The 72,089-nt window shown below is 45.1% G+C and overlaps 1 protein-coding gene across 1 annotated transcript; it reads right to left on the bottom strand.

Annotated features, from left to right (window-relative positions):
* Positions 1-17,668: 17,668 nt before the first annotated feature.
* Positions 17,669-64,629, bottom strand: LOC123462292 (regulatory factor X-associated protein-like). Its single transcript, XM_045155540.1, has 4 exons — positions 64,557-64,629; positions 27,260-28,065; positions 22,882-22,989; positions 17,669-20,727 (listed from the first exon to the last, which is right to left on the bottom strand). The coding sequence occupies exons 1-4, from the start codon at positions 64,627-64,629 to the stop codon at positions 20,617-20,619; spliced, it is 1,098 nt and encodes a 365-aa protein (XP_045011475.1). The 3' UTR covers positions 17,669-20,616.
* Positions 64,630-72,089: the final 7,460 nt, after the last annotated feature.

Genomic DNA, 72,089 nt, shown 5'->3' with positions numbered 1-72,089 from the left:
AGCAGGAAGATCAGAAGTTCAAAAGCACCCTCAGCTATATAGCAATTATCAGGACAGGCTGTGATACAAGAAACTCTGTTTCAAAAACAACCATCTTTTTAGCCAGGCGTGGCTGCACATATCTTTAATCCCAGCACTCAGGAGGCAGAGGTAGGAGGATCGATGTGAGTTTTCAAGGCCACCCTGAGACTACATAGTGAATTCCAGGTCAGTCTGGGCCAAAGTGAGACCCTACCTCAAACCCCCCCCCCCCAAAAAAAAACACATTTTTTTTTTTTTCCTGAGGCTCAGTGTTTTCCCATATATTTGTTGTTGAGGCAGAATCACTGTTTTGTGAACTGTCTATTTGTTTTGACTAGTTCGATCCTAGTGTGTCCAATCTTAATTATGCATTTAAAACCCTGCTTTGGAGCTAGAGAGATGGCTCAGCAGTTAAAGGTGCTTGCTTATAATGCCTGATGACCTGTGTTCAATTCCCCAGTATCCACATAAAGCCAGATGCACAACATGGCACATGTGTCTGGAGTTCATGTACAGAGGCAAGAGGTCCTGGCACACCCATTCATTCTCTCCCTCCCTTCCTCTCTCTCTGCTTACAAATAAATAAATTTTTAATAAAAACCCTACCTTCACTCATATTGGAAATATTTTCTTATTTCAGCTCCGTGAATTTCTTAACATACACAGGTGATGAAAGGTATACTTTTAGGGAGGGGGTATAGTTCAGCAGGACAGTTGGTGGGTTTAAGCTCTAGCACAGTGAAGAATAAAATAAAATTATAGTCAGTCTAGCAGTATTTCTACCCTTACTATCATTGGAGGGTTTACATTTTCTCACTACATGACAAAGGTACATGAATGGAAAATTTTAGCAATATGTGAATTTTCTCCTCCTGCTCCTCCTCCCATTTCTCCCCCCACCCACTCCTTCTTCTGTATTTTGTTTGTTTGTTTGTTTGTTTTTTCTCCAAGGCAGGGTCTCCCTCTATCCCAGGCTGACCTGGAACTTACTATGTATCCCAAGATGGCCTTCACCTCAGTGCAATCCTCCTACCTCTGCCTCCTGAGTACTAGGATTAAAAGTGTGGGCCACCATGCCTGGTCTAGTTTACTTCTTGAATAAAGAGCAAAATAAATAATCTAATGGCTAGATGAACCTTGACCACTCAATGGATGCCAGCAAAGTGCCACACCTCAGTATTCTCAAGCTCTTATGAGCAAATGCTAATTTGTTCAGATATTCTGCTGTCATCCTTCCACCACTGAAAATTTCATAGAGCTTTGCTTTTTTAAATTTGTATTTATTTATTTTTGGTTTTTTGAGGTAGGGTCTCACTCTAGCCCAGCCTGACCTGTAATTCACTAGGAAGTCTCAGGGTAGCCTCGAACTCACAGCAATCCTCCTACCTCTGCCTCCCAAGTGCTGGGATAAAAGGCGTGTGCCACCATGCCTGGACTGCTTTTTTAAATTTATTTTTAATATATTTAATTAATTTATTTATTTGAGAGAGAAAGAGGGAGGGAGGGAGGGAGAGAGAGAGAAAGAGAATGGGCACGCCAGGGCCTCCAGCCACTGCAAACAAACTCCAGATGCATGTGCCTCCTTGTGCATCTGACTTACATGGGTCCTAGAGAGTTGAACCAGGGTCCTTTGGCTTTGCAGGCAAACACCTTAAGCACTAAGCCATCTCTCCAGCCCAATGTTTAAGTTTTTATTTTGAGACAGAGACAGAGAGCGAGAGAAAGAGAGAGAGAGAATGGGTGCTCCGGGACCTTCAGCCTGCTGTAAATGAACACCAGACACGTGTGCCCCCTTGTGCGCATGTGCAACATTGCAGGCTTGTGTCGCTGTGCGTCTGGCTACGTGGAACCTGGAGATTTGAACATGTGTTCTAGGATTCCCAGGCAAGCACCTTAACCACTAAGCCATCTCTCCAGCCCTCGAGCTTTGCATTTGATGGTTCACAGTACAATTGCAGTAAATTTTTGCGGTTGCTTTTCAAATACGAAATTAAATAACAAAACACACTGGAACAAGCCCACAGGTGGCTCTCATCAGATGCAGCTGCTGCCATTATTGACAGCTCACTAACCCTCTGCCTTTTCTGCACTTGCCTTGACTCGCTGGAGACTCCACTTTTTCCTAGATGCTCCATCCCCAGGATGCGCCTGTAAAGTAGGCCTTCTGTAGATACTAAAGGCAAGGGGCGTGGCTAGCTTGCCAGGAGCTGATTGGAGGAGGCAGCATAGGCGGTTAGGGCAGGCATATAAGATCTCCAGCTCCATGTAAAGGATCAGGGCTCCCTGGCCCCTCACACCCCAGGGGATGCTGAGGCCTACGAGAGTTACAGCAGCTCCTGGTGTTCCAGGCACGGAGGGGCAGGAGGCATTGCCTGTGGCAGGACTGGGGCCTGGACGACCCCCAGGTCCAGAGCCATCTCATGTGAGCGGCCTTACCTGGCCTGGATGGAGAAGGTGGCTGAGGCTAAGGCTGCAAGGTGTCTTCTGCCACCTCAGCACCTCAGGAGACGTGTGTGTGTGTGTTGGGGGGGTGGGGTTCAGATGCTGGGCCCATGGTCCCTGACACCATCTCCTCACAGGTGAACACCAGCCTCAGGTGATGCCCCTGCGCTCTGCCTGCCTCCTGCCTTAAAGCCTCCCTGGGAACACAGCCCGGGCCCTAGTCTGCAGTTGGTGACTGGAGCCACAGTGCTGCCTGCTCTCTGGGGCTGGGGTCAGGGTGGGTCACGTGTCCAGTCCTCTCCGCAGCCCCGCGTGGGCTGGCTTCTTGTGAAGACTGGTGGGGGGCGCTACTCTGTTGACCCACGGGTGATGTCATCACAGTGAAGGTCACTGTTTTCCAGTGAAGAGTGTGTCCAGGCCTTATGGTGAGTCGGGCATAGGAAATAAAGGTTTTCTGGCTTTTAAGAACAAATGCCAACATGGGGATTGCATAGGATTAAACTGTATTTAAATGAACTACTCAAGTATTGTGCACAGTGAATGTGATGTATGTATGAATGACCAGAGAAATAGAAAACTTTAAAGTTGTGACTGTAATTACTACCATGGATGACACTGCATTATATTTGGCATTGCAATATGTTTTATTTTTCTTTTGGGTTACCAAGGCCACTGAATAGTCCTAACACCTTGAAAGGGATGAACTCCATGTCCTCACATGGGCTAACCATTCACGTGGACTTTCTTGATAACTTGGTAATGGGTTTTATGATGAGATTCATAATCTTATGTTTTCTTGAGCAGACTCTATGGAAAAGAGGTTCATAATTATGTAATGTGTCAATTTTCCACAGTGCTTTTTCATGATAGATAGTAATGTAAAGTGTATAAAAGGTAGAAATGCGTATGTTAAGATTTGTTTTAAGAAAAATAAGGTGGAAAATCCCCAGGAAAATTATAAATAATTCATCATTTAAATAGACAAAAGATGGGGTTTTAAGTCTGGCTAAAATTCATCATGTTGCTATTTCAAATTGCCTTAATCTTTCTCCTTGCCAGTTGACACCTCTCTGCCCTTGTCTGAGCAAGTCTCCCCAGCTTTGCCTCGTCCTCTTCAGCTAACTAGATAGCCTTCCCCTTGGCCTTCCTCCTGGCCTTGCCTTGGGCCTTGTCTTCAGCTGTTGGCCTTGCTTCCCTGTGGCCTTGTATTTCTTCCTTTGCCTTGAATGGCCTTGCCTCTCACCATGAGTTCTGTGGCTGGGGTGGACTTGTTTGCCTTACCCCTTGTCTTCTCTCCTGCTTGGGCTAGCCTTGTCTTCCCTCTGGGCTGGTCTGGCTTCTCCCTTGCCTTTTCCCAGGATTTTGCCTTTCTTCTGGTGTAATAAGTGCAGAGAAGGCCCAGAGTTCATTGTCAGCATGTAGAAAAGCAGAAGAGAGCGCAGGCATCTTTGCTTTGCTGTGAAGAGGAAAGCACTCTGCTGCTCACCTTCATATATGATGTCAGGTGCCCAAGGCCTTCCAAGGCCTTCCCTGGTCAACATCCTCAGCATCTGTCCTCTTCTGATCTTCTGTGGGGCAGTCCCTCTGGACTGAGACATGTATACAGTCAGCTGCCAGCACTGGGAGCTGCCCATAAATTGGTGTTTGTTTCTGTATAGGACCCAGAGGGGGCCACACTGCAACATCCTGGCTGCCTGTGAATCAGGACAAATGAACCAAGTAGATAGTCTCTGCCTGTCTGTGTGAATGTGTGTGCTCATTTTTTTTTTCAACAGAACCACCTGTTTTTTTGTTGTTGTTGTTCATTTTTTATTTATTTATTTGAGAGTGACAGACAGAGAGAAAGACAGATAGAGGGAGAGAGAGAGAATGGGCGAGCCAGGGCTTCCAGCCACTGCAAATGAACTCCAGACGCGTGCGCCCCCTTGTGCATCTGGCTAACGTGGGACCTGGGGAACCGAGCCTTGAACCGGGGTCCTTAGGCTTCACAGGCAAGCGCTTAACCACTAAGCCATCTCTCCAGCCCATGTGCTCATTTTTTTTAAAACACATTTTTATACCAGATGGGATTGGGTTGCTGGGTGTGGGTGTGAATTTGGTTTTATTTCCATGACAAAGGCAGAAAACAGAGTTTAGTTTGTTGTTCTTGTTGTTGGGGGTTTTTGTTTTTTAGTTTTTTAGTTCTTGCTTTGGAGCTCATCTGATTTTGAATTCCAGGAGATTCTCCTGACTCTGCCTCCCAAATGGAGGATAATAGGCATGTACTACCAGGAAGTCAGATGACCTCCAAGTGTATGCCACCAGAAAGTCCCCCCCGCATACCCAGGTAGGGGCTCAGTCTAGCCCAAGCTGACCTGGATCGTGTTCTGTGCCCCCAACTGGCCTCAAAATCAGAGACCCTCCTACTACAGTCTTCTGAGTGCTGAGATCATGGGTATTAGCCTCAGTACCTGGCTTCAGAAAGCGGTTTTTAAAAACTGATACAGAATACTTTTACAGAATTAAAATTTGTTTGTGTGTCTGAGTGGGGGGGGGTGTTTGCATTTATGGTGTGTTGCTTATGGGTATAGAGCGTGCACATATATGTGTAGATGCAGGCACCCTGTGCATACATGGGGAGCCCGAGGAGAATAATGGGTGTCCTCTATCACCTTTCTGCTTTTTTTGTTTCCTTTGAACACAGTCGCTCACGGAACCTGGAGCTGCTATTGTGTTTTTGGTTAGACTGGATGACCAGCGAGCCTCAGTGAATTGACTCTCTCATCTCTGCCCCATCTCCCCAACAGGACTGAAGATACAGGTGTGTGTGGCCACGCCTAGCTTTTTACATGGGCCCCAGGGGTCTCCACCAGTAACAACACTTATTGTGAAAGCAATAGGAGGTAGAATCACCCTGGAAACAAATCTCTGTGTCTGAGGGATTTCCTAGATGAGGTTAATTGTGGTGAAAGGACCTGTCCTAAATGTGGGTAGCACTATTCCATGCACAGGGGTCCATCTCTGGAAGCTTCTCACTAGATGTCTCGAACAAATCTCCCCCTACCAAACATCATGATTGCCCGGATTATCACTAAACTTGGCTAGATGTTCTCTGGCTGGCTAACAGACAGAAGAATCACACCTCTGACAACTGTAGCAGCTCAGCCCAGCTTCCCACCAGCGAGTTTCAGCAACCACAATGTGGGGCTCCTGATGCACTGCCCACTTTACCTTCTGTCCATGATGGAGTCAATAAGCAAGAAGCTATCAGGTTCAAATTTTTGTTGATCATCCTTTTGTGGTAGACTCATGGAATGAACTGCTGTAGATCCAGCTCCCCAGCAATCTGACTTGGGTGTACGGGAAGCTTGCTGGGAAGTGCTGAGAAGTCGTGTTTGAGGGGACTGGAGAGAGGAAGAAGTTGAGCATATGTGTGATTGAAGCCAACTCTGAATGTCCCACGGAAAGCATTGGTACCAGGATGACCCTTCACAGATATTGAAAATAAGGCAAGTCTCCCAGGCTAAGTGAAGTACCATTGGATGCATGCTGCCCCACCTTCCCTTGAGTGACGTGGTTCCTGGGAAACTCGGCCTGTGAAACATTTGCAGCCAGCACTCCTGGACCCTGGGGAAGTGGGTGGTTCTCAAAGCTGGGTTCCAAGACATTAACTATAGGGTTTTACCCTAACTTCTCAAATGAGTTGGTAAAGGACTTACTTTTGCAGTAAATAAAGCCTGTGGCATCTTGTCACCATTGATTCTTTCAGATGGCAAAAACACTGAGTAACAGACACAATCAAGGATGTTCAGTGGTGAGCTCCTACTTGTTAGTGATATTATCTTGGAATTAATAAAAATTAACTTCATGTGGAAGAACCATGAGTGGTCAGCCATATAATGTACAGCATCAATTCCTTACCTTAAACATGTAATCACTGAAGCATGACAAGCTGGTGTAATGTAAACTAGAGCTCCTCAAGGTTTGCCCATGGCTGCTCCCACAGTTTGTAGACTGGTCACTTATGTTCCACGTGGTGAGCATAACAATGTGTCTGGGGCATTTGCGGGATTACTTTATTTGTGGGACAATTAAACTCCAGTGACAATACCTTATTTATGGGACAATCAAACTCCAGGGACAATTCCCTTAGAAAAGAAATCCATCTTCTCAACAGGTCTGGATTTTTAAAAATTTGTTTTATTTTTACATTGACTAGAGAAGCACAATAGAATTAAGTGTCTCTGAGATAATGGTATTGGTAGTTTCCTAGAATATTCCCACTGATGAACTTTGATGATATCTTTAAATATTCTTCATCTCAAAGAAATCAACCTTGCATTTAGGAAAGGAATTGAGAGATATTTTTAGAAAAAAAAATGTCCTGAGTAAATATAATGTTTCAAACTCTTCAAAATATAAAACCTAAAAGATAAAATAGTGGTTGTTGACATATCTACTTTTTCTATTATCTGTAATTACATGGTTTGTGCTCACTTGTGACTGCAGTGGTCTTTGGGTGCTACTGGAACCTAGTGGGTAGTGCCCAGGGATGCTTTAAACATCCTACAATGCACATGACAGTCACCCATGGGTGAGAAGCATCCATTCTGAAATATAAATTGTGTCAACCTGGAAAGCCCTCATAAAAAGAGAAATATGCTATGTATTTAGGCAATTAATTATCCCTAAATACTTCCTGAAAACTCTACAGTGTTCTATATGTTTTCTGCTCATAAAAGAGAATATGTCATAACACAACTTTGGAAGAACTTTTTTAAGTCTTATGTATGTTTTCAGTTAAAAATTTTAAGTTCTCAGGTGGGCGTGATGGTGCATGCCTTTAATTCTAGCACTTGGGAAGCAGAGATAGGAAGATCACCATGAGTTCAAGGCCACCCTGAGAATACAGAGTGAATTCCAGTTCAGCCTGTGCTAGAGTGATGCCCTACCTCAAAAAAAAAACCCAAAAATTAAGTTCTCATAGATCTAAAACTAACAGCAATAAGGTTGTGTGTGTGTGTGTGTGTGTGTGTGTGTGTGTGTGTGTGTGTGTGTGTGTGAAATATTGTGTTTTTGAAGCCAGGCATACTGGCTCGTATCAGTATTCCAGGAAGATTGCTGTAAGTTTGAGGATATCCTGGATACAAATGAGTTCCAGGCCACTCTGGGCTAAAGAGTGACTATCTACAAAAGAATTCAAAAATGAATTTGTATGCAATTTTTATATTATTATGTCTGTGAGGTTCAGCTTTGTTTTCTCTGCACGTGTATGTTGAGATCCTAAGGAGCGAACCACACCTTGCAGTACAGGTTCAGCCACCATCAGTCAAGGGTCAGTTCCAACCAAGGCCATAAATATGTAGCAGCCACATGCTTAACTTTGCCGGAAGAGTAAAGGGGAAGTTGCCCTGCACATATCCTTCACACTGATTGAGGGACAAAAAGAAGTTGTTTCAAGGTCAGAGATGTGTGAAGGAACCATGACATTTTGCTGAGAACTCTACTAAGGACCCTGAAACTTGAAGGTGTATGCCCCTGTCCCCTCTAAGTCCTCATTACTAAGTAGATAACTGCTTCTCATCCTTGGCTTTTAGTCTTCTATTTTTCCCTTTTCGTATCTTCTCTATTTTTAACTTCTTATTGCCAACGTCCATACGTGTACACAATTCACTCTGATATTTACTTCCTAAACAATCTTTTTTTTCCTCTCCTCAACGACTCTCCACTGAATCACTTCTTTCCAACTAGTCCCTCTTCTATTTGGATGTCAGTGCTTCTCCTTGATAGTAACACCCACTGGAACTGAAGTCCTATTTTAACCCTTAGTTTGGTGGTAATTGTTAGAGTTTTGTTTTTTTTTTTCCACAGCTGTGTCATTCTAAATTTGAGTATAATTACCCAATTACAGTCTGGTTATTATCATGCATCACGGTTTCTAAGAGATTAATTAAAAATGAGTACCCACCTAATTACCAACTAGTGGCCACTGTCTTCACTTAGACACTCTCATCTACTTTAGAAAACTCAGGTCCTGCAGCATCTGAGCACAGTGTTGTGATTGTTTCTCTGATTTTAATTTGGTCTCTTTTCCCAACCAGGCTAGGAGTTTTCCCAGGTGAGGGATTAATTTTCAACTCTCTCTACAACCTACTAAATGAAGTAGGAGGTACGATGGACTTCAAAAATTGTCCATAGCAACTGTTGTCCTTGGCCAGTAGCTGGCTTAGTAGAATCAAGAACCGATCAGGACAGGGCTCAGCTCCTACCTGCTGCTGCCCCTCTTGGGAGCTGGACTCTGCAGGTCTTTACCCTCCTTCAGTTGACAAGAGGGACTCATGTCTTGAGAACAAGTCATGCACAGGTAAATCACCACCTATAAATTCAAACAAAAGGTTTTTGTGGTTTTAAAAATAAATATCTGAAAAAGTAGTGACCGATTTATTTGCCAGCAATTCTGGCAAAGCTCTCACTGGAACAGCGGAGGTTTATCCACGCACAACTGGGGATTCCACTTTAAAGAAGGAGCAAGACCAGATCCCACTTAAGCCAGATAAGCATGGTGGCACATGTGTCTGGAGTTCATTTGCAGTGGCTACAAGCCCTGGCGCGTCCATTCTCACTCCCTCTCTCTTCCTCTCTGTCTCTAATAAATAAAAATAAATCTTTAAAAAAAATAAAAATAAAGAAGGAGCAAGAAACCTTTCCAGAAGCAAAATAAGTGATGGATCAGCATTTGCATGGGGTGGCATGGCACTGCTTAGAAATGAAGACAATAAACAAGGGTGGAGTTGTACATATCCAACCTGTGGCTCACATAGAAATGAGCTAGAAAGAATGGTCTATTATCCAAAATCACACCGTACTACACATGTATCATACATCATGTAAGTGAATCTGGATAAACCCTTAATGTCTCTCTCTCTCTCTCTCTCTCTCTCTCTCTCTCTCTCTCTCTTTCTCTCTCTCCATGTGTGTGTGTGTGTGTGTGTGTGTATGTGTGTGTGTGTATAAAATCTAGCAGCAGAATTCATGTTGAAAGCCTCTGCTCAAAGGTACAGTCTATGATCAATTTTGCTATTTAAGCAAAGATTTGTTGCTAAATGTTCTTTACTTTTTATTTTTCTTCTGTCAATATCAAGATTCTTTTTTAATTTGTTGGAGAGAAACAGAGAGATTGAGGCAGACAGAGAAAGAGAGAGACAGAGACAGATAAAAAGCCAGCGTGCCTTCTGCCACTGCAAACAAACTCCAGATGCAATCACCACTCCGTGAATTTGGCTTTGTGTGGACTTTGGGGAATAGAACCCAAAGTGTCAAGCATTGCAAGAAAGTTCCTTTAATCACTGAGCCATCTCTGTAGGCCTAGTTTTCTGTCTCTGAATGATTTCTAACAATAGCATTTTGGGCTGGTGGAGGTGGGTCAGCAGGTAAGAGCACTTGCTGTATAGACAAGCATGAGGAGGTGAGAAGGCCTGGTTCATCTTGAGTTTGATTCCTACCCCCTATGTAACAAAAAAGCCACATATGCCTATTATCCCAATACAGAGGTGAGCCAAGGCAGGAGGATCGTGAGGGCTCTCTGGTCAGCCAGTCTGACCCAAAATAACAGTTTCAGGTTAAGCAAAGAGACTGCATCTCAATAAATGCAACAATGAAGATGAGAGAGACACAGGGGGCCACCCAATGTTCTCCTTCGGCCTTCATGTGTCTGTGCACACGGTCCACACATCTGTGCATGCATGTGCACACACACGCCAAAATTAATGATAATAAAATACAATGAACTGAAAAACAGGAGTTTCCTTCTCTGCCACCTGAGCAGGAAAGCTTCAGCTGGTTGCACTCCTCAGTCCCAGCACTGAGTAGGCCACCAAGATCCAGCCCAGACCCATGTGGAGACTAGACACATTAGAAGGGGCCTGTTCCATCTCTGTAGCTAAGACTTTTGGATTCACTGCCATTCCACACCTGGCTGGATCAAAGCTGACAAGACCTGTGGATTCATTGCAACCCTACACCCAGCCGATCAAAGATGACCAGGCCACTCAGCACAAGCTCCACAAGAGCCACTGTTACTGCATTCCCAGAAAGAAAAAAGGACTATCTCCAGATGGGCAAGCCCCAGTGCAAAACAAGAAATACAAGAAACCAATGCAAGATATCCCACCCAGCATGCCTAAGTCCACAGTGGAAGACTCAATGAAAAGTCCTCACTTGTGTCCAGTGATCAGAGGCTGAGCCCAGAGTAATTTATTCTTTTTATAATATGCATAGATTTGTTTATATTGGTAAAATATAAGGTGTATTTTTATGCTATGGGTATATAAAACAGTTCTTTAAAATGACCATATTAAGTTTCGAGGGTTCAACATTGTACGTCATACTAGCTTGACAAAGATATGGACATCACCCAGCCTCCAAGGAGCTGGTATTACCCTCTGCCAAGGGAGACACATTGCTGCCCTCTCTGTGGGACACACCCCAACAGTTCCTAAGCCCCTCCACAGAGCGAACCCACACCCTTGGTCACTGCTGCGCTGTGGTGATTTTACTTAAGAGTCACAGGAAGGTCGATGAGAAGGACTTCACATACATCCCAGCAACCAGTTCAATTAGACTTCCAGAGGACGCTGGCTGTCACCACAGCTGCTCTTCAGAGTCTGTTCTCAGGTCTCACCCTCTCTTCATGATCTTGTTCTTCTCATACATTGTGCTTCTCCCTGGTTATGCACATCTACTGCCTCCAGGTAGCTTTTTGACCCCAAAAGCCTTCTACAGGGGCACACTGTCTTCTGGCCAAAGCAGCTCTCATGTTAGAGAACATTCTGCCAGCAAGAAGAATATGTTTTTGCTGTGTTGTGGGGATGCTCACCTTAAACACCAGCACTCAGGAGGCCGAGGCAGTAGGACAGGGAGCTGATGGCCTGCCTCGACTACAGTGTGAACCCAGAGGCAGCCAGGACCCCATAAACCAACTCCTATCATGTAATAACCACAGAAATTATATTCTAAGTCCTCATTCCAGTTCCAATGATCACTATATTTGTCCTCACAGTGGCATCTTTTATCCAGAAATGTTGTCTGTCTGGGACTTGACCCTGGGATTTATCTGTGTTGTTTCCATGGCACTTTGAGGCTCACACGAATAGTTCACATAAACATTAGTGTCACTGTCCACAGGATCATATGAAATGTGTAAATTAACTCACATGTTAGTGCCTATTAGAAGACTATCTTGGGTCCAATCCATGAACCAAACATTTTTTTTTTAATTTAATGGGATTTTCTTTCACGCCTTTCAGAAATCTGTTGTAATTTTCATTTCACAGGTTTTGGCCACTGTGGTTTTTAATTTCTTTTTAAAAAGAAAAAAAGAACTTTATTTAGCATACTGCAAGGAGAACCGTGGGCAAGGTGGTAACAGAAGCACCCCCTGCCAGTTCACTTTTTTCTTATGTGAATTTCCTCAATTTTCACTAAATGGCAGATAGAATTACAAATGCCCAGGAGACAGTTGCAATGATTGATTTTGTGATTTTTATGAGCCCACACTGACCAGGAATGCAATGGAACTCATGGTGATCCCCTCCCTCAGCCACCACGGCAGGCTGCAATGAATTCATTTCAATCACACTGACTTAAACCCATCTTGGATGGGGCGACTGTCTAGTCTGACATACCCAAAACCACGGAATAAAATGGAAATTTGACAATGACACTCAGTCAGTCTGTCCTCAGGGCCATGGCCCTAACAAGTACATACGCTGTCCTAATACCCATGTGCCCACGTTAATGGCATCTGCATTCCCGGCAGGCATAGGATGCGTTCTGGTATTCGCCCATTTCCTGTAATGCCACAGGCCTTCTACCTGCCTCCATGATGGCCTTGAGTGGCCTCCCTCCATGACCCAAGTACTTGTGTAGGGACTGCAGACTTAAGGTAGACAGTGCCAGGAGTTCTACCATAGACAGAATGGGCTTCATGCCCGTGAGCCCTGTGATTAATGTGAACGATAAAATGTTATTAATCTCAGTTCTCAAACAAGAACAACTCCTCACAGGCAAACACAAATGAATAACAAGAGTAAAAGAGCGTTGTTCCTGGGGAGGGGAGCTCAGCTCATGTGTCAGAGCTGTGACTCTCAAACAGAGGCCTGACCCCACTCAATGTCCATATCAGGCACAGGGCAAACCGAGTGTGGTTCTGTTAATTTTACTGCATCTTGAACTTCCTGCCAATGCAATGTTGAGTGTGCAGCCATAGCCGGTGGTGGCTCTGTGTCGTCTAAGGTGGGCAGAGGCTTTGTCAGACCCACAGCAGTGGCAAGAGATGCTGGCTCACCTATGGCTGAGATACTTGGCTCTATGCCCACGAGGGCTGGCTCAGCTGCTGCTGACATCGTTGGCTTCATGATGACAGTGGGCACAGGGTATTCTTGGGCTACCAGCTCTCCCTGGGGCACTGCTTCAGAAGCTGGTGCCAGCTCCAGAGCTATTTACATCCCTACTGCATCATCCTGTGCATGGAGCTTAAGAACTCAGGGAGCCCAAAATTGATGAGAGAAAGAGACTACTTACTGGATGCTGCTCTAAGTCAAGGAGGTATGGGAGTTTTAGATTGAGACAACTTTTCTCAAGATCAGTGCCTTTACCCACCTTGTTCATTCATTCATTCTTTCTCTTTTTTGGTTTTTCGAGGTAGGGTTTCACTGTAGTCCAGGCTGACCTGAAATTCATTCTGTATTCTCATGGTGGCCTCGAACTCACAGCGATCCTCCTACTTCTGCCTCCCGAGTGCTGGGATTAAAGGCGTGTGCTACTAGAGATTCCCCAGTGCCTGCTCCACCCCCTCCCCCAAGAGGACCCTTCAACAGCCTGGGGTACACCCGTGGTTCCAGGCCACACACCAGTCTCTGGAGCTTAGCTGGTGGTACCCTCATTTTCTCAGGCACCTACCATAATCCCCTTCATCATTGGGATTTTCTCTCTGGTACCGCTCTTCCTCCTCCAGCAGTGACAGGAGCTGCTGGACATGAGCAGTGATGTTTTCAGTAGGCATGTTGAGGTTCAAGTAAGCCATCAGCTGGTTCATCATGGCAAGGTCAGGAGACTCATAAAAATCGTGGGGCAACTTATCCATCCACAATTCCAGGAATGCAGTTATGGCACTGGGGAAAGTTGTCAGGGAGCAGAGTCAGAAGCCTGGCCCCTGCTTGTCCAGCACAGCCACGGGCCCCACAAGGAGAGGGACTCCTGCCCGTGCACACTGTGCATGGTGAGCAGAGGCACGAGCCCCTTGTGTACAGGGCATCCTGACCCCTCCTCTCCAGTGCCAACGTTGGACAGTGCTGGGCAGAGAGCCCTGGGAAGGGCCGTGGTGGGCGTGGGTGTTTACAGTGTTCTGTTTTGCCTACCGTCCACACATTACCATCCTCCCCATTGCTCCCACACTAAGGACACACCCACAGATGTGTTCCTCCACCTGCAGGGGAAGCCCAGGTATCAGTCCTCAAGTGGAAATCACCAGAAGAGGGTGATGGCCATTGCTCAGCCTTCCAGCAATAGCTCCCCAGGTATCCCAAACTGCAGAGGGGAGCTGACCTCCCTCTTCACCCGAAGCCCACTCACCTCTTATCATCCTGGTCCTCTTCACAGTCTGGCTGGAAAGATGGGTACCTAGAGGAATCCGGGAGGGTGTCAGTCCTTAGGTCCTCTGTCCCCCTGCCAGTACACCTAGAGGGGCTGGGTGAGTTTGGGATGGGATAGCAGCCCAGGAGAAGAGGCGGACCTAGGAATTTTGTGTGTTGGCAGTACTTTGAGTTAATACCAAGTGCCTGGGAAACTTTCTACAGTCACAAGGGGTTGTATATGTGGGTGCTAGGAGGGACCCCATGCAGCTCCGCTTCACATATCTCCATGGTTACAGAGAATCTTGGGAAGCCCATGATGGGTTCTTTGATCCGGTGTCATTTATTGCTGGGATACGAGATGGCATCTGAAACCTTCTTTACAAATGAAAACTGGATTTTGCCCGAGGCCTATGAAATGGTGGTGCTGGTCAGAGTGCTTCTTTTTTTCAGGGGTCGAATGTCACCTACCAGAGCCCCCCAAGTCCTTTCACTTCCAGACACAACACTGCCAGTGTATGATCACACTTAGAACAGACAGCCAAGTACTACCCAGACCAAGAAAGGAGGCTTCAGCTCCCCTGGGCTTGGCATGGGCACTCACCGTTTCATTATGAGATCCAGCACCTTCCAGGTGGTGGTGAGACCTGGGTATACAGCCAGGAATGAGCAGACAAAAACACGATCTGAGTTCCTCACTGCAGTTGCAAGGTAGTTCACCACTTTCTCCACGTAGTTGGGATCAGTGATATCAAAAGTCCTGGCTGACACCTTTTAACATGCAGATGGACAAGAAAGTTTGATTCAAATGTGGAAATATCAACAGACTGCTAAATTCCTCGTTGCTACACAGAAGTGGAAAAGTGTGCATAAAGAATGTTTCTCTTTGCACACACACACACTCCCCACACCACCACCCTTGCCAAGGACTGTGGTAGCCCCGAGGGATCACAGAGGTTTTCTGGCCTGCGTGGTCCTGATATGGGGTGTCTGTTGTCACCTCCTTGTCTCTGTGAGTTAGTGTCCTGATGCATTGGGCATAACCTTTTACGCAGGATCTCCAGAGGTGGTGAGGGCCCAGAGTCCAGGCAATACTGAGGCCTGCGCCCACAGAGCTCAAGAGGAAAGAAGAGAACATCCTTGTCTTTCCAGGGTGCCCAGACAAGTGTGTCAGTTGAGGTTGTCTCTGGACTGTGTGACTCTCAGGTTACCAGGGTTCCAAGTCTTGTTGGCCGTTGAAAAGGAAGTGAGGTCACTTCCTGGACACCTCTCAACTGAATCTCTTCTTCAGATCAAGATGGCTTAGTGGCTAAGGCGCTTGCCTGCGGAGCCTAAGAACTTCTGTTCCAATCCTCCAGGTCTCACGTGACCAGATGCAACAGTGACGCAGGCGTGCGATACCACTCATGTTCACAAGGGGGCGCACACGTCTGGAGTTCGTTCACAATGGCTGAAAAGCCCTGGCACCCTCCCGTTCTCCCCACATTTCTCCCTCTCTCTGTCTCTCAAATAAAAAAGACTTTCCCAATGGACGCTAGAGTTCCACTCCCTTTGCCCTAGGGACAAATGGACCTGGCAAGTCTGGCTTCCAGAAACTCCCCAGCTTGGAAGAGGCCGAATGGGGTGCCGTCCCATCCCTAGCCTCATTTCTTACAGTAGTGTCACCCCAAACAAGTTCTGCCTCGCAGGATCTCTTTAGGTCCACAACGACTACCTGGGGAATTATTCTAGCTTCTAGTTCTTGTATGTTACCAAGCGTGTTATCAATCTTGATGCTTTGTCACTGGAAGAAGGAATTTATCCCAGAACCACAGGGATAAATAAATCATCTCAGCATAAGACAGGGAGTGATTCTGGGCCGTGCTTGGACAGGCACTTCCCAGGTTTCCAAGGACCCACTAGGTAGCACAAATGAGAAGCAGGATGCTCATCCCATGATGGGTATTCAGGGAGTAGGCGCCAGCTTTGCAAGGGCAACTCGAGCCTGGAGAGGACAGTGTCAGCAGCCCCCTGCTAGGGTGTGAGCACTAGCAAACGATGCGTGAGGACTTAGAGGAGAGCTGGACCTTTCTTACCTTGGTTCTGTGACTTTCTGAAGAGATGCTGCTGCTTGTTACCCTGACCAGCCCCCACAGGCTTCTGTAGATCACCCCAATTAACATGGTAGTGATGTGTAAGTTTGTACTTGATGCTGAATGAGCTGACATTTTATAATATAAATTAGCATAGGAAGTATCATGTTTCATCATGGCACATGTGGAGGTCAAACCTAGCCTCAAGGTGTTTGTATTTCTCTACATTCTTTGAGACAGGGTTTCTGGCTGCTGCAAATGAAAGGCAGGCTAGCTGGCCTTCAAGCTCTGAACTCAGCTGGCTCCAACACTGGTTGTGGACACGTTGGCATCCAAGCATGCACCAAGTTGTGTCCAGTTTTATGTGGGCACTCGATAGGATTAAACTCGGGTCAGCAGGCTTTGCAAAAAGTCTTTACTGTTTCCCCAGCCCCCAGATTTCTTACTGGTTCTCCTTCCCCATCTCCCTGCCTCACTTGAGACCTCCCACTCCCGATAGCCTCCTTTCTTTCTTGGCATGTGTTCCTTTGCTTCTTCCCCTTTCTCAGTGCCTCTTTCTCACCTTTTGTGGGCCCCTTCCAGTTTCAGAGTACACCCATTCATGCTCATATACACTTACACAAACATTAAGTTAGAATCTGCATGAGATTATGGCAATACATTTTTGTACAGACATTTCATATTAACATAATCATGTATCCTGTGTCCTTGGTGGTGACTGTTGCTGCCAAGTTGAGAACAAGAAATCATACAAGGTGCAATGACTAAGAGGAAAACAAGCCTCAAAAGTTCCCACCAGTCATCGAAGATGTTTGAGTGGCTTTCTTCTGTATGTTGTTTGTTTTCATGCGGCATACTCCTGGGTTTTCATCACCCCAAAAGACAAACAGCTCATGAAAACTGCCACCTTGCTTATGAATCTATTGTAGGACAAGCTTCATGCTTTTTGGTACTAGGGTAAAGCTACAAAGGGGAAAGATTTATTTACAGTGAGGCAGTGGATAAGAAAAACTCATTTTCAAGGTTTCAGAGTGTCCCAAGGGCTACTGGAGGGTGGACACTAAGGACAACCATTGTGAATAGCTCATCTCTTGACTGGAAGGTGACAGCAACCTGACCTGCTAACTAAAATGTCAAATATTTTCACTAAAACGCTTTAAAAACTTCTAATCTTTAAAATCAATAAAAGCAACATTTAAATCAGACATTTTCCTAAGTCATATGGCTGCTAGACAAATATGTTTGGTTCATCTTTAAATGATTTCTGAGTACAGGTACTACTCTATGATATCCACTGTCCACCTATAGCATGTTATCTTAAGTGTGATATTCATTTTCCTAGCTAAAGGAAGTTAAAAAGCAAATACTAAAATTTCAGTGTCATTGATCTATACAATATTCATATTTTCTAATCATATTAAAAAATATAAGCAACTGTAAATTGGAAAACATTTCAAAGATGACAAATTGAAATTTGTAAAGCAAACCTGGAAACTCCAAAACCATAAAAGGAAGTATCAGACATACTGAAAAATAGAAGTTTATTTGGCAAAAAAAATAAATAAATAAGATAAAGTCAACAAACTTTACACTTGACTGGAAAAAAAATGGATAAAATTATTGATAAAGAGTCAGTTATCAGAATGTTCATTACATTTCTGCACCTGAATAGAAAAAGGCAAACAAGGCAAAAGCTTTCACCAGGCAACTTACAGAAGAGCAGATCTAAACAACTAACAATCACTCACAACTGTGGGAAGTCCTAAGTGTAACAATTAGCAATTCACACTCAAGAGGAAGCCAGGACATATGAAGAGCATTCATGCCTGCTGGGGAAGGCTTGAGGAAACTAAATCGTCCCTCAGTGCTTGCAAGCACATGACGTGGTACAGCTCTCTGGGGAAAAGGAATGGAACCTCGCCTCTTTAGAGGAAACATCTGTACCCCTCTATTCTGCATTATTATTCTAGGGAGCTACAGGAAAGAAAAAAAGAAATAATTGTATTAAGTGTCTGCTCTTCTCAATTTCTAACAAGAATTCCTTTAGTTAATATTAACAAAAAGCATCTGAAACGATTATATGTGCATGGTAAAAATCCAAAACATAGAAGACTATTTCAATAAAGTATATCCCCCAAGCCGAGTGCCCCAGTTGTTCTTTACAGAAGTCTAGCTCAAGGTGTGAAACCACTAATGTATACTGCAATATAAGGATAAAGGGCGGCTTGCTGCAGCTGCTTACCAGGAAAGAAAACTGGATACCAAATAAATGCCCAAGAATGACTGAACAAATAACGATACATGCACATCATGAGATGCTGTGAAGCCATCTAAAGACAAGACTCAGAGCTGTCTACATACAAATTACTACTACATAGTCCTGGTGCATTAAAAGCACAATTCAAACACATATAATGTGCCTGTGAAATAAACACAATTTTAAATGTGCATGATGTATGTTTATATATAACTATATGAGCATAGAAAAACTATGTGCTCTGTTGTGGCAAAGATTACCTGGAAGTCTGCAGCACATGGAAAATAGGATGAGAAAACCAAAGCCCAAGCCAAAACACAGGGGGAAAAAAGGAAAATCTAAAACACAAAACTGCAGTACTTAAGTACAACTATACTGGTATGTTTACTGGTAGTTTACATGTGTGGAAACTGTTTAAGACTTAAAAAAAAAAGGTGGATGGCTTTCTTGAGGGTAACACCCAACTAGACTCTTCTCCCACTGGCTTTCATGCAGCTCCATAACTTTTCCTTGTGTCTAAAGCCCATTACCACTTCATGCATATATAAACATCCAGCTCTCACTCTGCTGCCTTTGCTCTTCTCCACCCCTTACTCGAGTGAAGAAGCGAAGAAGCGCAAGCCAATGAATCCTGCTGTTCAAGTCAACAGGCTCGGGGGCAGCTCCCAGCACTACAAATGTAATACCAAACAGTAAGCGCGCCCTGCAGCCAGTGGGAAGCAACCAAAGAAAGTAAATTAGAAACTTAAAGGTCAACAACTGGACTTTAATGAATAATTCTGGCAAAAGTGCTTTTGAAGATATGCAAGTAAAAAAAGTGAAGAGAAACATTCTCTTGCCTTAATTATTATAAATAATTATATTATTATAAATAATTGTGTGTGTGGCATTGGGGATTGAAGATAAGGATTCACCTGTGCTAGACAAGTGTTTTACCAACAAGTTATATCATCAGCTCCATAAGCAATTCTTAGAACAGTTATGACTAAATTTAACATGATACACTTTTGCAGAGTTTATAAACCTACAAGCAAAGCCTTGTAAATACAACCTGAGGCACATCCATTTATTATCCTACTGTTAAATATACTCTCTTGACATTTGACTTGATACTCTTACAGCAAATTTTCCTTTTACAAGTGTTCATAGGAGAAAGTACAAAAAAGAATACTTATTATCCATCATTTTTAAAATAGTACTTAGAAATAACAGTCTTAAAATAGCTCAATTTTCAAAAGCACAGGCAAAGTTCTAGAGTGCTCCTATTTTTAGGACCTGTTTTAAAAATGAGGGTTTTATTTTTTCTGGGGAAAATGAGTATGGGAAAAACAATTTCATTGGTGACTTGAGATGCACCTATATTTTCAAATTCACCTCACGAGAGGGTCTGCTCTAGAGAGCACTAACAGGTACCATCAAGTTGAGAAGTCAACGTTAGGAATGCATGAATCCTCATTTGTCATTCCTCTCAGGATTCATCTGCACACCTTAATTTTATTTACAAAGAAAACTCAATGATCACTTTCCTTCCAGGTAAAGAATATGCCTACTCCCAGTTGCTCCCACCTGAACTCCAAACAGGGGTTACCATGTGCAGCTGTGAGTGTTTAACAGAAACTTTATAGGTATGCAGGTGAGATGGCTTTTAGTTGTGTGGGAGTAATTACAACACTACAGAACTTTAGTGTTCTTGGCCCACTCATGAAAACCTAGCAGTATTCAAGCTCATGATGACAACCCCAAAACATATTTCCCAATGTTTGCTGATGGGACTCATGAAGCTAGATCATTCCAGACTATCAGCTAACTGCATTAGCTTTAGTAACAATGACTAAAGAGAAACATTTTTCCCCAAAACTGTAATTGTCATTTTGAGAAGATAGGCTGATTTTTTTTCAAAGCAGTTGTATTCTGAAAGGATCAAATGCAAAAAAACATGCAATACTTATCTTCAAATGCACATACACATTTACAGTAAAATGTTTATATACTACCAGTCTCTTGCTCCCTTTCTCTTTCATTATGTAGCCCAGGCTGGCACAAACTTGAATTCACAATCCTCCTTCCTCAGCCAGCCAGTGTTGAGATTACAGGTGTATAACAGCACCAATACGTGCTCCTTAGCATATCTTACTCAACATATCTTTAGTATAAAAATATGTTCATCTATTACAACATGGACAAAAAACACATAGAAGTTATTAGTTAAGTTCTCTCACACAGGTGCTCCTGGAAACTGTTGCTGTCTTTGCTCCAAAACTTGTTGATTTAATAGCTGCTGCTGTTTCTGTAAAAACTGTACAACTTCTGGGCTTCTTAGTAATGACTTAGAAAAAAAGAAAAGAAAAAAATTAATAGCATTATTCTCTTCTCTCTCTCCCTCCCTCCCATCCTTACTCTCTTACATAGCCTAGACTAAGCTTTGAACTGGCAATCCTCTTACCTGAATCTCCCAAATGTTGGGATTACAGACATGCACTACTACACCCAGCAAAAGCATTGTTCTGATGGGATTAGACTACATTCATATAATGGAATTATTCTGCTTTGTACCTACAAAACATAACATGCTTACCAACAAAACATGTATGAGTAAAATGAAATTTCTCCCACTAGTCTTAAGTCTTTAGACAAATTATATGAGTGTGTGTATTTGTAAATCTTAAGTCCTTAGGAAAGTTATATATATATATACACACAAGTATGCATGTGTGGATATACAGGTACATATATATCAATAAAAATAATAACACTGCTATAACACATGTAATAAACTGCCACTAACATTTTACTATACTTGTATAAATGTTCAATGAAAAAAAATTTGCTTCTAACAAGTTGAAAAATAGTGTAAGCAGCACCATTAAATACTGATTTAAATTTTTATGTATTATATATTTTATGTATTTTCTATTTATTAAATATTTTTGCTTAAAAATTATGTGTCAAGCTTGGCTAACATCCTATTAAATTAATGTACAATAATCTACTTGTCATAAGCCTACTGTACATTTAGGTTGTTTCAACTATGTAAGATAAATATACTTATAGCAATTATCTTCTATTGAAATTTGTATTTAGGATTTGTTTTCTGCAAATATCTTCACACTATGCTTGACCTCTGAGTTAAACGGCATGACCACTTTTAAAGCTGACCAAATTTATTTTTTTTTTCATTTTTTTCCGAGGTAGGGTCTCACACCATCCCTGGCTGACTTGGAATTCACTATGTTGTCTCAGGGTGGCCTTGAAATCACAATGATTCTCCTCCTACCTCAGCCTCCTGAATGCTGGGAATAAAGGCATGCACCACCACGTTCGGCTCAATATTTTCTAAAGCTTATACTAACATAGGATGCTACCAACAGAATGGACTGCCTTTTTCATAGAATTCTCAACATCATTGTTTGGAATCTTTCAAAGAAATTTTGCTTATTTTCGATGTCACCTTATGAATACTGAATATCTCTTGTTAGCAGGTAGTACTTCTGCTTTCTTCTCTTTCTATTTTTGTAATGCATTGAAGTTAAAGCTTTTTCCAGTATTTTTCCTTTGTCATGTTACAGTTTCATTTTTGTCACTGTTTTTTACTACAACATTCATTTCTTGGTTTCAAGTTTATAATCTTATTTGTGAATCTATGTCTTGTAAGCTATAAAATATCACTATATTTTTGAGATAAAGTCCAAATTCCATTTAAAAAACTTTTAGGACTATCTAAAATTTATTTTGATGAATACAGTACAATGTGCTGAATTCTTTTCTATCAAATAACTATCCAATTATTCTTATATTTATCAAATAATTTCCTTTCCTTATTGACTTCTAGTAACTTCTATCAATTTATAACAGAAATTCTTACTAAATGGTTTAACCATTTCTCAATACCATTAAAGCATTATTCCATAAACCTTATAATTCAGTAATGTAGTCTGCTTTAAAATTTGCTATCAAAGTTTAGTCAGCAAAGAAATAGGATGAACAGGTCTAAAGCTATTCTTTCTGTTGTGGTCTGGGCAGAGTATCTATGGTGGCAAAGTATCTATGGCAGTCTGTATGTACCAGTGAATAAGCACAGTTCAATCTGATGGCAAGGTAACAGCTTTTTTATTATTGTTGTTTATTTTTATTTATTCATTTGAGAGCAATAGAGAAAGAGGCAGAGAGAGAGGGAGGGAGGGAGGGAGGGAGGGAGGGAGGGAGGGAGAGAGAGAGAATGAATGGGGACGCACCAGGGCCTCCAACCACTGCAAACCCCAGACATGTGCGCCCCTTGTTCATCTGGCTAATGTGGGTCCTGGGGAATTGAGCCTCGAACGGGGGTGGGGGGGGCCCTTAGGCTTCACAGGCAAGCATTTAACTGCTAAGCCATTTCTCCAGCCCAAGGTAACAGCTTTTAACAGCATCAAAACCCAAACAGTTCTAGTATAGCTAGCAATTTTTCACTAACATTATCTGTAACCACTTTACAGACACATACCAATCTTTTCTGATTTAACACTTGTTCTAAAAGAGTAGGTCTTGCAGGACGATCTCCAAAAGATCCTGTTCTCTGTTTGACAATGGAGAGCAGGTTATCTGTACTTTCCTGGATAAAAAACAAAATGCACATGAGAGGAACAGATAACACACAATAATTCACAATGACAGGCATTTCAATGACAACAGTTTCTCTGCTTCTACTCCTTTGCCCAGCTCCTTAGAAACTGTAGAAAAGCATCTTGCTAAGCTGTAGGCAAGGTGCTGGCAGTTAATTTTAAGTAAAACTCCTGCTTCCAAAATTTCCAATCTGGGTTCTTAAGTCTCTTGCAGGGTCTCAAACTGATAGTGGGTTAAAGCCAGCAATACAGGTGTAGAGTTGCTTCTAAGCTACATATCTAGCTCACAGTGCAGCCTGATTTTTAGATGAAATAAATGAACTTAGAGGCAATATATCTACTGCTAATGCTGAGACATTCAGATAAATTTCTTGCCCCACCCCCCAAAAAAGGAAAGGGGCAGTAAAATACTACTTAAGAAGCAAATGATATAGTTTCAGAACTTGGAAGTCAGAAGGAAAGTGACAAACTGGCTGGAAAAGTCTAGAAAACCAGAATGAAACTATCAGTGTAGAGAAAGCAGGTAAGTTCTGTCATAGTTACCTTATCCTAAGACATCAAGACCCAAACAGTAGTGCTTATATCAAATGTGCCCATTTACCTGAATCTTACGCATTTAACACTTTTCCCAATGTAACAAAATACTGTTGTAGTTAACTGAAAGATTCTGCCTGTCATAATACATCTCAAAAACTTGGGAGAGGATTACTGGGGACTGAATCCAGGCCTTACCCATACTGAATGTGTCTTCTGCTACTATACTATATATCTTCCCGTATTTCCTCAACAAATATAAAACTATGAAGTGCTTTTATCATTAAGTCATGCCTCACACAAACTCAGTCTTGATACTATTTAGGATACTATCTGAACTGTTTTTTCTTATTTATCTACCAAACTCTTGAGTTGTCTGTTACTGTATCAGTTTACAGCTATCATTATGAATTTAGCAAACTTCTAGCTATTAATGTTTTAGGTCTCAAAATGCTACAACTATAAAAAGGGGATCCTTTAAAAATATTTGTTTGAGAAAGATATAAAGAGGGAGGAAGAGGCGGAGGGAGAGAGAATGGGCATGCCAAGGCCTCCAGCCACTGCAAACAAACTCCAGACACATGTGCCACCTTGTGCATCTGGCTTACATGGGCCCTGGGGAATCGAGCCTGATTCCTTTGGCTTTGCAGGCAAGTGCCTTAACTGAAAGCAAATTTAATTTCTCCTTCCCACAGAGTTATCTTTGCTTCTGGGACACTTTGTTTCATGTGCACAAAGCAAAACCCATTAGACCTGACATGACGGCATACCCTACATCCTCACAACCCCAGAGTGAGCACTGGGTATATCAGGATGTTAATACCACAAAAACCAAGATGCTTGTATGGAAGTAACTTTGATTCATGTAGAACAAACTTTCATAAATGTTGAAGTTCCTTTTCCACAGGGAATTTTTGTTCTGAGCTTACCAACTTTTTAGGCATTTTTTTTTAATTTTCACCTAAGCACTGGGTAATAAATACTGTAAATAGTTTATTTATTTGAAAGAGACCGGTGTGTGTGTGTGGGGGGGGGGGGTTGATGTGCACACCAGGGCCTCTAGCCACTGCAAATGAATTCCAGATGCATGTGCCACCTTGTACATCTGGCTTATGTGGGTACCAGGGAATTGAACCTGGGTCCCTAGGCTTTGTAGGCAAGCACCTTAACTTGTGTCTGAGTACTTGGTAGCTCTATGATGTAGGCCAAGTTACTTGTTCTTTCTGTGACTTGGTTCCCACCTATATAAAACAAATTACCTGAGTGCTAAAGGACTTGGAGTCTCCATTTCCAGCCTAGCACAGTGCCTCAGTGAACTCTGCAGTCTTTTCTGCTTTACACTGAGTTAGACTTTTTCCATGAAGCCAGAATATCCCAGCCTTTAAAGATCTATTTGCAGTGCTACCATGGCAGTACTCTGTGGTGTCCCTCATTAGATCCCAAAAGGCACAAAGTTATTTTCCTTACACTTGGTTCAGCTAGTATCAAGACTCATAGCTCTTATAATCTTCTCAAAATCTTCAAAGTGTCCCAGAGTAAAAGATAAGCGATATGGAAGGAGATTATTTGTTGTTTATATTTTATTTTAAAAAAACCCATACAAATTACTTTATAATAGTGAGGTTATTAACATACAAGCTATCTACTTGTCCTTTATACATTTTTTTCTCACACTGTAGTTATAAATTCTAAGTAATTAAAATCGTAAATGGATACAGAGCTAATTTCTGAGAGATCCTGAAAAGTTATCTTCTATAATGCAAAGCTTCAAGACAAAATTAATGATCCTGAAAAATCATCCAGCCCTTGTAGATCACTTCTGTGCAACTGTCCAATGAGCTATCCTTATAATGTACTTCTTCATACCAAATGTTTGCTTTTCCTTATCAACACTGTATTTTATAGTTCATTTGCCTATAAATTTCATTGTAGAAAACTACACAGGATTATTTCATGTCTTTTTGTGGATCTCTGACTCACTGAAAGTGCATCTTTACAATAATGAATGTGTGAAAGCACAGGTGTGTACATGAAGTGCTGAAATGTATTTAATGACTTCCATTATCTGTCACAATATTTCAGATGCCTATGGTGGCTATAAAACAGAATGTACACAGTCACTAACCAGTGATATGCCTTGACAAAACATTTTGCTTTTTTATTTTATTTTGGTTTGGGGGTCTCACTATGTCACTTAAGCTGCCCTTGAACCTATGCTGCCCAGAATGGCTAATAAACTTGTGAATCTCCTGTCTCAGCCTCCTGAGAGATGGGACTGCATTGTGTGCAATCATGCTTGGCCTTTTTGACCTTTAAAAAAATTATTTAAGAGAGAGAGAAGGAAGGCAGGCAGGCAGATAGAGAGAGAATGAACACACCAGGGCTTCTAGCCACAGCAAAGGAACTTCTGATGCATGTGCCACCTTGTGCATCTGGCTTTATGTGGGTACTGGGAAATGGAACCTGGGTCCTTTGGCTTTGCCCACAAGTGTACCCCAACCAATAAGCCATCTCTCCAGCCCTTGACCCAACTTTTAAAATGAGTATGATAAATCTGCTCATAATGAGTCTACTTGTGTAATCTGCCAAGCTATACTTGTTTCTTCTTGCAAAACACATACATTATTGCCTACTTTACTGTGTAAAGTGATCTGCGAGGTCTAGTGTGTTTTTACATGTATATCAAAGGTACTAACACTGTAAGATAAAAGAGGACGAGAAGTGAAGTGTGATTGTTGGTGACTGGAAATTTCAAATTTAGGGTATTACATCTGTAAGCAAGCCCAATGACTAAAATTTGACTTTCTGGTGCACCTGTTTATGTTCAGCCTAAGAAGAAAACACTTAAAAACTTTTGGGACACAACCTAGGAAATATTTCAGTTTTAAACATTATTTTCTGGGTCACTGTTAACAAATTTCAATTATTCTCTGCACCAAAAAAAAAAAAAAAAATCATGTGCTGAAAACACATAAGGTGAAATACTTGCTTATTTGAATCACCTTGAAGTATCCTGCTAACAATAACAATAGCTCAGGATGACTGTTGGACATTGTGGACACTTAACTGGTACATCCCTTATTCACAGCGACACCAAAAACTAGGCCTTGTTTTAATGGCAACAGTGAGAAAACGGGTATTTACATGAGGCCACACAGCCAGCAAATGATGGAGTGGGGACTTGCAGGCCGAATTCCACTTGTGGAGCCCTGGCTGCACATTTCAACAGAGTTCCAATCTCAAGGAATCCCAAAGACCTCTGAAACAGCTCTCGAACGTTTATCAATCCATCCTTTTCTCTAGGGGTACTAAGGAAGGTGAGGATCGGGTAGGTGCTGAACAGGGACTGTGAAAACAAGAACTGGACACCAAAGAGTACAGGTAACTGTTCGAAGAACAGCATTCTTAAACTGCTACAGAGGAATAGGGAAACTGGGAAGAGAGAATGTACCACAGGGAGATGGTTCCCTCCTCCGCAGTGCCTCATATCCAGAGTCCTCATCTGACCTGGGTTCCAAGGCTCACTTTATCACAATGAAGGCTTGGGGCAAGTTCCTAGAAAGATTGGGTAGGGGAAGGCAACGCCCAACTGATGGCCACTACCTCAGCCAGGCAACCTAACCTGTTTGGAAGTAGGGGGGCAGGGCCTGGACAGGGGGTTCGGGCAAGGGTGGGGTTTCCTCCTCCTCCTCCTCCCACTGCCCAGGCCAGGGCCGTGAGCAGTACCTCCAGTTTGACGCTGCCCGCGCTGCTGGCCGCGGCGGAGGCCCCGCAACTCAGGGCCTGGTCGCTCTTCTTCTTCTTGTACTTGTCCTTGTACATCTTGTTGCGGTGCTTCTTGCACATCCACGGCTTGCGCTGCTTGGCCACCTGGCTGGTGGTCTCGCTGCAGCCCTCGTAGGTGCACGTCTTGCACGCGCCGCCGCCCCGCCGCCGCCCGCCGCCCTCGCCGCCCGAGTGCGCGTCCTCGTCGTCCAGCTCCTCCAGGCTGGCCGCGCTCTCGCCGCCCCCCGGCGGGTCCGAGGTGTCCAGCAGCTCCGCCTCGTCGTCCTCCTCGGCATCCCCCGGCGCCTCGGCCGGGTACGCGGCGGGCCGGCAGGGCGCGGGGGCCGGCCTCGGGCCGCCGCCGGCCGCCGTCTCCTCCGGGGCTCCGCACGGCTGCATCACCAGCAGCGTGAACCGCGAGGCGGGCGCCGGGGCCATGGCGGCGGCCGCGGGCGGGACCGAAGCCCCCGGATGCGGTGCGCCCGCCCCCGCGGAGCCCGGCCCCGAACCCTCGGCCACACCCCGCACCTCCGTGCTGCCGGGACTCGGCCGGGGCCCGCGACCCCGCGACCTGTAGGCACCTGAGGGGCTCGCGGGCGGGCGCCTTCCACACCCGACAGACGCCCGCGCGAGACTGCGCCTGCGCGCCCGCAGCCCGCGCCCCCAGCGTCGCCGCTCGCGCAGCCGCAGAGGAGCGGGGCTGAGGCACCAGGCGAACCGCGCATGTGCGGCCACGCCCCCACGCCGCTCCCGCCCGGAGAGGCGGGCTGTGCCGGTCCAGGTGCGTGTACGGCGGTGGACGTTTTCTCAAGCTGGCAAAGGGACACTCTTTGCCAGAATCCACTCTACCTGAACGTTTTAAAGTGCTTTCTCACTGGGGTTTTATGACCCCTTCGAAGAAATACACCCGCACACACGCATCATCTTTTTCAAGTCCTGACATCCAAAAATCCGAAGTGAGTTTGGCTGGGCAACAATCAAGATGTCCCCCGCGACTACGTTCAGTCTGAGAAAAGTCCATGGCAAGTCCACTCCCCCATGTTTCCAGTTTCTACGGGAATCCTGTGCGCCTCGGTGCATATCTGTTTCCTTTTTCGGAAACTTCAAAACCCTTTCTGATGGTGGCCTTCCTCTCTCAGGTTCCTTATGGTGATGCTGGACCTGCACCAGTGGTCCAGGATCATCTCCCCATCTCAGAATCCTTAACTTGGTCACATTTTCAAAGTCCCCTGCGTCATACAGCCTCTCCATGTCCATGGCTAATCCATTCATTAACCTTACCCAGTTCCTATATAGTTGATCTCCTACATATTTATGGCAAAGTTCTATTTATAAATTAAGCATTCAATTTTATTTATTTGTGTGGGGGGGGTACACCAGGGTCTCTTGCCAAAAAAAAATAACATTTTTTTTTTTTTACTTTATAGTTTTTTATTGACAACTTCCATAATTGTAGACAATAACCCGTGGTCATTTCCTCCCTCCCCCCACTTTCCCTTTTGAAACTCTACTCTGTCATACCCCTTCCCTCTCTGAATCAGTCTCTCTTTTATTTTGATGTCATCATCTTTTCTTCCTATTTTTCTTATGATGGTCTTGTGTAGGTAGTGTCAGGTACTGGAAGGTCATGGATATCCAGGCCATTTTGTGTCTGGAGATGCTATGTTGTAAGGAGTCCTACCCTTCTTGTGAATTTTATATTCTTTCCACCACCTCTTTTCGCAATAGATCCTGAGCCTTGGAAGGTGGGATAGGGATATTTCAGTGCTGAGCACTCCTCTGTCACTTCTTTTCAGCATTATGGTGCCCTCTGAGTTATCCCAAGGTCACTGCCATCTGAAAAGAGAAGCTCTTCTAACCAAGAGTGAGAGTAGCATTGATGTGAACATTAAGAGAAGTGCTTACTGGGCAGTTTGGTGAACATAGTATAGTGTATACATTTAGCCAGACACCAGCAGATGTTACATCCCTAGGGCTCATGACTACCCCTGTTACAGGTTTTCAGTATCAGGGATGTATTCCCTTCCATGGAGCAGGCCTAAGAAATAACTGTTCTACTGGACTCCATTGTGTACAGTGATTGTTCTGAGAGATCTAGTGGTGAGGAGTGTGAGGCCTTAGAGCACTGTGATGATACTAGACCTCAAACTGCCTGAGATGGGAGATGTGAGGCTGTGACAGCTTGGCATCTCTAGTTCACAGTCAGTGAGGGTAAACAAGCCTATTTGAGTTCCCCATCAGCCTTGGCTAGAGAATTGTACCCAGCCCATCAGGATTTGTAAGCAAGTTCATTTAACCACTGAGCAATCTCTCCATCCCAGTTGTTTGTTTTCTTGGTAATAGTCACTTTCACTGGAGAGAGGTGGAATCTCCATGAAGTATTGATTTACATTTCTTTTTAAAAATATTTTAATTTCATTTATTTGACAGAGAGAGAGAATGGGTACACCAGGGCCTCTAGCCACTGCAAACTCCAGATGTGTGTGCCCTCTTGTGCATGTGGGTCCTGGGGAATCGAACCTGGGTCCTTTGGCTTTACAGGCAAATGCCTTAACCGCTAAGCCATCCCGCCAGTCCTGCAAGCTTCCTCCAGGTGCTGTTTCTATGTGCTGTGACCCTAAGTGCCCAATCCAAGAATTTTGATTGCGCCGGGCGTGGTGGCGCACGCCTTTAATCCCAGCACTTGGGAGACAGAGGTAGGAGGATCGCCAAGTGTTCGAGGCCACCCTGAGATTACATAGTAAATTCCAGGTCAGCCTGAGCCAGAGTGAGACCCTACCTTGAAAAACAAAAAAAAAAAAAAAAGAATTTTGATTGCACTCCCTACGTTCCAAGCATGCACAAATACTAGCTCACGTAATCATCATCTGAGCTCTAGGTTAAGAAATTGCTGTTTTCAGTTGTGGAAACTGACAGGAAGAAAAGAAAACAAACAGATCTGGAGTTTAAAAAAACACACCACTGTCAGAGCTGGGGTTTGGGCTCAGGGAAATTTGGCTAAGGTCAGGACGTAAATACACTCACATCCAGCTATCCAGAACCTACCCAGAATGAAAGGAACACAATACTAAGTGGTCAGCAGGTGGTTGTGGGGAAGCAGGTGAGACGCAGAGTGAAGAATGAAGGATAGTTTTGTTTGTCAAGGTCTGACCAGGCTTCGGGGGAGCCAAACCCACAGCCATGGCTTGTGTACAGGTACCAGCTGCCATGTCATAAAGGTGCAGCTAGCTTAATCTTTGACACTGAGGTTTCTGGAGGAGGAACTTCATTCAAGGCTGCAGTTTGATAGTGAGGATGTGTGCTATCCTTTATGAACAGACATGGGAGTGCTGAAGAGTGTTAGTGGGCGTCAGGAAGCATTGTACACAGGCAGCTGGCATCATGGGCACTTCGGATCACAGCAGTACAAACTGCACCTGGAGGAAGCTTGCAGGAGCCCCTCCTCCTGGATCAGGTGAAAGCAATCAGGCAGCAGCCAATGGGAAGAGGGCAGCAACAAGGGGCAGGAGGTTAAAAAGGACTGGCCTGGTCCCAGTTACCTCCTCTGATTCAGAGGAGTCTGTCTTCTTTCTTTTTTTCTCCTAAGCCAAGTTGTTAGGGGAAGAGGATGGGCTCACCTTTCTGTCTCTCAAGCTACTCTAACATTAGGCGAATGTGCGAGGCTCTCAAAAGTTTCCCACGTGGGAAAAAGAAAGAACTGGCTTAAACTTGCTCTTAAGTTTGAGGCGGGAAGTGTCTGCAATTCCAATAGAGGCAGCTACTTAGGTGCTAGGAGGGAAAGCGCTATCTCTCTGCCTGAAAACTTCGTGGGCTCTAGCAGCCCACGAGCCAAGGGTGGAGAGGAAGAGATGCGAGAGGAGGCTGAACTGTCTCTAGAACCTGCGTGGCCAGTACAGGCTTGGCCTTCCTTTTCTTCGGAGCCTCCAGGTCGCCACAACCTCACCCACTTACCACCTCTGTGTGGGACATGCGAACCCTAATCAGGATGGGGCAAGGGTGATGGCAATAGGGTCTCAGTTGGGTTGTCTGGCAGAAGACGATGGCTCTACCTTACAAACGCTCCCTGGTCTGCCACACATGCCGTTTCCAGTCCTGGTCCCCTGTGAAATGCAGCTCCCCTCGCTCTGGCTCTGTGCAGGGCTTTCTGTTGGTTTTGTAAGGGTATTGGGTTCTGGAGACTTGCCAGACAGGTGAAAGGAGACCTCAAGAAAGCCGGAGGGCTGGGGACATAACTCAGTGATAGAGTGCCTGCCTGGCCCTCAAGTCTCGTCCCAGTGCCAGCAAAAGCAAGCCCCTCAAGCACCTTTGTTTATGAGCAAATCCTAGGATGGGACAAGAGCCTGTTTGTTGGGCTGCTTTTGTGCTCAGTAGAACTTAAATGACTGTAGTTCCTAAACCTTTCTCGGTTTCTTCCAAACTAGGGTCGCTCTGACAACAAGCTGAGTCATCCTGGGAAGCAATGCAAAAGCAGTCAGGTGGGGCCCAAGCTGCCTCTGGAGAGCTGAACGAAGAAAAGTTAAGCGCCAAGGCCGAAGGGTTCCCTAGCATGTGGGAAAACTACACCCCACTTCCCTTGCTAAGATGGAAACATAATACGCAGTTTTGCGGCTGCGTGACCTCGCTGTTGGAAAGACAGTCTTAGATGTAAGAAAACATGAACTTCATAAAACTCACACAAAGGGTAAACTCGGACCTCCTGCGTCTCCATAGGGAAGCGACCTCAGCAGTGTTTGCTCTGGCTGGGGTGTGGGCTGGACCTGGATCCCAACTACCCCGTGGCACTCCTGTGTATCTAAACCTATCTTTTCTCCACCACAGGCAGCTCCTTGCATGACACAGTGGAGATCAGCATAAAAGACCTCGGAGCTAAGGTTCTCCAGGACACCTCAGGAAACCTCAGAGCCTATTGCTTAAACTTAAGTTCTTACACAGGAAGGGCCTCGTCAGAAGCATCCTGACAGGGGCTGGCCTCCCATTGCATGAGTGGCCCCTCGCCTCTGCCCTTTTCTTGTCTGTAAGCTGTGAATAAGTAAAATCCGGGCACCTGAGTAGGCACGCCACTAGTAATTGTCAGGTGTGGGCTCTAATTCTGTTCAGAAATTTCCTCTGTTGGTATCACCTACAGCATAGGCAACCCTCCTACTGGCATCACGTGTTGGCTTTAATCCAGTTGAGAAGTTTCCAGTGCTGTGGGAAGGAGTTTCACACAATAAACCAGCCACAGGTGTGGACAGTTTCACCCCCTTCAGATAGATAATATTACCGAAGCATCCTGGATCTCTAGGGAGCTTCCTGAACTTTGGAACGTTAGGCTGGTGCCTTTCACCCTCGTTATAACTTTCTGTTCTCAACTCACATGCATTGCCATTGGTCGGTGCTTTGTGACTTGAGCTGCCTTGAGAGTCTGAGGCAGGCTGCTCATCAGAGAGCAGTGATTTCCTTTTTTCTTTTGAGGGATGGAACAAAAGACTGGACTACAACTTCACACAGCAAGTACTCTTGCTCCCCATGTCTGCGTGGGCAAGCACAAATGCCTTAGAGTTGTGCACATAATGTGTGAGGCAGGACTGTTCATCCACTAGGCACCAGGCCCTTCATTTGGTTTGAAGTCCTGGCTCGGGACATGTGGTCACTATGGGATTGAAAGCAAGGCTGTGCTTGGGACTAGTCTCTGCTGAGAGGTGAAGGCTAGCCGCACAATTGTCATACTTTCAATAACAATCACTGGCAAAGTGACAGTAGTGTTGAGCATAGGGACGTGTTACACCCTGCAGGATTCGGTAGCCATTGCGGAAGAGGTGGAGGAAAGAATGCTAGAACCAAAGGAAGGAGAGGAGTGCTTAAAATGCTGTCTTCCACACACAGTGGGTGTGTAAGACCTGCATAATTAAAGGAGAAAATGATACCCAATTAGAGACTAGTCGGAAAGAAGGGGTTTAGCAGTGAGAGCTTTTATTGCAGAGGCAGAACTAAGTGGATGGTGGACGTACTGTGTTCAGTGACAGTTCTCAGACAACTTCCTGCAAGCAGAAAACTAGATGGAGCCCCAGGTAATACGGCACTCAGAACCCCACTAACTCTTGACTCAGTTCTAGGCCTTGTGCAGGAAACATTAGTGTCCCTTTCCAATGTAGCCTGGGAAAACAGACGTTAGTGCTTGACCAAAGTGGGCAATAGACGTGAAGATAAGCAGGTGGCAGGATGCCCCTCTGCTGCTAGCTCCTGTCCTCTGACCTGCTGCCCTTGGGGAAGATGGAAATGGGCTGGGGGCTATAGTTTGTCCAGTTGGTATATCAGCCTTGCTGCTCTCTTCAGGAGTGACATGAAGCCACTTCAAGAGTACTAGGTGGGGTCTCTCCTCATGACCAGTCTAAAGGCTCCAGAGTGGTCACATTGCCTGAGCCAGGTCTAGTTGGGATTGGGCGCTGGTGGGGAATTGGGTCCTCTGAAGCCACCACTAAGCGCAGTCACTTTGTTAAATGAATGGGGCAGTTGGAAGACACCTGCTTTGGTTCGTTTGGCAACTACTGATGCCTTAAGTGAGCTGAGCCGGCTTCCTGGCCTGGTCAGGCCTAGAACAGAACTAGCAAGTCCTCTCACTCTGTCTCTTCTGGAGTATGAGCACAGCACCAGCATGGCTTCTCTCATGACTCCTGGAGCCCTTGGTCCTCTAGAATGAGGACACGACTGTTCAGTCTTCCCTACTGTTCATCCTTAACCCCGAGGCCCCCGCCTCTTCCTCCAGATCACCTTTAATGGACTTTGGCCTAACTTTTTGGGTTCTCAGTTTTCCTTACTGTGACATTCAAGGGCCTCATGGTATTGAGGTCCAACTTGAGGAGGCTGAGTTGTAGAAACTAGTGAAATCAGCTGCCTCCTATTCCTACTACAAAGAAGGTGGGTCAGACTGATGGCTTTTGGGATCCCACCACAGCCTCGAACACATCAGTACCACTTGTGGGGACACCAGACAATTCTAAGAGGAATGTTTGAATTAAATAGCGGGGAGATTCATGGAAGTGGGAAAGTTCTTAAGTGGCCTTTCAACCATCACAGGTTATGGGAGACCACTTCATCCCCACTAGAGCCACCACTGGGCCGGAGAACTAGCTTCTAGGTTTTCTTCTCTTACTTGAACCAGATCTTGTTGGTATAAAATGCCAGAAATTCTAGTGACACACTATTAGTACGTAAAAGCTCAAAGGAGGCAAAACAAAATTCCAAGCAACTATTGGAGAGGACAAGGACTAAATTTGGGTACAGGAGCCAGTACTCCAAACTTCTAATATGACTCAGGCTCTGCTATCCGTGAGCCAGGCCATTTGAGATTCTGGGGGGATAGGGTAAACTTTCTATCTCAAATTAAAGTGAGAATAAGTAAAACTAAGTTCCTGACAACTTAAGCTCTGAGTTAATCAAACATATTGTGTAAGGGATGCCAGACTCCCAAAAGAACCACTTCGGCAAGACTCTTAATTGCCAAAGGCACTAACTCTCCTGGAATAAGAGGTGGAGAAGCCCCACACCCAGTGGAGTAATGATCTATACAGCCCAGCACAGTTTGAATCCACTGAGATGGATCCATGACGTTGAATTTAGCCAGGCAAGACTTGAGATGGTTCTTCACACTCCTGAGTGAAGGGGAGCTTGGACAGTGAAGTTCTGTAGCAGAAGTGGACTTGGGACAGTCCAAGAACAAAAGAACAGTGTGGCTGAGACACTTTGAAAACTGGTGTGACATGGTGGCCTAGGTTCCATAGAGCTTCAGGTTTTTGTTGTTGGTTTTTGTTTGTTTGAGGTAGGTTTTCACTCTACCCCAGGCTGATCTAGAACTCACTATATAGTATCCGGGTGGCCTTGAACTCTCGGTGATTGTTGTCGCTTCTCAGTCCGACCAACAGAAAGGAACGACGCCACACAACGTTCTTCTCAAAGCAGTTTATTCAGGAACCTTAACCGCATGCAAAGAAAGAAAAAAAATGAACCCCGAGCCCTTCCCAGTCCGTCCTTAAATCCCCAGCTTGCACCACGCAGAGTCTGTCGCGCATAAGTCTCTTCAATAGTCTCACGTCTCTAAAACGTCAGATGGTCTGATCTTGCATAGCAACGAGTCTGCACAGTGCGAGCCGCAGACGTGGCTATTCAGGGGTGTATAAGGAAGTCAGGTGCAAATCATACGACTTGGCAGCTGTCCCGGGCGCCATCTTGGAATGGCTGCCACACCCGCTCCCTACAGATTCTACCTCTGCCTCTCAAGTGCTGGGACTAAAAGTGTCCACCACCATACCCGACTATTTTATGTTCTGGAGAGAGAAAGAGCAGATGTACACATTGAGTGCTTCAGGACCTCCAGTCAGTGTAAACAACCTCCAGATGATTTGCCACCTTAAGCACCTGCCTTATCTGGGTTCTGGGGAATCGAACCTTATTCCTTGGGCTTCACAGGCCAGTGCCTTAACCCCTAAGCCATCCCTCCAGCCCAGGACTTCAGAGACAGGAAATAAGTCCAAGTAAGGACACCTGTGGAAGAGAACAGGACATGAATTGGTATGGGCAGTAATGGAAAGCTGAACATGGCCAGTGGAATTTCAAGGACAGGCTTAGATGCATTATCTTCCTCATCCGGAGCATCTCTCAGCTCAACGCTGAGCACAGGAAAGGGGGTCTTCATTGCAGTGGGGTTACCTGTGGTGGCAGAGTGGAGGATGTGGTGAGCGGTAGAAAAAGTGAACTTTCAGGGCTGAGCTTCTGAGAACCGAGACCCCAGAATGTATCATAAATGACTATGGGAGGGATTGGAGAGAGGGCTGGCTGGCTTGCAAAGCAAAGGATTCAGGTTCAATTCCCCAGGACCCACATAAGCCAGTTCAAAAGTGGCCCATGTGTGTGGAGTTTGTCAGAGGCTGAAAACCCTGACACACACATTCTCTCATTGCTTCTGTATCAAATTAAATTATATATTAAAAAGACTCTGGGGAGTAGGGAAGATGGTCAAGGATTAAAGACACATACAAAGCCTGTTGGCACGGGTTCAGTTCCCCAGTGCTCACACAAAGCTAGGTACACAAAGTGGTGCATGCATCTGGAGTTTGTAGAAGCCGGAGGCCCTGGTGTGTCCATACAATCTCTCTACCCCAGGAAATAGCCACGTAAGAGTATGTTTCTGTAATACGTGAGGAACTATAGCAGGGAGCCTCGACGGCACGTGGGACCCTGGAATGGGCACAGGCACTGATGGATAGAGCTGGGGAAGCCGCCAACAGCCAAACCCTCACCCTAAACACTGAAGGCCTCAAGAGTCCCATCTCGGTGCAAAACCAAAGCCAAAAAGGCCCCCCTGGTGATGTGCAAGCCCTCACTGCCTGGGTCGCATAGAAGCCAATCCTATAGCACCAGTTTGTGCAGAAAGCAAGCTTTTTGTCCTTCTAGGTTGAAGGAGTTGGGCAGGAAGCTCATGTCTGTTGCCCTTCAGCTGATATTAAAGCAGCCCACTGCAAAAAATCAGTAATAAAAAATGTCTTCCAAATTGTCACTGGTGTTTCTAGTCTGTCATCCTGGCCTAATCCTCCAGGACCTTTTCTGTAGTTGACCTGCTCAAGAGACTTGTAGCACCGCAATGTCTTCCCAGGAAGTATTTGTCAGATTTATATGCAGTCCACTGCCTGCTTCGGGCTTAATTCCTGAGCACACTCAGCTCCAAGAAGATCTGAACGTGGTGCACCAGGGACTTCTTCCAGCCGTACACGGCCAAGCCATCTCACAGGTTCACAAAGCTTGTTAGCATGATCTGAAAAACACATGAGCTTAAAAGGACTGTGTGTGGCAGGGGAGACAGGAGAGATGGCTCACCCTTGTGCCTTCATGCCCAGAGGCATGCACCTTCACTTGTGGCTCTAACAATCTTTCCACCCCCTGTTCTGCAAAATTCCCTGAGCTGTGGTGGGTGAGTTTTAGGGCTATTTCAGTGATAAACCAGTCTTAGGAGGCTCTATATCTCTACTTCCTTAAGTGCTGAGTATTCTCAGCATCTGTCTTCATCACCCTGGTGCTGATTGTCAGGCTCTCCATGAAAGCAGCATTCTTGCTCATCTCCCCAACTCTGGTTTCAGCGGAGGCTTGGCTGAAGTATGAAGGGTAGCTTTCATCTCCATGGGTCTAGCTAAGGTCCCTGGAGCTGAAGCATGGTTAGGCAGACACCAGATTGACCAGAAGCTGGGATTCCATTGTGAAGTTATTTATGCACATGTTGCTAAAGCAGGCCAGGTTCTCCTCCCCACTACAACTGAACTCTAGAAGGATATGCCGCTTTGCATGCTGCTTGTGTTTGCTAAGGAAGCAAAACACCGTTGGACCTGTGAAATCGCTGTCTATTTCAGACATGTGCATACTTCCACCTATGAAATTTTCATAAGTGTTCTTTGTAGGTGGAGAAATTGCTAGTTGTGTGGGAATGTGGTACCTGGACGTAGAAGCCTCAGTCTGGTGTCTATCCTTCAGGGAGCTGCCAGTGACAATGGCAAGAGCATGGACTGTCCTGGGCAGGGGGACAAGGGAGAGTGGGAATAAGTACTGTTATTGCTTTGGGTCAAAGATCTGTCCTGCTAGGCTTCTTTAACCAAAGGTCGATGGTTGTCCTTGAATTCTGGTACATTCTTGATGTCCACAAACCCTCAGGGCAGGGAGCTTATCGGGTCCCCAACCTTGACTGTTGAACCCAGATTTTAGTGTTTGTCTTCGACCCTATTTGGGGGACAACTCGATTCATTATCAGAGCAACAGTATGGAATCCAGTGTGTTCTGGGTCATAGATCGGAGGTGATTAACTGGAACACAAAAGGACAGACTACAAGAACCTGTGTATGGAAAGATTAAAAGCCATTAATCCTGCTAGTTAACAAGGACAGTCGGTCGGCTCGGTAGATGGATGGGACAGCAAACCCTGACTGTCGGCCCACTGTGGACTCCAGGCCACCTGAGCCCCTTATGCAGCACTTCCCCTCGAGCAACTGAAAGAGTGCTGAAGGAAGGAACCCTGGAGGCCAGGCCTGGAGCTGGGAAAGTGGCAAGGACACATCCTGGCTGAAGGTGCTTATCATCCTGCACAAACCGTGTCACTGTCCTCATGAAACACAGACGTACTGACAAACATGTCCAAGCGGGGAGCTTCTAACATGTCTCAAGGGGACAGGTTCTGATAGGATCATTCAAAATTGATCTGTTCCATGGAGGTGGAAGGACTTTTGGAGACTACGGGATGGCTGGGCTGGTCAGCTGACCCCTTCTTTCTGAAGATGTACATTGGGAGCCGCTTATCCCAGGCCAAGAGGCCTGTGTCCACGACTCCCTCTATCAAACAGTTTCTCAGAGGCAGGGTCTTGGGACCCTGGAGAAAGCAACACTTGCTTTGGGGAGACTTAAAGTCGGTGACCTCAGGGAAGCTGTGGAACGGCTCGTCCAGTGCTCACCACGTTTCCGGTGTCTGTGACTCGTAAGCTCAGATGTGCCCGTATCTTTACTGGGAAACCTTTTCCTGACTGAATGTAGATGATCAGATACTTGTGAAGGTTGTCCTCTGCCACTCCTGTGGGTGGGGACTGTCCTAACCATGGCTTTGATTGAGAATGGAATTGTTCCCAACACTCCTTCCTCCTGCTTACAGAGAAACAACCCCACATCCTCGATGGCTCTTTAGGTAGAGATCAAGAACTTGACTTGGAGGGAGAGGAAGACAGGTATCTATACAGGGATGGGTGCCTTTCAAAGTGAAATGAGAGTGACTCAGTTCAGGTGCTATGTAGGCTTGGACCTGTGGCTGGGAATGAGACTGGGGACTCAAAATCCTTCTTGGTTAAGCAAATGTAATTGAGGTTTTTGGGGAAACCTTATGCAGACCAAGCTGAGATAGTTCTGGCTGCATGTGAGCCACTGGTAGTGAGCATGTGCACAACGTGTGGCTTCTAGCACAGGCCAGAGTCCTAGAGCCCTGCTTCCCTAGCACCAAACAATACATGCCCTTGTGTGCAGTTGTATATCTGATGGTTAGCTCTTAAACAAGCTGAGAAAAGTGTATTAATGGGGAGGGGCTTAGGAGTCACCACCAACCCTCTCCCTGAGCTTTTGATAGTTAATGTTTGAGAAGTGAAGTGGGAAGACTCTCTGCAGTGTTGTGGCCCATGTACGTAGTCCTGCTCTCTTGCTCATAAGTAAATGAGGAGTTGAAGAGGAGGGGCTCAGTGGGAGTGCAAGGGGACAAGGGAAAATGGTGGGTGTTCTTGATGAAAGCACACAAATTTCTCACATTCGTAATCTCAACTGTTAAAACTTGACGTCATGCTTTAGCATATGCAGAATCTAGATGGTAAAGCACATCAGGAAACAGCAGAAAATGGGACATGTGTGGAGAAGGGTGAATCAGTGTTGCACAAATCTGTCATAATTATGGAAAGCCACTATGAGGCCAAGAGTGGTGGCACACACTTACAATCCCAGCACTCAGGAGGATCACTGACCACGAGGTCAGCCTGAGCTAGAAAATACAAATCACAATGAGAGACATAAATACTTTACCCAGATGCCTGAGAGAACTTGGACTCTTGTGAATAACCTTGTTACTGTGAGTGTTCACAAGATGGACCATCTCCATCTTTTTTTAGGGTGGCTGGTTCCCCAAAACTAATCTCAGGGAATGTCCTTGAGCCTGCCCTTGTGGTCTTCACTTTGGGAGCAAACAAGATAGGTCTCACTTCTCCTGCTACCTAAAAGGAGTCCCTAGATCTGTTCTCTTAAAATTATTTAGAGGCAGGTGGACAGAATGGGTGGGCCACGTCATTCTCCAGATGGACCCTGTCCTTGTGGTACATGTACAACACTGTGCACTTGTGTCCCTGTGTGTCTGGCTTCATGGGACCTGGAGATGCAAACACGAGTTCCTAGGCTTCACCAGCAATCACCTGAACCTCTAAACCCTCTTTCCAGCCCTAGATCTGCTTTTCCATTAAACTACCCAACCATGTTCGTAAGTAAGTTCTAGGAAAGGGTTCCCCTTTCTTAGAATTATAAACTCCTGGAAGGATTAAACCTAAACTTGGCATCATGGTTTTAGCGCAGCCCTCATTCAGAACCTATAAGTGACCCCAATTTGGGTCTCTAAGTGGGCTTCACCCTGCTCTTACCTTCTCATGGACAGAAGCTCTTTACTTTCTTCGTCCTCTTAAGCTCTGGACCTCTCATCTCTTAACTTGATAACCTTCATTAAAATCCCCTCGCCTCAACCCCTTTTGCTGTATTTCCCCTCCACTGACCACCTTCTTTCTAACTAGTCCCTCATCTATTCTGATAGGACCCTATAACTGACACCTCAGCTTCCTAGTGCTCATATGTGGGAAGTCCGGGGGAACTACTCATGGGAACATGGGTCTTTCCCGCAGACTGTACATTTTACAAAGCTCCCAAGCTCTCATCAATGCTGACTTTGGTTTCAGAGAGCTTCCAAGTCCCTCCAGCTTCGGGCCATGCAGGTTGAGGGTCCTATGACTGACGCACGGGGAATGGACGCTGGAATGACATCGCTGCCTAATTCTAAGGTGGTGGCGGCTGCGGTTGCTGGTTTCCCACCATTATGCTGCACTGTTTCAAGAACACAGCAGAACAGGTCACCTGCTCCTATTGCCTCTCAGACCCTTGTCCACTGTGAACATAGTCCAAAAGGAAATGTCTGTCAGGCTGGCTTTCCCTCTCAGCCTTGCTCTGAGCAAACTCCTGCCCAGATGTATACCATGCTTAAACATAGCTGGTCTGGCCCTAGGAGAAGACGGCCATTTTTCCTATGTTGCCTTGACACCCTAAGTCAGTACTTGATCCTGTGGTTCAAGACATTGATACAAGTTCATGAGGGACATCCGGGTCCCAAGAATGTTCCTGGCTCCCCCTAGCAGTGTACCAGGCAGAGGCCCCTAAGCTTAAGAGGCCTTGTCTCAGCAAATAAAGTAGTGGAGAGGCAGATTATGTTACTTCAATTGCCTCACTTTGTCCACTCCTCACACATGTTAATTAAGCCAAGTCCTTTCTTTCATCCTCTGAATTCTAACCTAGCCCAGAGGCACTCAGCTGCTATGTCTCTTGGCCCACCTTCTGTGTCTGGGTCAGTCCTCCCTCTGCTCCTATCCTGCTGGGCTCCCACAGAAGGCTCCTTCTCCTCACAGTGAGTCTCAACACAGAGTGACATGGAATCTGCCTCTCTGCATTGAGTGATAGTTGTTCTGAGCTTTTGCTGGGGTTTTTTATGCACTTTTTCCTCAGAAACTCTACCTGTTGTTAGGCCAATGACCCAACCCTAAGGTGGCTAACAGTGCACAGCTGGTCTCTGGTCATCGTCCCCAGTTGCCATGGTGATATCCTCCTTGCTAGGGGAGTGTCTCTACTCCTGCCCTCCCTGCTGACTATTACTAGTGCTCCTAACAGGACTGCTCAGGGGAATTGTACCTGGTTCTTGTGGTAGCCTACAAGAGGATAGCCTTGGGCAAGGAGGCCACACTACACCTCTTGACAAAAATGGTTTCTCTTCAGGTGGAAGTCTTGAGATGGGATGTCTTATTTTGGGAGCTCAAACACAAACCACAAACCCAAGCTCATGTCTCACTTTAACTAAAGAATTGGATAAACAAGACTGAGAAGGATGATTATTAAATTATATTCAAAAGACAAGGAGGGTTGAGGGAGTCTGGGGGAATGGCAAGGAAAGTTAGTCTGAGAACCAAAGCACGAAGAGTGGAAACATCACATGGTCTAAGGTCCCCTTATATCCTTTCCACCCCTGACAGCAGGGAAACTGACATGATGTGTCACTTCTTGCTGGCTGTAAATCAGTAAGGATTTTCTTCAAAACACTAAGTATCTGCACATCATCTTTCCCTAAGCTTAGGTTGTGGCTTTCCTCTTCCATGGACTGATCATCTCACTAACCTGCATGATCATTGCTAGTGCCCCTGGGTGCCATGATGAATCTTGGCTTCTGAGTGAAGCCACTTGAGAATCCTTGCCTGTTTTGTGTGGGTGTGAGCTCTGTCCCTCCCTCCTTCTCTTCACTTCTATCGATAATCTAATAAAATGTGTAAACTTGTAACAATATGTATAACAATTGCAAACAGTACATGCATTATCCTAGTGACAGCAGGCTCTGCTATAACTACTTGGATTCCATAGTGGTAGTGACCTGGGAAAGGCCACTTAAAAATAGGAAGAGAAATCTAATCCCTGGTAAGAAATCTTACTCTTCTGGGAACTAGTTAAATTCTAGATCACCAAAGCATTTCTACTCCCTTTAACATGACCCTGGTGACCTTGCATAATAGGTTATTCTCACGCTAATGCTGCAGTTTATACAGCCTTCTGTGTTGGTACTGCCAGTGCATAGCTATCAATAGCGAGATTAACTTTTTCCATGGAAAACAGACTTATAGAAGAAAACTGTAGTAAAGATGAAGAACTGAGTCACTGGTGAAATTGGAAATGGTGACCCTTGGACAAGTTACAAATGTATGGGCATTGACACTTAGGAAATGAGGTTACTTCCTATTTGTGGACCAAAACTTCTAGGATTAGATGAGACCTTTGGGGTTTGAATAAAAGCCCTAGAAGCTTCAACTGATAGCATTGCTGTACCTGGGCCAGGTGTTCATCAGGTGCCGCAGTGGGCCACCAATCTATGGGTTGAATAGTGTGATTAGATTTCACTGAAGTATTGCACAATTGCTATTCTTGAGAATCACATCACCAGGTACAATAGACAGCAGGCTGTGTATTTACCATGCCAAGGTTCACATCTCAACATCTGCTTGGCTGGCTTTAGGCAGGTATTGGTTATCTCTGCTACAAAACACTGTGGTTTCTTCACCAGGATGGCAAGCATAGACAACCAAAGAGAAGTGGATTCAGGGTTTGGACACCCGGTTGGTCTGCAATTATCAATCAGATCCACATTCATGACTCTATCAAGCCTCATAGAGCAGTGATGGAAGACACAACCTGGCTAAAACGGTGGTTGAGGTTAGTGTAGGTTGGATGTTAACTATCAAGATTTCAACAAGTTGTCATCGAGGTGCCTACAAAGCAGACAATGAGAATTGAAGCACCCCAGTTGAGGATTCCTGGGGAGCTAGCTAAACAGATCCCAGCACTCCAGTGCAGGGAATGATGATTTAAAGTGTGCATACTGGTGTTATGGGGTCCAGTTTCACATAAACAAGAACATAGACTCATGGCATGGGAGCCAAAGCTTTACTGGTTTTTTTTTAAAAAAGAAATCTATATCAGTAATGCACTCCAGAGGTTGGGATCTCAGACTGCAGCACCGAACTGCTTGGGGAGTCAGTTTTTATTGAAGAAAACCAAAAGGTGTGCATTATGAAAACAGGATGGGAGTTAAACCAAAGTTACTGTTAAACCAGGGAATTATTCCTTAAAGTCACAAGGTTTTCATGACACAGGTCATGTAGGTGAAACTGAGGCCAGAGACCTGCTACACTATGTAATGCTTCCTGAAACTCCTTTCATCTGTCAGGAAGATGAACTTGGGTAGAGACCACGACCATGTGTGCCTAAGGCAAGAGTTGCACAGGAGAGTGTGTAACCAGGTCCCTTGTGTCCATTGACACGGGTACTATGAGGAAACCAGTGTAACCATGAAGGACGACGTGATTGTCTGAAACTCTTCAGAAGTGACGCCCTCCAAATCTGCCGAGGCAGGCTGAACTTTTCGTAGGCGACCTCACTGTGGCTGGCTTGGACATTGGTGCACATCACGGCGATGGCTGGCTACTGCCTGGGTGCTAAGAGGCCTGGGTAAGAAGCTACAAGTCGCTTATGATCTTGCTTCAGAGGTCACATGGCATTGAAAAAAACAGGCTTTAGGCCGATCTTATAGCCAAGGTAAGGGACTAAGAACCCAAGAGCATGAGTACTGGAGACTTCTCAAGGGTGGGTCTTCTACTGAAGAGCATGTGGTCTTTTCAATAGTACTTATCCAATGAGACCTGAATTTACTGCCAAACTACCAAATAGATAAATATAAATATAAATAGTAGGTTGCTCAATGAATCTCTCAGGATGATTCGTTAGCTATGTGCTTGATGCTTGTTGAAGAATGATAGATTAGAGAAACTCTTATAAACAGTTCTTTAAAATGATTGCATATTTTAATTTTGTATGGGTAAAAAAAACTGACACTTTCCTCAGAAAGAAATTGAAATGAAATGAAGCTCCCCATCTTCTATGCCATCAAAATTTGCATCTTGATCTTGCATCTCAGCAAATGGAAGCCCTGCTTCCCAACTACAACTTGAGTACACAGAGGGTGAAAATGTTCTAGGTAAAAGTGAGTGGACAACTTTCACCTGAGTAAGCTAACCTGATGGTGGCTTCCTACACGCTGGTGACTGGGGTGGGGTAGGGTGATAGTCCACTAGGTGCTGCAAGTCAGGGGTAACCTTGACTCTTGGAAACAAGGAGAATCTGTTCTGTTTATCATGAAAGCCCTTGCTGTGCATGGAACATGTCTTGGTGGGAAACCCTTAACTAATGAACCTCAAAGTACCCCAGTGAGCTAAGGGGAAGGGGCTCCAGCTCCACTTTATTTTTATTTCCTTAACATGTCTTGCAGTTAGCATAGTTCAGCAAGTTGGTTTCCTGTGGTCTTCAGTAGATTTTCTTGGAATTCTTCGAGTATAGAGATCTTTGTCAGGCATTTTGTCTACACCAGTCTCACTGCAGGTCATTCCTGGTGGATTTGTAATTTGGGGCAGGATTGTATTGATTTCTTCTGTCTTTCAGACTGTACTGTAGAGATTTTTGCATCTTGAGTTAATTTGATGCTTGGATTTTCTAATCACCGGCACTGTTCTCAGCTGTGTAAACCCAAGCTTCCATGTCTTCAGGTAGGGGTTAAGGTGCCGGTACAGCACTTATATGCCAAGAAAGCAGCAGAAGTGACTCTAGGTGTCTGCCTGCTATGCTAGTAGACTGGGTCGAGCAATTCACTGGCAAGCACTAAAATTCAATGAGAAATACAACCAAACCCCCATAGCCAGGCGCCTTTATTCCCAGCACTTGGGAGGCAGAGGTAAAATCACCGTGAGTTCAAGGCCACTCTGAGACTACAGAGTGAATTCCAGGTCAGCCTAAGCCAGAGAGAGACCCTATCTCAAAGAAACAAGCAAGCCAACAAACCCCCACAACAGTACTATTGCAAGAGTGGGGATTAAAACATGATTTAATTAATGCAAAGTCCCTAAAGGCGGGTGTTATCCTACAACATAATCCTCTCGACAGGGACGTTGAGATTTCTGGTCTGATAGGGGTTCTAAGTCAGCCTGGGACTGAGTCAGATCCTGCCCCCAATAATGAGAGAAGAAAATGACAAAGGCCCTAGGAATCAGGAAACATCAAAGACAATAATAGTCAACACGAAAATAGAGCTTATTTGAGAATGGTAAATCCAACCAAGACTATGTAACCCATAACCTGCCTGACATGGGAAGAGATTAGTACTTCCAGTACAGGCCTAATATACCTGTCTTTTATGTAAGTAGGCGTTGGTACCTTTTGGGGTGGCTTCCATCTCACCAATGCTGAGTGCCCACCTCGATTCCTCTGTGTTGCACTGTGGGTCTGGTGTTCTGATGGGCTGTGTTGGATACCAGGTGGCTGGGGCTGAATGAGTTCTCCAGAGGCTCTTGGCACAGATGGTTGGGGGATGGAAGACTGTGCAGGATGCTGAGGTTGTCCTAGAGCTGTTCAGCTGGTTCCCTTTGTGTCCCTTTGTGTCTCCTCAAGCAGCTGCACAGCTGGTCCCTGCTGTCTTCAGGTTTCTTGACTTTGAAAAAGGCTGAGTGAATGGGAAATCCATACACCTGCCTTCCGCTCCAGCAGCTCTGCACAGGGCAGGCAGGCACATGGACCAGGGCTGCTTATGCCTCGGCAGGATTGTGACAATTTTTTCATGTAGGGTCTCACTCTACACTTGCTGATCTGGATTCCAGCTCCAGTTTAAAAGCTGCTCTCCCTTCTCCCCCATACAGTCTTCCTCTGACTCGTGCACGTGGCATCCTTATGGACAAAACACGGTGAGAAGCTGGCAGTGGATGGATTAAGGAAACAGGACTTGATGGCGTGGTCTGCTGTGTTCTGGGATCAGGTGGATGGCAGAGGGCTTAATATACTGCATTTCCTTTTCAAGTTCTTTCTCACATCCTCAAACCAGCACCACCTCAGACCTAATGAGTGTGTGTTTTTCTCAGTGGTAGTTCATCTGCCTAGTATGGGCAAGGCCCTGGGTTCCATTCCATCTCTCCAGATCAAGGAGAGGGAATTCACACTTGAATTAATGGTACGGGCAAAAATGTTACTGATTTGCAGTGAATTTGACGTAAAGGATCATTTCTTGGTTCACTGACAGTGTGCTAAGAAAGGTTTTATTTTGTTTTCTCCAAGCTTGGCCTTGCTCTTCACTCTTACCCTGTAGATCAGCAGACTGGATGCAACGTCTGCCAGTGTGGATAACCTCGGCTCTGGTAACTGGATTGATTGGGCTGTGTCTTTATCTAATTCACAATGCAGATATTGAGCAGAACAAGTCAGTTTGAGTGTGCTCATGCTGACACCGTCCTCCTGCTTGGAAAGGACTCCATCAGTCCACACTCTGGCCACAACATCCCAACTGTGCATATTCACTATTCATTTGTGAGGAGCCTCTCTTGGTGGCCTGTTTCCATGAGTTAACAAGATTGTCCACAATGCTGTGCATCGGATCCTTCAAGAAGCTTAGCAGGGTGTAATGACACTTATTTGATAACCTGTGCCTTTTGAGTTATGTTTAGCTTAGAAGCACTCCTAGAGGCAAGTGTATTTCAGGGTTATGTTGACAGACCCTTTAAACCTCTAAGAAGGTATCGATTTTCCTTGATTGTTAGTTCAGTATGTTAAACTGAAATGGAGCCTTTGAAGATGCTTGAAGTATCTTACCCCCATCCTCACGCCCAGCGAGAAGGCAATTGACTGTAAAGAATAGTAGAGATGACTGGGCTTCTGTGTGAGAATGAAAATACTTAGTAGCAGAGGCCAGTAAGTTGAAAAGGAGACATAAAGGGTGGAGAAAGGAAGGGAGGAGGATACTTAATAGGTTGATATTGTATATATGTAATTACAATGATTGTAATGGGGAGGTAATATGATTGAGAATGGAATTTCAAACGGGAAAGTGTGGGGGTGGGGAGGGAGGGAATTACCATGGGATATATTTTATAATCATGGAAAATGTTAATAAAAATTTAAAAAAAAAAAAAAAGAATAGTAGAGCTACTTGCCGCAAGGGCTTCCTGTTAAGACCACCAGTGTTGTGCAGCAAGCTCATGGACCTTCCTGATAGTGATTCGCCCGCAGGATGTCGCTTCTGTGGCATTCCCCACAGGTCATCTCGTTCATGATAATATGTGCCTGTCCCAAACTAAGGGACGTGCCGCAAATTACCTGACCAGAAGAACCCTTTAGTAATGGGTCAAGGTCTCACAAGAGGACAAGCATACATGGGCTACACGTGACAATCCTTGACTGGATTCTGGGCACAAAAACTATCAGTGAAAACGAGCCACATATTGCAATTGAGTTACTATTGTCACAAAGCAAATTCTGGACTTTGGTTCCATGCATAGTGACCACACAGGGAAGTCTGACATAGCGTCCGCTCTTCAGTATCAACTTAAACACGAAGGGGCTGCTGGAATCTAAACAGATCTGCCTGGCTGCTGTCCTCCATGTGCAGTGATGTTCCCTAGGCAGCGTTAATTTTGGACAGTCATGCAGCTGTGGAAAAGCATCTTGGTGGCCTGGGTACCTTGGTGTCAGGGCAGGCCTTAGAACTCAAGACAAAAAGGAAAACAGAGGAGCATAACTGTCACCTCCCATGACCTCTCTTCCCCCCGCAGAGGGGGACCTAGCATTAAACAGACAGCTTGAGTACAGAGACCCCTGGAGAAAGTCATGAGGGGGGATCATTATTTCTGGGGTAACTTTCTGAAGTCCTCTGCCAAAGGTTGAATACACACAATCACTGCCACTAGCCTGTGGCTTATCGTTTGGCTGCACAAGAAAGGCAGTCTCGGAGCCTGAAGCACTGGCCACAAATCCTGTTCCAAGCCAGTGTAAGGAGGAGGATCTGTCCAGCTTTCCCAGCATAACCAGTCTTTTAAATGCTACTGGTTTGTGTGCAAAGCTGGCTTACGAGAAGGATCTCAAAGTGTCTCCTTCACTATTGCTACTCTTACGTGGCCATAAATATAGGAATGTTGTATTCTTTAAATAATGGAGGCAGGTAGAGTGGCTGTGCCAAGGCCTCTGGCCACTGCAAATGAACTCCAGACACATGTGCCACCATGTGCATCTGTCTCACATGATACAGGGGAATCAAACCTGGGTCCTTAGTCTTTGCAGGCAAGTACCTTCACTGCTAAGCCATCTCTTGAGCCCTGCTTGTATTCTATATGTATATATATTTTTTAATGATTATTGACTTGACAGAGAAAGAAAGGAAGAGAGAGAAAAAAATATGGGCACACCAGGGCCTCCAGCCACTGCAAACAAACTCCAGATGCATGTGCCACCTTGTGCCTAAGCCTTTGTGTTTCCTGGGGAATCAAACCTGGGTCCTTTAGCTTGCAGGCAAATGCTATAATAGCTAAACCAGATCTCCAGCCCTGGTTTGTAGTCTTGAAGGGAAAACTCTTGAGATAGCTGAAAATTAAGTAGATGAGAAAACAATCAGATGATTATTGTAGCACCAAGTTGACTGTAGCAGTGTTGAGGCCAGGTCTGTACCCCACAAGAACAGCTCCATAGACACCAAGGAGGAAACGGGGACACCACGAGCTGCTCGGGTCCCCTCGCCTGCCCTCGGAGTCCCTCCAGTCACAGCCACTCCTAGGACGCCCTGTGTCCTCACTGCGCACTTGACCTTGCAGTGCACAGGAATGTCCTCAGGTGATAACTGAGGCACCGCTAAGCCAGTGTCTGGTGGCTTCATTGCAGGCCACGCTTGCAGTTCTTGGACTTAAGGAGACGAGATACAGGAGACAGTGACGGGGGAGTTGCAAAGCAAGCTCGGTGATGCGGCAGGAAGGGTTACATGTGCAGGACCTGGCTGGCCAGGAGAGTGAGAGGGAGTGGGCACACCAGGGCCTCTTTGGACGGAAACACCAGACTCATAGGCCAGTTTGTGCATCTCTATGTGGGTTACTGGGGGAAAATCAAAGCCAGGCCAGAAGGTTTGGCAAGCAAGTGACTTTTCTAAACTACTGAGCCATCTCCCCATCACACAAAGCATATTTAAAAACCACAGCCTAAAAGTTTTTCTCAGTCCTTCTTACCTGACTCCCGGAAATTTTGGGGGGAAGGGCCTAATTGCAGATAAATCCGAGCCTGCTGGGTCTTACTTTCAGGATCCCAGGTCTTAGCCATAGTGGCTCCTGGGTGTAGGGATGAGTGCTATGCCTCCCTAGAGGATCTTCGGTTCAATCACCTCCAGGGTCTGCCATTTTCATCAGCTCAGTTCTGAAATTGGGGACAGGATGGCTGCTTGTGCACATCGTCCCGCACAAAATGAAGGGAGATGGTGTTCAGAGTTCAGCTAAGCCGAAAGCTGTGGACTGACGCCTTTCACTAGTGTCACCATGTATTGCTCTGGCCTTGGCCTTGTAGCACCTCAGATAGGTCCCACTAGAGCAGAGCACAGTGAGACTCTAAATCCAGGAGCTCTTCATCAAATTTCAGCATGAAAGTTCATACTGGCTTCTGATCCCAAACACGTCAGGTCAGGAATTGAAGGTCTATTTAATCGCCAACCTACCACCACCACACACAAGTTAGGCGATGAAAGCCTAGCTAATCGAAAGCCTACCCATCACCACACATACTGATACATGTATAAAAAAGATAGAATTGATAATAAAGTTTATTTGATTGCAGAGAAGCAGAATGGGTGAGCCAGGACCAGTTATACTGAAAATGGACTCCAGAATTGCAGGTTGTGGAGACACATACCTGGGTCATGGGGCTTTGGAGGCAAGCACCTGTCCTGCTGAGCCATCGCTCCAGCCCTACATTGTATCATTCGGTACTAACTTTCCTGAGAAGAAACTCGCCAGTGACAGGGCTGGGAATCAAGTCTGAATTTTCTGACTCTTCCATGACAATCTCTCTTGGCCTGAGCATCACACACATAGTTTGTGGGGACGAGTACTGGAAAACATGAGGACTCAGTACTTGGTTTCATGAACAGGGACTCTCCAGTTCCTGCCAGGAAGGAACACTGGCTGCAAACAGAATGGGCACGACTCAACCAGATAGACCTGTGAGGACTGCATGAAGTCGTATGTCTCATGTGAACAAGTGGATGACAACCCAGCAGCCCTAGGCCAGAAAAGGACAAGGACCAGTAGCAGCCATGGGTGTGAACAGGAGATAAAAGGGGAGTCACCTGTTGTGCCCCTCCGGCCAGCAGGAAGAACGACAACAATAGGATTCTTCTCAAGCACACTTTATTGGGAGCTCCAAACTGAAAGAGAGAAGGACCTCGACCCTACGGAGTGCCAAGCTTATATACTTGTGGTCATGTGGATGTGAAAGGTTGTCTGATTGGCTTAAGTCTCATCAGACGACTTTGCATCACCCAATCGGGATAGGTGAGCAGCCATGTTAGGATAACGTCATATGCTCATGTGCAGACGATTAGGATACAAAAGCAGTAAACAAGCTGACGCAGCAAAGCCTGACGAAGCCAGCGCGGCTCCCTACAGTTCCCCCTTATAAAAATTGTTTTGAACCTCAGAATACCCGATCCAGGACCAGCCCTCATGATGGCCAGTCCGATAGAGGGTAGAGCCCAAGACCAAAAGCCTGCTTAAGCACCTTCCCGAGTGCAATGGGAAAAATCCCTTCAGGGTGCAAAGGCTGCTCATGCAGGGATATAAGCCTTCCAAGGTGCAATGACAACAAGGTCACTTGGTGTGCAAAGGCCTTACAGTAGGCAGGGTGGAACTAACCATCTCGCAGGCTTGCCAGCCACACTTGTGGAGATGCTCCTTGATCCAAAGCCATAAGTGCCTGAACAATCTTTACGTTATTGTGCTGACGTTGTCGTCTGATTCAACAGATAAGCCAGAGACAGAACACCATACCACACAGAAGGGCTTCTCCGAACATAGCCACCCCCAACCTTTCCTTAAAGAAAGAAAATGCAGAAGATAGATAGGACTGAACTGGCATAGGGACAGGCCATGTTCTGGCCACAGCCCAAAATTGCATCTTAATTCCCTTTATCATCATCGGCAGGAGCAGGCTCAGGATCATCAGTAGTAGTAAGAAGGTTGTCATTCCTTGTCTTCTCATGACGTACAATTCGAGTCAACCGTTCTGGCACCCAGATAGGATCAGCTTGGCCCTGTGGAAAAACACAAACAGCTCCCCTGGATCTGGCTATAACTGGATCCAGGCCTTTCCAGACATTTTCAAGTACATCCTTCCATTTTACATCTTCATAACAAGAAGGGGATTGGGTCATATGACGATCAGCTGCCGTTAGACCCGCAGCATCAATCGTCAGAAAATTCAAAGTAAAAAGTACTAGAGATAATTTATTCTTGGGGGTGTGGCCTTGGCCTATTCCCCCTTTTTGTTTTTGTAAGCATTCTTCAATAGAACGGTGGGCTCGTTCAACAATGCCTTGCCCTTGCGGGTTATAAGGAAGGCCAGTGGTATGAGCGACGCCCACAGCATCACAAAACTGGCGAAAACCTTTTGCAGTATAAGCAGGTCCATTGTCTGTCTTCAATGCCCGGGGCTTACCCCAAGCTGCCCAGGCCTCTAAACAATGAGTAATAACATGCTGAGTACATTCACCAACAAAAGGAGAAGCATAAATAATTCCTGAACAGGTGTCGATAGACACATGTACATATTGCAACTTGCCAAAAGATGGGATATGCGTAACATCCATTTGCCAAATCTCTCCCGGACGCAGTCCCCGGGGACTAATGCCAATATGAGGAGAGTGCAAGAAAGGGGCACAGGCAGGGCAGTTGACAATTATATCACATGCCATGGCCCGAGAGATATTAAATTTTTTACGCAGCACTGCAGAGGACACATGATACAATTTGTGGAAATCCCGAGCCTTAGACAAGTTATCCAAGGACAGAAGTAAAAAAACCCGCGTGGCTTTATCAGCAAAATCATTGCCAACAGCCATGGGACCAGAAAGCATAGAATGAGCTCTAATATGTTGAATAAAAAATGGATTGGTTCGAGACCAAATTAAACGTTGCAATTTAGATAAATATACAGCAACAGGACTAGAATCTTTAATGAGGCCTGCTACTTCTAGATTTTTAATAGCATTAACTACATACTGAGAATCAGAAATGAGATTAAAAGATTCACTGAAAAGTTCAAACACATGACATACAATTTGGCATTCCACTATTTGCAGAGTATTTGGTTCAAATTGTACAGTAACTGGTTGTTGTCCCTGAATTACATAGGCTCCAAGGCCTGTCTTAGAGCCATCAGTATAGATATCTAAAGCATCAGCAATAGGTGACTGTGAGGTAATCTTAGGGAACACAATGGGGTGTAACGAGACAAAAATGTAATAAAGGATCTTTGGGTAGATGATTATCCAATTTTCCAGAGAAGGAACACATCAATATGGCCGAATCATCAGTAGTAGCAGCTAAAATACGTACCTGTTCAGAGTTATAAGGGGTAATCAAAGAATCAGGTGCCACACCAAAGTGCATCAAAGATGACTTTATACCTGGAAGAGCAAGGGTAGCTACCATAGTAGGATAATGCTCTATGCATTTTTTAGGAGAAGAATGAGAATGTATCCAAAGTAAGGGACCTTGTTGCCATAAGACTCCTGTAGGAGTTTCTGGCATAGCAAGAATGCACAATAAAATAGGACTATTCTGCGTAACTGTGCAGACTGTAACGCTTGCTCTACTTTAAAAATAGCTACTCGTGCAGCTGGAGTTAAAGCTCTAAATGAAGAAATATGTGAATCACCTTCCAATATTTGAAATAGGGGTCTCAGCTCATGGGTAGGAATCTTTAGATAGGGGATATAAATGAGATCAGACCATAACAACTTTTGAAAATCATTCAACGTCCTCAATGCATCTATTCTAATTTGTAATTTTTGAGGTCTAATAATATGTTTAGTAATTGTTGCTCCAAGGAAATTACCTACCTGTCCTTTCTGTACCTTTTCACTAGCTATATGTAAACCATAGACTTCAAGATCCTTCCTGAGAGATAGAAAAGCTTTTGACAAAATATTCTCTATGGGAGCCACTAAAAGGATATCGTCTATATAGTGGCAAATCCTCAATTTTGGGAATCTCTTTCTAGTAGGTGCTATTGCTAGGCTTACATAATGTTGGCAGATAGTAGGACTATTGGCCATCTCTTGCGGGAGAACTCTCCATTGAAACCGTTGATCAGGTTCCTCATGATTGATAGCTGGTAGAGTAAAGGCGAATCGTTTACAATCTTCCAAAGCCAAAGGAATGGAGAAGAAACAGTCTTTTATGTCAATAATAATAAGAGGCCAGCCATTCGGCAAGCTAGATAACAAAGGGAGACCTCGCTGAATTGGACCCATAATTTGCATTTGTGCATTTACAGCTCAGAGATCATGAAGTAGCCGCCATTTTCCAGACTTCTTTTTAATAACAAAAATAGGAGTATTCCAAGGAGAATGAGAGGCTTCTAAGTGACCTAATGACAATTGCTCTTGTATTAGTTCTTTTGCTGCTAGGAGTTTTTCTAAGGACAGGGGCCACTGAGGTACTCAAACTGGTTCAGCCATTTTCCAAGGAATGGGAATTGCATCCTCAGTGGCCCCTAGGAAAAACCCAACCCTTGCGTGCCTGAATTACCTGAGGCCACAAGAGGATCTACCTGCCCCTGTAATTTTTTACCTAGTCCTCTACCTGATATATGACCCATCATTTTCATAATAGATTGACTCTGAGGAGAATACTCATTAGTTAATTTTAAATTCATTTGTGCCAAAATATTCCTTCCCCATAATGTAATAGGAATATCTACTATATAAGGAATAACTTTCCCCTTTTGTCCCTCAGAGGTAGACCATGTAAGTTCCTGAGAACTAATAGCTGGAGTTTGAGCATACCCCAAACCTTGCAAGGTTTGTGAAGATGATTGTTTGGACCAGTTCTTGGGCCAATACTTAGTTGCAATAATACTGCGGTCAGCTCCCGTGTCCAGCAATCCCTGAAAATGTATCCCCTCAATAATAAGTTGTAGAATTGGTCTCTCATCTAATTCCATGGATAAGTATGTCAAATCAACTCCTGTAGAGCCGAGTCCTTTGTTCCCTCTAATTTTCTCACCAGAAGGGAACCGCTTATGGAGGCTAGGAATAAGCAGTAACTGAGCTATCCTGTCCCCAGGTGAAATGGCAATAATTCCTTTCTGGGATGAACAAAGCACTTTTATTGTGCCTGTATAGTCAGAATCTATGACTCCTGGAGTAATAGTCAATCCTCTTAATGCTGAGGAAGATCTACCAAGCAGTAAACCTACAGTATTAGGGGGCAACGGACCTTGAAAATCTGACTCCACAGGTTGCACTCCCATCTGTGGTGTTAATACGAGTCTGGTGGTGGCACAGACGTCCAATCCTGCGGAAACTGGAGTGGCTCTTCTGATTGTGCTGGAGGACGGAGAGATGGATTCTGAAGTGCCCCATATATTTGAGGGCCCTGAGGTCGGGGGCCCCTGACCCCGTTTTTTGCATTAGCTGTTGACTGATTCATTGGTCGTCCATTGATATCTTTGACAGAGCGACACTCATTCGCCCAATGTTTTCCCTTTTTACACTTAGGACATAAGCCAGGCAAGCGTACCTGACCCTGCACTCTAGAATTATTTTGAGGGCATTGTTTTCTAAAATGTCCAGTCTTCCCACATTTAAAGCATGAAGAAGTTCCTCTGTGCCCCCTAGTGGCAGCCAAGACTGCTGCAGCAAGCCCTGCATTAGATAGTGGACCACCAACTTCTCTGCAGACTTTCATCCAAGCCTGAAGTCCTTTTCCCTGCCAGGGTGTAATTGCCCTCCTACAGTCTTTAGTGCATTGCTCATAAATTAGTTGTTCCACAAGTGGCATGGCTTGGTCAGCATCACCAAAAATACGACCAGCTGCTTCCATCATGCAAGCTACAAAGTCTGAAAATGGTTCAGTAGCTCCCTGAATAATTTTAGTAAGGTTGCCTGATACTTCCCCTTTATTTGGCAATGCCCTCCAGGCTCTAAGAGCGATGTTATTTATTTGTGTATAAACTTCAAGAGGAAAGGCAATCTGATTATTAAGCCATTGTCCTTGTCCCATAAGCATATCAAAATTCCACACAGGCTGACCATTTGCTGCATTAGTTCTGGCTTGACTTTGTGCAGCATCACTGTATAAAGATTTCCAGTCTAAATATTGTCCTAGGCTTAGACAAGTCTTAGAGACTCCAAACCAATCTGCTGGGGTCAAAGCTCTATTGGCAAGACGTTCTAACACGCCATAGTAAAAGAAGCATTTATCCCATAAGTTCTAGCGGCTTCTGCAAGAGCCTTGAGCTCCTTATACCCTATAGGTTCATGGTATCTAACATGTGTATCATGAGTCTCAAAAACTGGATAAGCACTAGCCAGCTTTCTCCAAGTATCTGGTTTTATCAAACTACATCTGGATGAAGCACACGCCCCGGGTGGAAGTAGACCATCTTGTTGTTTACACCTCTTGCTCGTAGAGGCATAAGCTGGCAGAGGAGCAAAGACACCATCTTTTCTGGGTCTAGAACATTCCCGACCACACTCGGCCTCTACTTCCTCAAAATCCTGTTCTTCCTCTGGAGTTAATTCTTCTCCCTCAGATTCACTAGAACTTTCTATGTATAAATTTACAAGTTCCATCAAATCTGGATATAGCTTCAGACCTGAATTTGGCCCTCCCTTTTGCGTTTCACTTTTATTCTGTGCACTTATTCTATTCTGTCTGAAACCTAGGTTCTCTTTTTATTTTAACCTTTTTTTGTTTTCCCCTTTTATTTTCTTCAGACTCTGACATGCTATCTTGATGATGTGCTAATATGCGTTGACCTTCCCTGATCACCTCTTCACGTTTGTCCTCCCTACCTAGCGGCTCCAAAAAGGTGGAATGGTGGTGTCCCATTCTGCAACCTTATATACGTTTGAGATGATCAACTAACTTATGTATATCAGACTTACAGATCAGTTACAAGCCAAAACTTAGCATATAGCACATCCAGGGGAACTTACCGGTACCGCCGCTCCGTGTGTTGAGTTCTGAATCCTCCCTCGGAAGTATCCTCAGGGGTCCTCTCAATTGGCCGTTTGTTGACAAGTCCCGGGGTTCGGCACCACTTGTTGCGCCCCTCCCGCCAGCAGGAAGAACGACAACAACAGGATTCTTCTCAAGCACACTTTATTGGGAGCTCCAAACTGAAAGAGAGAAGGACCCCGACCCTATGGAGCGCCAAGCTTATATACTTGTGGTCATGTGGATGTGAAAGGTTGTCTGATTGGCTTAAGTCTCATCAGACGACTTTGCATCACCCAATCGGGATAGGTGAGTAGCCATGTTAGGATAACGTCATATGCTCATTTGCAGACGATTAGGATACAAAAGCAGTAAACAAGCTGATGCAGCAAAGCCTGACGAAGCCAGCGCGGCTCCCCAGTTACCAGCCCTGACTCAGGTCAGCAAACTTTCCTAGTAGAATCTTCTGGCTGTTCAACAGACTCTTGGAAATGCTATACCCACCACAGGCATGAAGGATTCCTGGAGAGGCGGTGCTCTTCAGTCCATGTTGGAAGGCTGAGGAAACTCAGTTCCACTGTTGATGGAGAATGAAGCAGGGTCGATGCCCACAGGAAGACAGCAGACGGAAAGCACTCACTGGGAAATAGCAAGGGGGCCTGTGTTTTCAATTTTTTTTTTTTTTTTTTTTAGTTTATTTGAGAGCAACAGACAGAGAAAGAGGAAGAGAGAGAGAATGGGCATGCCAGGGCTTCCAGCCGCTGCAGACGAATTGCAGATGTGTGCACTCCCTTGTGTACCTGGCTAAAGTGGGTCAAGAGGAATCGAGCCTCGAAAAGGGGTCCTTAGGCTTCACAGGTAGCGATTAACTGCTAAGCCATCTCTCCAGCCCAGGCATGTGTTTTCCTATAGTGTATAGTCCACCCCTGGATGAGTCTAGAGGGCAGACTTCCTTAACCTTTTTCCTTACTCAATCATTTCTGGAAACCAGCAGGTTTGTATCTCAACCTCAATTTTAATCTGATCAACTTGACCACACCTTGCTCTTCCTGGGATAATATAAAAAATACAGTTGTACCCTCTAAATTCTTCCAGTTCAAACGGAGTCAAGTTGTTTAAGACTCAGTTATAGCTGTTACCATCAACACCTGAGAGGAAGTCAAAGGGAGGTGTCCTTGGTCACCGACTCCATATCACTGAGTGCAGGTGTGCACTGAAGCCCATAGACTGGGTCTTTAACTTCCTGTGCTTGTATTCTCAAGGCATCCCTAAGCACCCCGGAGGTGGAGACTCCTGACATTTGTGCGATAGACCCTGCATTGTCTTGCATGCAGTGATAAGAGAGCCTTAAGTTGTAGAAGTTGATTCTGTAGCTTCCCAATGCCCAGGAAGCTGAGCGATCAGTACTCAAAGGAATGAACTCAACCTGAGCATCTGGGTTTTGACCAACTCATTACTTTCACTGGACAGATTGAAGCAGCAGGACCTAGATGTGGCTGTCCTGGGACCCATTACCATACTAGGACATCAGAGGCTCTGGACCTTGTCCATATCTCAGATCCATGGGGCACCTGCATGTCCCTTTGAGTGCTCTGAGAGGTGAATGCTAAGGCAAAATATAGACTTGTCAGGGGAGGGGGGGAGTGAGGAGACTGGGAGAGCCTCAGGTCTAAATGTGAGTTAGAAGGCTCAGTGGCAGTGTGCCACACTGTAGGGCAGTTTGACATGTTCATGTTTATTCTGAAGATGCTCCTAAAATATCACATGCCAGTGTGACTACCCGTATGACTGTGGCGCATCCTTGCCCTCCCCCCGTCGTGGTTTCTGGTATGGTATGCAGGCAGAGAAAATGCTAACTGCCTGGGTCACCAGTGATCACAGCCATGGCTTTACTTTTGGGGGACCTGAATTGTCCTTGCAGACAGCTGCCCCTTTTCCAAACTGCCTCAAATGAGACGAGCCTGGGACAGGGAGGTTTTCTGGGGACAGGTGTACTCAAACCTCATACCAGAGCTCTTGTCTTTTTAAACAAAGAATTGAAATGAACTGGCCAGGATGGATGATGTTCATAAACCATTAAATTTATTGCATAATGTCTGGGAACCAAAGGGTGAGTATTGGGCACATTCACGGTGTCCAAGGGCCCATGTAAAACTCCATCGGCCTATAGGGAGGAAACGTGAAAAAGTTGTTCTAAGAGAGGCTTTGTGCTTTCAGAATCCATAGGAAAATCAATATCCTTTCCCACCCTGGTGGCAAGGACTTCAGTGTTGAGAGATGAAGAACCTAGAAAAGTGGGAAAGGGGACAGAAACATCTTGTAGGCTCCAGTGAGGATTTTTATTGATGTATCCAGGAGCTGAATCTGGAAGAAGTCGGCACACCTGGGTGCAGTGTCTAGAGGGGGCTGGCTTGGTCTCCACACCCACCTGAGCAACTCCATCTCTGAGGCAGCTGCTGTGGGTAGCTGGGCGAAAGTGTGATGTCAGGAGCCTGAAGTCAGTTAAGCTTTCTCTTGAGAGGGAAACTAGATAGAAAAAGTCTCCTGAGTCACTTCTGCCTGTTTGGTGTCCTTCCCCTCCAGCTCCCATCTGCTTCCTCACCCCTCCAAAAGTATGGATCCCTCCGCCATCACAGGCTCACACTGATGTCAGGAAGGACTCCCGAAGAGCCAGTGATCATCAGTCCATGTTGGAAGGCTGAGGAAACATGGTTTCCTAAAGTATGACCTCAGCTCCTTTGAAGACCTGTCTTTCCCCCAAGCATGAACAGTATATGTAGAATCGAAGCACATGAGGAGTTTGGGGAAGTGTGGGCTGTGCATGGGAAGAGTAGTGGAGAGGTGTGTGTGGAGAAACATAGAGAACAAACCTAAAGTCCAAGTGAGCACTATGCAAGCACCGACAAAAGGGGCCAGAGAAATGTTTATACGCAGGTGGAGACTTTGTGAAGCCATTAAACTGGGGGTGGTAGTTCATGCCTTTATGCTATCACTGGGGTAGTCCAGATGCTAGGGACCATTTGCATTTCCAGAGACCTGACTGTACAAATGTGAAGTCTTCCTCTTTGCCTATAGAGATTTCTACTTATTTCAGTCTTTTCCTGACAGTTGGCATGTTTGCTTGATGTGGAGGTAACTTCAGAAGAGGAAGGAGCCCAAAATGAGGCCCAGAGCACAGGAAAGGCAGAAGAATAGTGAGGCAATCCTCCTTCCCACTGGAGCTGAGGTTCACATAGCCCAAGTGCTGATACCACATAGGCCCAGCATCCCCTGCACTAGGTTCCTGCAAGTCTTTCTCTGTACCTTCAAAGTGGTCGTGGAGGCATAAAACTTGGCTACATACCTAGAGAACACTAGTGTCTGAACCAGTCTGGATATCTGCCTTCCATAGCAGATACAAGCTTCTGGAAGGAGAGTAGCTCACTGATGTGGGGAAAAATTCATGTACGTCTGGTAGCATTTCAGAGTAGTGGTGCCTGTGGAAGCTGTTTCCTTGCCCAAGAGTCGCTTCAGCTTCAGAGCCACTTTGAGTCTTATGGACTGGTCAGGAAATGTGTGGCCTTTCCAACATTGCTTCAGCTGACCTTCAGAAGTGTCAACTTAGAATCTGATGGATTCATAGTTACAGAACACTGTCCCAATACAGTAAAAATGACTATTGATTTCCCAGTGACTAGTTTGATAACTTATACTGGGAGGGCTCCCCTGACCCAATCCTGCCCATGATTCGTAGGCCAAATCAGAACATAATGTTCATGAGTGGCATTGATTTACCCAGAATGCACTTGCACTTCAATGTAGAGCCACGTGAGGTCAACTTGGTGCGAAATAGGCCTTTGGATGCCATGCTTAGGGAGGTTGCAGTGAATTAAAATGTAAAACATGGATCTATAACTTCCAGTCACTATGACCAGACAACTGAGATGTGATTCTCTCATGGTGGTTCTTGAGGATTTGACGTACCTCCTTGAGAGCACAAGGAAAAGCTGTTGCTATGGTGTTTATGTGCTGTGAACAACCCTACTGAACAGGTGAATGCCTTCAGTGACCCCCAGTTTATGATGGGAAAAGGTGGCCAGTCACCTGGTTCTTCTCAGAATAGCTCATATCCCTTGAACTTTTGGGTAAAATGTGCTATAGTAGTTTTTCCCAGGGTGAGATGGCTGTCATTTTCTCTGGCAGAGACATGGGAGAAGAGAGCAACTTCCAGTTGTCCTCCTTTAAGCCGCATGGCCCAACCGAGCTTCTGACATGTATGTAGTCACTGGTGACTCTTGGGTGACGAGTTGGTGGTCTTTCATGGGGACCAGTCCCTCTAGGCCCTCCCAACGGAAAGACATGTTCATGGCCTCAGGCCCCAGTGCTCAGCAGTGATGGGAAATCTCCTATGGTCTCCCTAAGCTTTTTCTCCCAGCTTCTGTGGACACCGGTAGTCACTTGGGCTGAGAGTTGAAGGAATGTGACACATTAGCTACAAGCACTCCTGGAAAAACAAATTGAAGTAGAGTGAAGATGCTCAGAAGATAGGAACAGGCCAGGATAGGTGTCCCATCCTCTGTGGATCCACGTCTAGGCAATCAGCATTACCTGGGACCACAGGAAGGGCCCAAATAATGGTGTCCAGAGGCTTGAGCATAACCATCTAGAGGCAAACATTGAAAATGTGGTTGGTCCACGTACCTCCCCCAAATGAAGTTACAACTTCTACATCCACCACCACCCTCCTAATTCCTAAATCCCCAAGCATATCTAGAAAACGAGGCTCCAGGTCTGTAGCTTACAAAAATGGCCTCCAGCTCTTGGTGGACACAGTAAGATTGACCTTCGCCAGACAGCTGTCCAGCACTGTTTTTGCGACTCCATACTTGCCACCATGTCAGTGAGAGAGCTAAGAGTTCTGACCTTCGGGCTTTGCTTTCCCCATCCTGAAAATGGAGCCAAACTCCTTGAGGTTTATTAGATGGACTTTGCATCCATACATGGTGGTACTGAAGTCTTCTCATTCCTGGGCTGTGCACTGGAATGAAAAACAGACTCTACAAGTTCACATTGACAAGAGAAATACTGAAATTGAAAAGGAAATCGTGTAATAGGAAGCTCTGGGACAGTTCAGAGCTTGCTTCCTGGTGTTTTGAACACTGGCACAAGTTACTAAAGCATCCAGCCACTGCTCTCTGGTGAGCTGCGATCTTGAGAGAGTAGAAAATAGGAAAAGAAATACCTCATTGAAAGCACAGGTTGGGGGTGGTTTGAATCGGATGTCTCCGATGGAGCCGTGTGAATGCTTGATTCCAAGGTACTAGGAAATTTGGGGGATAGTTGGAGCCTTGCTGCATGAGGGGCATTCCTGGGGGTGTGGGCATTGGGATGTTACATCCCTAGTTCCCACGTGGCAGAGAGCAGCTCATTCTCCTGCTGCGTTCTGTCAGCTACTGAGAGAGGAGATGATGTCCAAACTCTGTCCTGCCATGATGAGATTTCTCCTACCATCAACTGTTTTTGGTCAGAGCTTCTGTGCCTGCAGTGTGAAAGTAACTAAAACAGAGACACATAAGAAACTTAGGCTGGAAGCATTTTTTAATTGTTTAGTATTTTGGGTTATTTTTTTGGCAAAACCTTAACTGGTATCATTAAGGTATTTATGAACTTTCTAATTAATATAGGTACTTTAGGTGCTGCCTTCACTATATCCCAGGTGTGGGTATATTAAGCTTTCATGATTTTTACTATAGAAAACTTACTTTCCTGCTTTTCAATGACCTATTCATCACTCAATAGTAGTATTTAATTTCCATAATTCGTGCATGGACTATAGTTATACTTACTGATCTGTGATTTTTATCCCAATCAATTTAGGTTGCATACAAGAAATTTTTAATTTTCCTAAAATTTGATTACTGTGACTGGAGAGATTGCTCAGTGGTTAAAGGTGCTTGTTTGCCAAGCCTGATGGCCCTGGATGATTTTTCAGCATCCATGGAAAGTCTTGTGCACAATGTGGTGTACGCATCTGGAGATCATTTGCAGCACAATTCAACCCTGGCCCACTTATGCCCCTTCTCTCCTATCCCTCCCCTCACACTCTACCACCTTTCCTCTTTCCCTGCTGTTGTTAATAAAACTTCAATAAAAATATCTTAAAACACGGAAAAATGTTCAAATTATGATCTACTTTTAGGGAAAGTTGCCTCTGCTGCTGAAAAAAAAAACAAACATGTATTTGTAGCATTTATATGGAATGTTCTATAGATGGGTTAGGTGCACTGCTTCTATGTCATTTAATCCAGATGCTTCTGGTAATTTCTGGGATGATCTCTCACTGAGAGGTGGGTTTGAAGCCATCTACTTTGGCTGCAAAATCAGATTTAACCAAGCATAAGTTTCATTACCCATGACTTATGTGTACCTAGGTTTGGTGTACGTGTTCAGAATTGTGAGGTCCTGCTTTTGGAGTGTTCCCTTAATCAGCACCATGTTCTTAATCTCTTCTGACTATTGCTGGTTTGAATTCTACCTGTCAGATATTAGAATAAGACTTGCTTGTTGCCTGTTTTTTAACCGTTCACCCTAAAATAGCGTCTGTCTTTTATGAAAAGTATGTTTCTTGAGCACAACAAAAGAATCCTGCATATTTATCCCTCCTGCTAGTCTCTTGAGCTGAGACCGCCACAGAAAGGCTCATGCTCCTGACCTGCTCGTGATCTTGTCGTGCCTGTCTTCCTAGTCTCTTGCATTTACTATGACTCAAACGTGATTCTTGCCTATGGGCTGATGTCTACGCTTCTCCTTTGCTATCCAAAGGATTTGTTCAAGGGTTCTGTAGAGCTCATTCAGTGATCACACATTCTTGTAGCCTGTTCCTGTCATCGCAACTCCTCCTTTCTCCTTCAATTATGACACATAGCTTTGCTGGATCCAGTAATCTCAGGTGGCAGTTGTCTTTTAGAGCTGTTGAAGTGTTGCTCAGATGGACTTGCCTTTATAGGTGACGAAGTGCTCTTACACTCAACATATGGAGAATAGGAGGGCATAAGGAGTATGGGAAGAGTAGAGGAGAGGTGTGTGTGGAGAGGCAAGCACAGACAAAAGGGGCCAGGAAAATGTTATTCCCACGTGGAGCTTTTCTGAAGCCATTAAATTGGGTTTGGGAGTTCATGCCTTTAATGCTGTCACAGGGGAGGCCTGATGCTAGGGGCCACTTCGCATTTCCAGAGATTTAATGTAGTAATGTGAAGTCTCGCTCTTTGTCTATAGAGATTTCTACTTGTTTCAGTCTTTTCCTGACACTAGGCACGTTTGCTTAATGTAACTTCAGAAGAGGAAGGAGTCTAAAATGGGGCCCGGAGCACAGGGAAGGCAGAAGAATAGTGAGTCAATCTTCCTACCACCAGAGCTGAGGTTCAAGTAGCCCAAGTGCTGGTACCACATAGGCCCAGCATCCCTTGAAATAGGTTCCCTCAAGTCCTTTCCTATACCCTTAACGTGATTATGGAGGCATTAAACATGGCTCCATTCCTGTAGAACACTAGTGTCTCAACAGGTTGACCTGCAACCTTGATATCTGCCTTCCAGAGTAGATGCAAGCTTCTGGAAGGAGAGTAGCTCACTGAAGTGGAAAGAATTCATGTATGTCTGGTAGCATTTCTTTATTCAGTCTTTTCTTACATCTCCTGCCATGGCATTGTGCCTTTCAAGTATATAACCATGTTATCCGCAGCAACTGTAAACTCTAATGTACTTATTACATACAGGAAAAGGTTTTACTACATGGTGTTAATCTGCCTAGCTACTGTCTGGCAGGAGGCAGGCAGCAAACACAATGGTAGCATTTAGACCACTCCCATAGTTTCCCAAGTTACCTCTGTGAGAAATGACACTCCTGTAGGGCTCGGTGACCTTCTTGTTCACTCTCTGTTCTGGCTGTCCATTCATCACCGCCCTGCACAGCCCACTGTCTTCCCTTTCCTGTTCGAAAATGTTCTGGAGTGGACTTACTGGCCATGGAATCTTTGTGCCCCTTGTACACAAAATAATCTGCTTTATTGGGGGGTGGGATCTCAAGTTCATCCACACTAGTATTAATTTAAAATGGACTTTTCAGGTTATACTCTGAGAGAAAGGATTCCAGACTTCCAAAAACCCAATTTAGTGCATCTCTCCTAATATATCCAGGGCGGGCGGCCAGGGTGGCAGACTGACTTGGGCTGCCTAAAGGCCCTCAGTGTATCCCAAAAACTCCAAGTGAACAGAACCCAGGTTATTGTAGACCTCGTGAGGACTTCGGTCGCCTGCTTCAGACTGGCATGTGGTACACCAGGTCCTTCAGGATCGCCATAAATATGCTATTTTCTAAGAAGTTGACATGGTGAGCTGGGGGCAGTGGCTCAAAGCTGGCAGAAGGGCATAGGATTGGATTTCTGCATCCCACAGTTCTCAAGTGTTGGGTTTTCCAGACTGGCTGACGCTGTCTCTGGAGGAATCTGAAGGGGTCTTATACATAAGTGGAATAGTAAAATACCACTGTGGTCCAAGGTTTGAGGTGGTGATTTTCAGTCCATGTTGGAAGGCTGAGGAAACTTAGTGTCCTGAACTAGGACCTCAGCTGCCTTTGAAGACCTGACTTTCTCTCAAGCATGTACACAGAAGTTAGCACTTGTGGCTTTCCCACCACCATGGAAGTCTGTTTCTTGTCTGTCAATAATTACAGGTACCTACCTGCAGGAGAATGTGTGCTGGCCTCAGCTCAGGGCCACACTCCTTCCATAGTGTGGCTCACAGCCTGGATTCTTGGGGTGCTGTGCAGCGCTGGGGGGGTCCTGTTTTCCCCTTAGCTGGATGCAAGTCCTGCTGAAAAGCATGGGTACTTGTAGCATTTGTATGGACTGTGCTGCAAATATGTTAGGTGTATTGGATATGTCATTTAATCCAGATGCTTCTGGTATTTTCTGTGATGATCCGTCAGTGAGAGATGGGTATTGAAGCCATCCACTATTATGCTTGGGTCCATCTAATTCTGCAGCCAGTGTCATTAAACATTACTTAAATGTACCCAGGTTCAGATATTACAACATGAACACCTGCTTGCTACCTATTTTCCAACCTTTCACCCTAAAATAATGTCTGTCTATTGTGAAAAGGTGTTTCTTGGCAACACAACATGGAATCCTGCCTTTAACTCCATCCTGCTTGTCTTTTTTGAATTGGGCACTGAGACCACTAATACTCAGACTTCCTACAGAAAGGCACATGCTCCTGACATGCTTGAGATTTGTGTACTGCTTGTCTTCCTAGTTTCTTGCATTGACTGACTCAAATGTGATGGATTGTTTCCTATAGGCTGATGTCAACTCTTTTCCTTTGCTGTCCAAATGATTTCTTCAAGTGTTGTGCTGACCTGGTTGGGTGGGCATTTATTTCAGCCTGTTCTATCATGGCAAGTCCTGTTTCTCCTTTAATTATGACACATAGCTTTGCTCGATACAGTAATCTCAGGTGGCAGTTGTCTTTTAGAGCAGTTCAAGTGCTGCTCAGGTGGGCTTGCCTTTATAGGCGACAAGGTGCTCTTTCTTTCAATATATGGAGATTAGAAGGGCATAAGGAGTTTGGGAAAGTGTGGGCTGTGCATGGGAAGAGTAGTGGAGAGGTGTGTGTGGAGAAACACACAGACCAAACATAAAATTCAAGTGAGCATTATGCAAGCACAAAAAAAAGGGCCAGGAAAATGTTGATGCACAGGTGGAGATTTTTGTGAAACCATTAAACTGGGTGTGGCTATTGATACCTTTAATGCTGTCACTGGCAAGGCCTGATGCTCTGGGCCAGTTTGCATTTCCAGAGACTTAATGTAGAAATGTGAAGTCTAACTCTTTAGCCTTAGAGATTTCTACTTATTTGTCTTTTCCTGACACTTGGCACATTTGCTTGATGTGGAGGGAACTTCAGAAGAGGAGGGAACCTGAGGTGGGACCATGAGCAGAGGTAAGAGGAAGAATAGTGAGGCAATCTTCCTTCCCACTGGAGCTGAGGTTCACGTAGCCCATGTGCTGGTACCACATAGGCCCAAGTGTCCCCTGCACTAGGTTCCTGCAAGTCCTTCCCTGTTCCCTCAAAATGGTCATGGAGGCATCGAACATGGCTGTCTACCTATAGAACACGATTGTCTGAACCCGTTGACCAGCAACCTGGATATCTGCCTTTCATAGAAGATGCAAGTTTTTGGAAGGAGAGCAGCTCACAGAAGTGGGAGAGAATTCATGGATGTCTGGTAGCATTTTGGAGGGGTGGTTCCTGTGGCAGCTGTTTCCCTACCCAAGGTCCGCTTCAGCTTCAGAGCCACTTTGAGTCTTAATGGACTGGGCAGGAAGGGTGTGGCCTTTGCAACATTGCTTCAGCTTACCTTCCGAAATGTCAATTTTGAAGCTGATGGATTCCTACTTAAGGAACAGTGTTAAAATACACTCAAAGAGAATGACTATTGATTTCCCAGTGACTAGTTTGATAACTTATACTGGGAGGGATCACCTGACACAATCCTGTCCACGAGTCATAGGCCAAGTCGGATTATGTTCACATGTGGCATTCATTTAGCCAGAATGGACTGACCTCATGTGGGTGTACATTGAAAGGCAACTTGTTTCGAAAGTTTCCTGTGCTGCTGAAAAAAAACATGTATTTTGTAGCATTGGTATGGAATGTTCTATAGATGTGTTAGGTGCACGGCTTCTATGTCATTTAATCCAGATGCTTCTGGTAATTTCTGGGATGATCTCTCACTGAGAGGTGGGTTTGAAGCCATCTACTTTGGCTGCAAAATCAGATTTAACCAAGCATAAGTTTCATTACCCATGACTTATGTGTACCTAGGTTTGGTGTACGTGTTCAGAATTGTGAGGTCCTGCTTTTGGAGTGTTCCCTTAATCAGCACCGTGTTCTTAATCTCTTCTGACTATTGCTGGTTTTAATTCTACCTGTCAGATATTAGAATAAGACTTGCTTGTTGCCTGTTTCCTACCCGTTCACCCTAAAATAGCGTCTGTCTTTTATGAAAAGTATGTTTCTTGAGCACAACAAAAGAATCCTGCATATTTATTCCTCCTGCTAGTCTCTTGAGCTGAGACCGCCACAGAAAGGCTCATGCTCCTGACATGCTCGTGATTTTGTCGTGCCTGTCCTCCTAGTCTCTTGCATTGACTATGACTCAAATGCGATTCTTGCCTATGGGCTGATGTCTACGCTTCTCCTTTGCTATCCAAAGGATTTGTTCAAGGGTTCTGCAGAGCTCATTCAGTGGTCATACATTCTTGTAGCCTGTTCCTGTCATGGCAACTCCTTCTTTCTCCTTCAATTATGACACATAGCTTTGCTGGATCCAGTAATCTCAGGTGGCAGTTGTCTTTTAGGGCTATTGAAGTGTTGCTCAGGCGGGGCTTACCTTCATAGGTGAGGAAGTGCTCTTACACTCAACATATGGAGAATAGGAGGGCATAAGGAGTTTGGGAAAGTGTGGGCTGTGCATGGGAAGAGTAGTGGAGAGGTGTGTGTGGAGAAGCAAGCACAGACAAAAGGGGCCAGGAAAATGTTATTCCCACGTGGAGCTTTTCTGAAGCCATTAAATTGGGTTTGGGAGTTCATGCCTTTAATGCTGTCACAGGGGAGGCCTGATGCTAGGGGCCACTTCGCATTTCCAGAGATTTAATGTAGTAATGTGAAGTCTCGCTCTTTGTCTATAGAGATTTCTACTTGTTTCAGTCTTTTCCTGACACTAGGCACGTTTGCTTAATGTAACTTCAGAAGAGGAAGGAGTCTAAAATGGGGCCCGGAGCACAGGGAAGGCAGAAGAATAGTGAGTCAATCTTCCTACCACCAGAGCTGAGGTTAAAGTAGCCCAAGTGCTGTTACCACATAGGCCCAGCATCCCTTGAAATAGGTTCCCTCAAGTCCTTTCCTGTATCCTTAACGTGATTATGGGGGCATTAAACATGGCTCCATTCCTGTAGAACACTAGTGTCTCAACAGGTTGACCTGCAACCTGGATATCTGCCTTCCAGAGTAGATGCAAGCTTCTGGAAGGAGAGTAGCTCACTGAAGTGGAAAGAATTCATGTATGTCTGGTAGCATTTCTTTATTCAGTCTTCCCTTACATCTCCTGCCATGGCATTGTGCCTTTCAAGTATATAACCATGGTATCTGCAGCAACTGTAAACTCTAATGTACTTATTACATACAGGAAAAGGTTTTACTACATGGTATTAATCTGCCTAGCTACTGTCTGGCAGGAAGCAGGCAGCAAACACAATGGTAGCATTTAGACCACTCCCATAGTTTCCCAAGTTACCTCTGTGAGAAATGACACTCCTATAGGGCTCGGTGACCTTCTTGTTCACTCTCTGCTCTGGCTGTCCATTCATCACCGCCCTGCACAGCCCACTGTCTTCCCTTTCCTGTTCGAAAGTGTTCTGGAATGGACGTGCTGGCCATGGAATCTTTGTGCCCCTTGTACACAAAATAATCTGCTTTATTGGGGGGGGGATCTCAAGTTCATCCACACTAGTATCAATTTAAAATGGACTTTTCAGGTTATACTCTGAGAGAAAGGATTCCAGACTTCCAAAAACCCAATTTAGTGCATCTCTCCTAATATATCCAGGGCGGGCGGCCAGGGTGGCAGACTGACTTGGGCTGCCTAAAGGCCCTCAGTGTATCCCAAAAACTCCAAGTGAATAGAACCCAGGTTATTGTAGACCTCCTGAGGACTTGGTTCGATTGCTTCAGACTGGCTTGTGGTACACCAGGTCCTTCAGGATCGCCATAAACATGCTATTTTCTAAGAAGTTGACATGGTGAGCTGGGGCATGGCTCAAAGCTGGCAGAAGGGCATAGGATTGGATTTCTGCATCCCACAGTTCTCAAGTGTTGGGTTTTCCAGACTGGCTGACGCTGTCTCTGGAGGAATCTGAAGGGGTCTTATACATAAGTGGAATAGTAAAATACCACTGTGGTCCAAGGTTTGAGGTGGTGATTTTCAGTCCATGTTGGAAGGCTGAGGAAACTTGGTGTCCTGACCTAGGAATCAGCTGCCTTTGAAGACCTGACTTTCTCTCAAGCATGTACACAGAAGTTAGCACTTGTGGCTTTCCCACCACCATGGAAGTCTGTTTCTTGTCTGTCAATAATTACAGGTACCTACCTGCAGGAGAATGTGTGCTGGCCTCAGCTCAGGGCCACACTCCTTCCATAGTGTGGCTCACAGCCTGGATTCTTGGGGTGCTGTGCAGCGCTGGGGGGGTCCTGTTTTCCCCTTAGCTGGATGCAAGTCCTGCTGAAAAGCATGGGTACTTGTAGCATTTGTATGGACTGTGCTGCAAATATGTTAGGTGTATTGGATATGTCATTTAATCCAGATGCTTCTGGTATTTTCTGTGATGATCCGTCAGTGAGAGATGGGTATTGAAGCCATCCACTATTATGCTTGGGTCCATCTAATTCTGCAGCCAGTGTCATTAAACATTACTTAAATGTACCCAGGTTCAGATATTACAACATGAACACCTGCTTGCTACCTATTTTCCAACCTTTCACCCTAAAATAATGTCTGTCTATTGTGAAAAGGTGTTTCTTGGCAACACAACATGGAATCCTGCCTTTAACTCCATCCTGCTTGTCTTTTTTGAATTGGGCACTGAGACCACTAATACTCAGACTTCCTACAGAAAGGCACATGCTCCTGACATGCTTGAGATTTGTGTACTGCTTGTCTTCCTAGTTTCTTGCATTGACTGACTCAAATGTGATGGATTGTTTCCTATAGGCTGATGTCAACTCTTTTCCTTTGCTGTCCAAATGATTTCTTCAAGTGTTGTGCTGACCTGGTTGGGTGGGCATTTATTTCAGCCTGTTCTATCATGGCAAGTCCTGTTTCTCCTTTAATTATGACACATAGCTTTGCTCGATACAGTAATCTCAGGTGGCAGTTGTCTTTTAGAGCAGTTCAAGTGCTGCTCAGGTGGGCTTGCCTTTATAGGCGACAAGGTGCTCTTTCTTTCAATATATGGAGATTAGAAGGGCATAAGGAGTTTGGGAAAGTGTGGGCTGTGCATGGGAAGAGTAGTGGAGAGGTGTGTGTGGAGAAACACACAGACCAAACATAAAATTCAAGTGAGCATTATGCAAGCACAAAAAAAAGGGCCAGGAAAATGTTGATGCACAGGTGGAGATTTTTGTGAAACCATTAAACTGGGTGTGGCTATTGATACCTTTAATGCTGTCACTGGCAAGGCCTGATGCTCTGGGCCAGTTTGCATTTCCAGAGACTTAATGTAGAAATGTGAAGTCTAACTCTTTAGCCTTAGAGATTTCTACTTATTTGTCTTTTCCTGACACTTGGCACATTTGCTTGATGTGGAGGGAACTTCAGAAGAGGAGGGAACCTGAGGTGGGACCATGAGCAGAGGTAAGAGGAAGAATAGTGAGGCAATCTTCCTTCCCACTGGAGCTGAGGTTCACGTAGCCCATGTGCTGGTACCACATAGGCCCAAGTGTCCCCTGCACTAGGTTCCTGCAAGTCCTTCCCTGTTCCCTCAAAATGGTCATGGAGGCATCGAACATGGCTGTCTACCTATAGAACACGATTGTCTGAACCCGTTGACCAGCAACCTGGATATCTGCCTTTCATAGAAGATGCAAGTTTTTGGAAGGAGAGCAGCTCACAGAAGTGGGAGAGAATTCATGGATGTCTGGTAGCATTTTGGAGGGGTGGTTCCTGTGGCAGCTGTTTCCCTACCCAAGGTCCGCTTCAGCTTCAGAGCCACTTTGAGTCTTAATGGACTGGGCAGGAAGGGTGTGGCCTTTGCAACATTGCTTCAGCTTACCTTCCGAAATGTCAATTTTGAAGCTGATGGATTCCTACTTAAGGAACAGTGTTAAAATACACTCAAAGAGAATGACTATTGATTTCCCAGTGACTAGTTTGATAACTTATACTGGGAGGGATCACCTGACACAATCCTGTCCACGAGTCATAGGCCAAGTCGGATTATGTTCACATGTGGCATTCATTTAGCCAGAATGGACTGACCTCATGTGGGTGTACATTGAAAGGCAACTTGTTTCGAAAGTTTCCTGTGCTGCTGAAAAAAAACATGTATTTTGTAGCATTGGTATGGAATGTTCTATAGAATGGTTAGGTGCATTGCTTCTATATCATTTAATCTAGATGCTTCTGGTTTTTCTGGGTTGATTTGTCAGTGAGAGGTGGGTTTTGAAGCCATCTCCTTTGGCTGCAATATCAGATTTAACCAAGCTTAAGTTTCATTACCCATGACTTATGTGTAACTAGGTTCAGTGTAAGTGTTTAGAATTTTGAGGTCCTCTTTTGGAGTGTTCCCTTAATCAGC

Source organism: Jaculus jaculus, chromosome 7 (assembly GCF_020740685.1).
Source record: "Jaculus jaculus isolate mJacJac1 chromosome 7, mJacJac1.mat.Y.cur, whole genome shotgun sequence".
In the NCBI taxonomy this organism is placed as follows: domain Eukaryota; kingdom Metazoa; phylum Chordata; class Mammalia; order Rodentia; family Dipodidae; genus Jaculus; species Jaculus jaculus.
The sequence above is the reverse complement of the archived record's forward strand: the minus strand, read 5'-3'. Positions and strand labels throughout refer to the sequence as shown.

Bases quoted from the DNA above. Each gene is read 5' to 3' on its own strand.
- LOC123462292 (XM_045155540.1), bottom strand. From the start codon at position 64,629: ATGAATGGACAGCCAGAACAGAGAGTGAACAAGAAGGTCACCGAGCCC. The intron at 28,066-64,556 runs GTAACTTGGGAA...GGACCGGCACAG, and splicing joins GAGTGTCATTTCTCACAGAG to CCCGCCTCTCCGGGCGGGAG. The intron at 20,728-22,881 runs GTATGTGTCTGT...TTTTTTTCTAAG, and splicing joins TGTTAAATCAGAAAAGATTG to TCATTACTAAGAAGCCCAGA.